General features: G+C 47.7%; 5 protein-coding genes across 22 annotated transcripts; 4 read left to right on the top strand and 1 right to left on the bottom strand.

Moving 5' to 3' along the window:
- Positions 1-3,049: 3,049 nt before the first annotated feature.
- Positions 3,050-9,883, top strand: ARMC5 (armadillo repeat containing 5). 2 transcript variants are annotated; one of them, XM_025920452.2, is made up of 6 exons: positions 3,050-3,901; positions 5,749-5,856; positions 5,956-6,742; positions 7,473-7,978; positions 8,583-8,715; positions 8,818-9,883. In XM_025920452.2, exons 1-6 carry the CDS (start codon positions 3,424-3,426, stop codon positions 9,635-9,637), a joined length of 2,832 nt encoding a protein of 943 aa, XP_025776237.1. In that variant the 5' UTR covers positions 3,050-3,423; the 3' UTR covers positions 9,638-9,883. The 2 variants fall into 2 exon arrangements, with proteins under 2 accessions (XP_025776237.1, XP_086548398.1); XM_086692272.1 differs by lacking the exon at positions 3,050-3,901 and adding an exon at positions 4,057-4,183.
- A 1,691-nt stretch (positions 9,884-11,574) lies between these two features.
- On the top strand, positions 11,575-17,152 carry TGFB1I1 (transforming growth factor beta 1 induced transcript 1). Of its 4 annotated transcripts, none has more exons than XM_086692289.1 (11): positions 11,575-11,720; positions 13,026-13,141; positions 13,267-13,319; positions 13,422-13,564; positions 13,729-13,816; positions 13,933-14,038; positions 14,150-14,344; positions 15,270-15,443; positions 15,717-15,798; positions 16,079-16,227; positions 16,457-17,152. In XM_086692289.1, exons 1-11 carry the CDS (start codon positions 11,708-11,710, stop codon positions 16,721-16,723), a joined length of 1,386 nt encoding a protein of 461 aa, XP_086548415.1. In that variant the 5' UTR covers positions 11,575-11,707; the 3' UTR covers positions 16,724-17,152. The 4 variants fall into 4 exon arrangements, with proteins under 4 accessions (XP_086548415.1, XP_086548414.1, XP_086548413.1 ...); XM_086692288.1 differs by having other exon boundaries at positions 13,933-14,047; XM_086692287.1 differs by lacking the exon at positions 11,575-11,720 and adding an exon at positions 12,153-12,171.
- A 2,916-nt stretch (positions 17,153-20,068) lies between these two features.
- SLC5A2 (solute carrier family 5 member 2) lies at positions 20,069-26,628 on the top strand. 4 transcript variants are annotated; one of them, XM_025920651.2, is made up of 14 exons: positions 20,411-20,570; positions 21,115-21,186; positions 21,263-21,367; positions 22,216-22,380; positions 22,682-22,787; positions 23,030-23,110; positions 23,263-23,492; positions 23,811-23,946; positions 24,197-24,304; positions 24,420-24,570; positions 24,697-24,865; positions 24,944-25,159; positions 25,945-26,074; positions 26,160-26,628. In XM_025920651.2, the coding sequence occupies exons 1-14, from the start codon at positions 20,445-20,447 to the stop codon at positions 26,384-26,386; spliced, it is 2,022 nt and encodes a 673-aa protein (XP_025776436.2). In that variant the 5' UTR covers positions 20,411-20,444; the 3' UTR covers positions 26,387-26,628. The 4 variants fall into 4 exon arrangements, with proteins under 4 accessions (XP_086548400.1, XP_086548399.1, XP_086548401.1 ...); XM_086692273.1 differs by having other exon boundaries at positions 20,075-20,570; positions 24,420-24,865; XM_086692275.1 differs by lacking the exon at positions 21,263-21,367 and having other exon boundaries at positions 20,288-20,570.
- On the bottom strand, positions 25,348-40,096 carry RUSF1 (RUS family member 1). 10 transcript variants are annotated; one of them, XM_086692285.1, is made up of 13 exons: positions 39,740-40,092; positions 39,409-39,523; positions 35,507-35,552; positions 33,840-33,872; positions 33,644-33,749; positions 31,117-31,218; positions 29,091-29,161; positions 28,827-29,011; positions 28,682-28,739; positions 28,245-28,315; positions 27,470-27,613; positions 27,272-27,362; positions 25,348-26,836 (listed from the first exon to the last, which is right to left on the bottom strand). In XM_086692285.1, the coding sequence occupies exons 1-13, from the start codon at positions 40,037-40,039 to the stop codon at positions 26,749-26,751; spliced, it is 1,410 nt and encodes a 469-aa protein (XP_086548411.1). In that variant the 5' UTR covers positions 40,040-40,092; the 3' UTR covers positions 25,348-26,748. The 10 variants fall into 10 exon arrangements, with proteins under 10 accessions (XP_086548411.1, XP_025776226.1, XP_086548406.1 ...); XM_025920441.2 differs by having other exon boundaries at positions 25,348-26,790; positions 27,285-27,362; positions 39,740-40,090; XM_086692280.1 differs by lacking the exon at positions 27,470-27,613 and having other exon boundaries at positions 25,348-26,790; positions 27,285-27,362.
- A 7,579-nt stretch (positions 40,097-47,675) lies between these two features.
- On the top strand, positions 47,676-48,667 carry AHSP (alpha hemoglobin stabilizing protein). Of its 2 annotated transcripts, none has more exons than XM_025920128.2 (3): positions 47,676-47,827; positions 47,997-48,075; positions 48,298-48,667. In XM_025920128.2, exons 2-3 carry the CDS (start codon positions 48,001-48,003, stop codon positions 48,499-48,501), a joined length of 279 nt encoding a protein of 92 aa, XP_025775913.1. In that variant the 5' UTR covers positions 47,676-47,827; positions 47,997-48,000; the 3' UTR covers positions 48,502-48,667. The 2 variants fall into 2 exon arrangements, with proteins under 2 accessions (XP_025775913.1, XP_025775914.1); XM_025920129.2 differs by having other exon boundaries at positions 47,727-47,827; positions 48,001-48,075.
- The last annotated feature ends 14,029 nt before the right edge of the window (positions 48,668-62,696 follow it).

The raw sequence follows: 62,696 nt of genomic DNA, 5'->3' as shown, positions 1-62,696 counted from the left end.
GGAGAACTGAGGTTTAGAGTCAGTCCCTTGACCCAGGTGTTTCATGTAGGTGATCCCATGGAATCCTCAATAGTACTTAGTGAGGTAGCCATCATCATTTCTGTTTTACAGATAAAGAAACTGAAGATCAGAAGAGGTAGACCTGTCCAAGATCACATAGCTAGGAGGAGATGGGCCTGGACATGCTGCTAGAAACTGAGACAGTGATGTCTTCACATTACTTCCTTTTACCCCTATTCTCTATGAGTACAACTCTATACATAGCAAGCCTGATAAAAGAAGGCAAAATTTGGGGACAGGGTGTTACATGCATGGGGCTAATGATGGAAAGATGGTCCCACAGATGTGGGCATTAAATCTCCTCTGACCTCAAAAAGACTAGCCTGTGTCTCTCCAAGGAACACAGACAGCTATGGGAAGGGCTTGGGCACAGATTATGTAGGGCTTTGGGAAGCCTCCTTCTAACTTCTGTAATAGAAGTGCATTTATTTGGGCAGCTCTGTCCCATGCCTAGGCAAAAGGGCCATGTTCAGTCCTCAGTGTCCAGGCACAAGTGAATCTTTACCATTTTTTCCTCTGTTGATGGATCGGACAAAGGATTTGGGGAACCTGCAAGGGAAGGGGTGAAAGAAGGGAAAGGGGCCTATGACAAACCTTGGGCCTTTTGCTCCTGCCTAGAAATGTCACAAAGCACAAACTCAACAGATAGGGCTCCTTTGCTTTGGCCCTGGGCCCCACCAGCCCTAGCTTCACTCTGTAAAGACAATTATCTTTCACAGGGGTCATATATCCCAGAGCTCACATAATGGTCCCAAGTACAATTTTTCTGGTCTTTCTGTTAGAATACAGCCCTCCTTATGGTCCCCTTTGGAGGTTAAGTCCCCCCCCCCCCAATTATGTTCCTCAAGGGGTGCCTGGAATCTTGTCCCATTCCTCTGGGATGAGGCAGTTGTTGCTCTTGAAATGATTAATCCCATCATTCCCTAGGCCCATGAAGGGATCAGCAGCTGCCAAGGATGTCCTACATCTAGAAGTAGCTGCGCCAGTACTGGATAGCTCCTACCAGCCAAAAACTCTCCCTCCAGCTGGCATTTTGTCTCTGAGGCCTCAAAAAACAGGGCTAAGCTTTCTTTTCTTGGAAGGCTCTTTGAAAACAGTAATCCCAGCTCTACTGGTTATAATTCTTCCAGCCTGGGGTTCTCTGATTCAGTCCATGAATCAACAGCCCAGGAGGAGCAGAAAGAAGGTTTGGTTAGAGATGCTGGTCCGCTCAGGCTCCTTGAGGACTGGAGCAAAGTTAGAACTGAAGTTTGGGCTGAAACTGAACCCAGGGATATTGGCAGGGGCTGCCACCCTGGTGCATCTGTTGGTGTTGGCCTAGGTTGGAGCTGTGGGAAAATGCCTTGCCACACTGCAGGCAGACATAGGGCTTTTCACCCTCTGGGCCACCTGATGGATGAGCAGGTAGGAGCTCTGGGTGAAGCTCTTGCCACACTCACTTGCAAGTGTAAGGCTTCTGACCTGAGTATGTTGGTGCTGCAGCAAACTTGAACTGTCTACAAAACTCTTGCTGCAACTGGAGTACTTATAGGGCTTCTTGCCTATATGGTAGCATTGGTGTTTAAGGAGCTTGGGGCTGTGGGAGAAGATTTTGTCACATTCTGAACAGGCAAAGGGTCATTCACCCAAGCGGATGTGCTGGTGTTCAGTGCATTGGATGCGCTCACTAAAGCCACAGCCACACTCAGAACACTTGAAGGATCATTCTTCATTATGTGTGTATGTTTGTGTCATAGGCAGTCCAAACTGTCTGTGAAGTTCTTGCCACACTCACAGCAATTATAAGGCTTCTCCCCAGTGTGTGAACATTGGGGCTTGAGCAGATAAGAGCTGTGCCCAAAGCTGTCACTGCACCAGGCAAAGCAGTAAGAGCTTCACACCCGTGTAAGCGCTGGTACCGTAACAGGTTGGAGCTAAAGCTGAAGCTTTTCCTGCAGTCCCCACAACAGTAGGGTTTCTTGCCTGTGTGGGCGCTCTGGCGGTGGATTAGATTGGAACTAACGCCGAGTCTTAGTACATTCAGCATTTACAGGACTTCTCACTGGTATGCTGCCGTTGGTGTTTAACCAAGTCAGATCTGCGGCCAAAAGCCTCCCCACACTCTGGGAATCTGTGGGGCCAGAACCCTGAGTGGGAAACTACGGTGTGGCAAGAGATTGGAGCTCAGACTGAAGCAACAGCCACACGCATGGCAGAGGCATGGTTTCTCGCCAGTGTGTATCTGGTAGTGCTTAACTAAATCTAAGCCACGTTGGAAGCTTTTGACACACTCCGAACAACAGTACAGGGATTGCCACCCACATGGCTGCTTTGGTGGTGAAGAAGGTCAGGGAGGTACGCTGCGATCAGTCCACACGCCCGGCACCCGAAGGCTTTGGGGAGTGCAGGACAGTTTGTCCTGTCAGAAGCTTCTTCCCTGGGCCAGAGCTCGACCTACATAGGCATTCCAAGTCCAGCAGCATTTCCCAGGCGGCCGGCTATCGCAGCCACACCAGGGAGGGCAGCTCTGGTGGAACAACTCCGCCAAAGAGGGTGAACCTCGGGGTTTCCTTGGGATCCTGATGTCCAGTTCCCTGCCGCTCCGCCCCGTCTTAGTTCTCCCTTGCCACTTCTGGCGACGTTGACTGCATCGCCGTGAATAAAGCCCCGTTTCCTAAAAACCACCCATTCAGTTCACAAGCACAGCGGCAAGACATTCGGGACCCAGGGAATCCAGCACCGGAAGCGGAAATGCCCAATAGCCCGTGCCGCTCTAGGAAGTGGCAGGGAACGGTCTCGGTAGGTTTAACCCTCTCATTCACTTGACTGAGCAAGAGCTCCCAATCTGCGGCCACTAACAGCAACTTGACCCTTTTGGCCTTGCTTGCGGTCCTGAGTCCGTCAGCACGGACTTCGGTGCCCTGGCCATCACTGTGGGCAGCGAAGCGAGCCGGAAGGAAAAGGGAGGGTCGCTGTGGTGGACACGCGGGGGACGGAATAGCCACGTCACTTGGGGCAGCACGGTACTGAGACTCCATGGTCGGATGTCTGGGTTCTCCAAAAGAACCAGCCCACTGGGAGCCGCCTGAGAGTTTCCCCTCCGTCCTATAACCTAAGCGTGCTAAGCAAGGCGCGGACTACATATCCCAACATGCACCGCACACGATTCTTGGGTTCGCACGATTAGATAACCATTACTCTACGTGCCTTCAGCGACTGTCCAGAGGGCCGGGATCGAGAACTACAACTTCCAACTTGCAAAATAACTGCGGCGGCGCTACTTAAAAAGCGTCAGAGAGGAGGTGCGTGGCCACGCCCCTCCTCCAGTTCCGCTCCCTTGGACGGACGGCGAGGCGGGGGGCGGAGCCTTAGGCCTGAGCCAAGATGGCGGCTGCGAAACCGACTCTCACGGACTCGCTCTCGTTCTGCCTCGCGCAGCTCACAGCGGCGGCCGGGGAGGGTCTAGGTGGGGGAAAGGACACAGCTACCAACGAGACACCCTTGGGCCGTGCGCTCTTAGCCCTCCGCACACGCCACGTCAAGGCAGCAGGGGGAATCGAGCGCTTCCGGGCGCGCGGCGGGCTCCGCCCCCTTCTCGCGCTGCTGCGGCGAGCGGCGGCAGCGGGTCCCGCCCCGTCCCAGGCTGGCTCAGGCTCCGCCCCCTCGTCGGTCGAGTCAGCGATTTATGATGGCCCCGCCCCCTCCTCGGGCCCTGCCCCCTCCTCTGCGTCGTCGTCGTCGCCCTCGCCGCCAGCGCGCCTGCGCAAGACCCTGGACTTGGCGCTCAGCATCCTAGCCAACTGCTGTACGGAAGGGGCGTGCCGGGCTGAAGTGCGCAGACTCGGAGGCATTCTCTCTTTGGGTAAGTGCTCCGCCCTCATTTCCTAGAAGGATTCCACTCACAAATCCCTCCTTCTCTGGGCTTGGGCGGAGTCTTGAGTTCTTTGTGTTGTGTCCTGGAAGAACACGCCTTTAGACCGTGTAACCTCCCCACCCCCGCTCTCAAACCTTCAAGTCTTCCTTATAGATGATACCCAATCCTGACCAGATGAGATAATTACAGCCATTACCTGCGTGTTGGTTGTTGGGCACATCCCTCGAATCCGAGCTACTGGAGACCAAAGGATTATTTGGTGACTTTTGGGTAATTCTTACCCTCCATTTATGAGGTTTATAGCAGACACTACATGCCTACTGAGTGGCCCTGTGCAGAGCTCCCATTTGGTGAACTTTAGGTCAGAAGTTGTGGTTTTCTGCAGTGAGCTAGACCGAGAGAACCGAGGCTAGAATTCCTTGTTGTAAAATTGAATAATAATAGCTACCTTACAAAATTGAAGTAGTGAGAAGCCGAGTACAAACATTGAACGCAGATATTCTAAGACCGGGTACTTTCAGGTATTAAAAACCAGCACAATAAGAACAAATCCTAACAAAAGATTGCAAGCGTTTGTTTACCAGCTAAGTTGGCGCCACCTTGTGGCAATGTGAACACAGTTTACAGAGTGCCTACCGGTTATGAAATTATGCCAGCTTTTTTTTTTTTAATGTTTATTTATTTTTGACAGAGAGAGAGAGAGAGACAGAGCATGAGTGGGGGAGGAGCAGAGAGAGGGAGACACAGAATCCAAAGCAAGTTCCAGGCTCTGAGCTGTCAGCACAGAACCTGACACTGGGCTTGAACTCATGGACCGTGAGATCATGACCTGAGCTGAAGTCAGACACCCAACCGACTGAGCCACCCAGGCGCCCCTGAAATTATGCCAGTTTTGATGAAATCTTAATTTTTTTGTACAAAACGAAAATTTAACATATTTTTAAGTTGTATAAAATGCATCTAGACCATAACGTGTTTGACAAGAGGCCTGCCACATTAATAAGTCCTCAATAAATTATAGATCTTGTTATTAGCATATAACTCTCATCATTCAATCACTATTCTGTATTAAAATTTTTTTTTTAACATTTATCTATTTTTGAGACACAGAGTATGAGTGGGGAGAGAGCAGAGAGAGAGGGAGACACAGAATCTGAAGCAGGCTCCAGGCTCTGAGCTGTCAGCACAGAGCCCGACACAGGGCTTGAACCCATGAACTGTGAGATCATGACCTGAGCCAAGGTCAGACGCTTAACCGACTGAGCCACCCAGGCGCCCCTTTTCTGCATTTTAAATAACTCCTATGTCCGTCCACATTTATTCTTCCTTCTTTCATGTGCCCAGAGACTGGTGCCCATGTGCTGGGCTGTGGTGGTAGCTGACTTGCTTTAAGCCACTGTCCTTTCTCACCTTAACAAGAGTCTCCTTGCCTCTCTCCCTGCCTTACTCTTTTTCCCTATAATCCATTCTCCCCATGGCTACCAGATTGTATCACTTCACTTCTATTCTTAAAACCCTTTGTGGTTCCCAGTGCCCTCATATTCAAGTCCTGCCTGATCCCTTGGGCTGGCATTTGAGGCCCTTCATGAGGGCATAGCACAGACATTGGATCTCACTTCTGGGCCTTTGCAAAGGCTGCTTCCAAACTTGAAATGCTCTGTAGCACCCCCATCCACTATCTTTCTAACAAATACCTACCTGTTTAACCTTTCAGATCCAGTAAGTGTCAGCCTCTTCTGGAGGCCTTCCCTGACCCTCTCAGGCCACATTCTTAAGGTCATTAATGAGAGAGACAAGAAGGGGCAGGACCCTCAAGAGACCAAATTATCTTGCAGTGACTATTCTTCAGTGCGTGAAGACAGACAGCATCCAGAACAGAACAGCCCGTGCTCTGGGGAATTTAGCCATGGAACCTGAGAGCTGTGGGGACATCCATTCTGCTGGTGAGAAAGCTATTAGTGTGGAGTTAGCTAGGGCTTGGCGTGGGAGAAGGAGCGTAGGTATCTCCTTGCTCACTCTTTGTACTCCTTTTCCCTCTCCAGGTGCTGTTCCCTTGCTGGTTGAGAGCCTGACAGCCTGCCAGGACTCCCAGTGCCTGCAGAGTGTGGTGCGTGCCCTCCGCAACCTGGCCGACTCACCCCAGCACCGCCTGGCCCTGGCACAGCAGGGAGCAGTACGCCCTCTGGCTGAGCTTCTGGCCGCTGCCCCAGACCCTGCACTGACCTTGGCCCTAGTCCGTGCCCTCTTAGAGCTGAGTCGAGGCTGCTCCCGGGCCTGTGCTGAGCAGCTAAGTCTGGGTGGAGGATTAGGCCCACTGGTCAGTTTGGCCTCCCACCCCAAAAAGGCAGTACGGGAGGCAACTATCTTGATCCTTGCCAACCTGTGTGCCCAGGGCCTTGTACGGCCTGCATTGGGCAATGCTGGTGGTGTGGAAGTACTACTGGGTGAACTCCGGCGGCGCAGGGGACCTAATGGGGCTGGCCCAGCCTCTCAGCAGCCCCTGGTACGAGCCGTGTGCCTGCTGTGCCGGGAGGCCATCAACCGGGCCCGGCTGCGGGATGCTGGTGGTTTGGAGCTGTTGATGGGCCTGCTACGGGACCCTCGTGCCAGTGCCTGGCACCTTCGTGTCGTGGCTGCCCTCGTGGGCTTCCTGTATGATACTGGAGCCCTGGGCCGGCTACAGGCTCTGGGACTTGTACCTCTCTTGGCTGGGCAGCTGTGTGGTGATGCTGGTGATGAGGAAGAAGAGGGAAGAGAAGCTGCTTCCTGGGACTTTCCTGAGGAGCGGACCCCTGAGCGGGCAGAAGCTGGAAGCTTCCGAAGCCTAAGGTGAATCCCCACCTGATTGCTGTGGGTTGAGGACTCTGGCTGTCTTCACTACCCCATTCTATCTCAGTCAACTCTTGTTGACTCTGATTCCTGATTCCTCATTCTCCCCGGACATGACCACTTTCTAGTCATCATTAAACATTCTTTTTCCTGGGGCGCCTGGGTGGCGCAGTTGGTTAAGCGTCCGACTTCAGCCAGGTCACGATCTCGCGGTCAGTGAGTTCGAGCCCCGCATCGGGTTCTGGGCTGACAGCTCGGAGCCTGGAGCCTGTTTACGATTCTGTGTCTCCCTCTCTCTCTGACCCTTCCCCGTTCATGCTCTTCCCAAAAATAAACGTTGAAAAAAAAAAAAAAAAAATTCTTTTTCCTGAGTCCATCTTTGGCCTTGGCTCTACGCCAGCACCTCTGAACTTTGGGACCCAGACAGGTTCACTGGACCATTTTTACTTTGTTGTCTGTTCACCCCTTAATAGAATATAAACTCTGGTAGGATGGGGACTTTAGTTTTCTTACTGTTCATGCCCGGTACCTAATACTGGACTTCGTACATAATAGGTATCAGTAATTGCTGACTGAGTTGGGGTATTTTTCCCCATTTCCCTTTCTCTCCTATCCCCCCTGGCCTCATTTCCTCTCCCTGGCTTCAGTCACTTAGTTTTACATGACAGCTCTTTGGCTCTGCTCCTTTGTTGTGGTTCTGGGTTCAGTCTCCCCATTTTCCCCTCTACAGGTCATGGCTGATCTCTGAAGGCTACGCCGCAGGCCCGGGAGACATCTCTCCTGACTGGTCCCCTGAGCGATGTCCCCCACCTCCTCCACCACCGGAGCCAGCTGAGCCAACCAGCCCCACCCTGGGCCCAACTTCACTGCGGACGCCTCGCACACTGCGCACACCTGGCCGCAGCCCTGCCGCCACCTCTGAGGAGCCTTGGGGCCGTGAGGGGCCAGCGCTGCTGCTGCTGTCGCGCTTCTCCCAGGCTCCCGACCCAAGTGGGGCATTGGTGACCAGCCCAGCCCTATGTGGCCTGCTGGCCTATGTGACGGGCTCACCGGGTCCACCGAGCCCACGTGCACTGCGCATCCTGGCACGCCTTACCTGCAACCCTGCCTGTCTCGAGGCCTTTGTGCGCAGCTATGGTGCTGCACTGCTGCGTGCCTGGCTTGTGTTAGGTGTTGCCCCGGAAGATTGGCCCACGCTGCGTGCCCGCCCAGTTCGACGCCAGCACCGGGAGCTGGGTGTGTCCCCATAAGAGGCCCCATCCCCCTCTGGTTCTGGACTGAGAACCTCACTCTGCTGTTCATACCTTTCTCACTGCCCTGCCCAGCCCACCATCCAACCTCAGTCACCAGGTGGGAAGAGGGAGGGACTCCCAGCATGCAAAGTTCTGCTCCATCTTCTGCCCAAGTCTTGGGGCCTGTGTACCCCAACACCAGGCTTGGTCCTAACAACTTAGAATCATGTTTGTCTGTATTTCATTACCCAGTATGCTCTTGGTTCTGCACTATCCTGATTGCCTTCCCACTGGGCACACTGAGTTAGAAAACTCTGGCTCAGGCACCATATCCTCCTAGGCCCCCCACCAATCCCAACACTGCCAGGGACTTCCCTGTCTTCTGTGTCCTGACTGCAGGTTCTGAGTCCTTTAGAACCCAGATGTATGCCCTGACTATCACACTTTGTTCTTGCCCTTGATCTTCAGTTCCTAGCATCTGGACCCTTTCCCTCGAGGGCCTGCAGTCCTACCCCCTTCCATGCCATGAGATTTTAGCCTCATTCCTTTGAAGGACCCAGAGTTGGGACATCAACTCCCAACCTGACTTGCTCTGCCCATCTCTGCAGGTGAGATGCTGCTGCAGAACCTGACTGTGCAGGCTGAATCACCCTTTGGAGTGGGCGCCCTCACTCATCTGCTGCTCTCTGGAAGCCCTGAGGACCGCGTGGCCTGTGCACTGACCCTGCCCTTCATCTGTCGGTGAGGGGGATGTGGGTACCTCACAGGGATCAGGGGAGCAAGGTTGCTATTCCCTAATGCCACCGTTTTTCACCTTCTGAAAGATTCCCTTTCTTCCCAAAGGAAGCCCTCTCTGTGGCGCCGGCTACTTCTGGACCAGGGCGGCCTCCGGCTCCTCCTCTCAGCACTAACTCGGCCAGCTCCACATCCACTCTTCCTCTTCTTTGCTGCGGACTCCCTTTCCTGCCTCCAAGGCCTGGTGTCTCCCACTGTGAGCCCAGCCCTCCCACCTACAATCCCTTTGGATCTAGATGCCCCCTCCCCTTGCCTTTATGAACGTCTGCTGGGCCCAGCCCCCATCCCAGCCCCTGACCTGCATTTCCTACTGGACTCAGGCCTACGGCTCCCTGCCCAGCGAGCTGCCTCAGCTACTGCCTCCCCTTTCTTCCGGGCCCTGCTAGCTGGCAGCTTTGCCGAAGCCCAGATGGACCTGGTGCCACTTCGAGGCCTGTCACCCAGTGCAGCCTGGCCTATCCTGCATCACTTGCATGGCTGCCGGGGCTGTGGCGCTGCACTGGGGCCTGTTCCCCCACCAGGCCAGCCCCTGCTGGGCTCAGAGGCTGAGGAGGCACTGGAGGCTGCTGGCCGTTTTTTGCTCCCTGGGCTGGAGGAGGAGCTGGAAGAGGCTGTGAGCCACATCCACCTGGGACCCCATGGTGGCCCAGAGTCAGTGGGTGAAGTATTCCGCCTGGGCCGGCCCCGACTGGTTGCGCATTGTGCCCGCTGGGCTCTGGGGCCAGGGCAGTGCCCTCGGAAACGGGCCTTGGCCTTAGTGGGGCTTGTGGAGGCAGCAGGCGAGGAGACAGGGCCCCTGACTGAGGCTTTACTGGCTGTGGTAATGGGGGTTGAATTCGGGGGCAAGGGTTCCAGCTTAGACTGTTGATGTCCCCTGGGAGGGGATCGAAGGATGAGTTGGCTATGAAGGAGGACTCCCTCAGAGCAGCATAAGAGGAAGCTGAGCAGAAGTCACCATTGAGGACCGATGAGAGAATGGAACTGTACCCCAGGATGATGGTCTGAAGACGCCAGGGTCCGAGTGTGGGACCCACAGATGAAGAACAGCCCAGGGCTCCAGGCACCTGGCCTGGGCCAGCCTTCCAGAGTTGAGATTAAAAACTTTGGAATTGGATACCCCTATTGTGTGGTGTCTCTGCTTACTTTCCAGTGGGAGTCCCCCCACTCCCTTCACCCATCAAACAGGGTCTTGTCCAAGTTGACGTGTCTCAACACAGGCCACCTTTGGCATGTAGGAGTTTAATAAGTAATTATGCAGTGGTTCCTGGAGTCCTGGGATAGAGTAGAGTACTGGGAGAAGCCTGCTTTCTGCTTATGCAACTTCATTGCTCAGGTATCCAGCTAGACACACAGACTTTGGTTAGTGTGTTTTGAAGGGGCTGGGCTGAGGAAATGTGAGTGTGGGGATGTATGTCCAAGGCCTTGGCATTGCCGTTTCCCGAGTGACCTTTGCTCATCTTGGGTCTTCAGTCTCTGTGTCTGTCTTCATCTCTTGGACGAAGTGTCCTTCTGCTATTAGCCTGAAGGAAGACCTCTATGTTCCTAGACTCCCCAAAGCCCTGTCTTAGTTTTGCTCAGAGAGGGCCAGAGCTCCAGGTTGTATTCAGCTTATGTTGTGCTGTGTATGATCTCTCAAGGCAGGATCTACATCACCAGGATCCCAGATCACTAAACCACTCAGGTGGCAGCCTGACTTCAAGGAGGGTGCCCAGACTGGCTGCCAGTTAGCTTCTGGGGAGCTAAGGTTGACACTTGCTATCTCTGTGCTTCTGTGAGTGTCCAGGTCTCTGTTCTTGGGCTGTGCATTAGAACTATCCAGAGAGCTTTTTAAAAATACTGATGCCTAGGCTTTTTCTCATTGAATTGGACTGAGGGGAGGATGCTTTGGGCATCAGTATTTTTAAAAAGCTTCCCAGGTGGTTTTAATTTGCTGCTGGGTTGAGACCCACAGTCCAGGGACTGCAACACTGTCGTGTCTGTCCAAACTCCGCTCTAAGTGTTCACTTCCACCTTGATTTCCGGGGGTCTCAGTCCAGGGAAGGCCCCTTGTTCCTTTGTGGATGGGGTCTGTGTCTTCTCTGTGTTCACCAGTATCTTGGGAAAGGGCTCTTTCCCAAGGGTCGCCTCAGTGTTGGGGAAAGGCTTTGTCTTGAAGGCTGGCTATGGTCTGGTTGCCTGAAAGTGTTTTCCCTGAGTCTGCATGGGGCTTGGGCCTGGGTTCAGTTTACCTGTGTCTGTATGTTTGGTTCCAATTTTTGGAGAGAAGGTCCTGGCTTAGAGGATGGGAGAGTTCGTTGTGTCTATCTGTCTCCATTTCTGAGAGATTTGTGTCTAGTATATGTGCCATTTGGGATCTGTTCATGTCATTGCTATCAGGGTCTCTAAGGGAATGTCCCTGAACCTGCTGTCTAACTGATCCTTAGAACGATCACTTCTGCCCCCAACCCAACAATTCTGTCTGGGGCAAGTCTCTCTGGAATGGCCTGAGTGGACAGGGGCTCAGGGTGCTAGCCTTGGTGGGGGGTGTCTGCTTGGGGGCCTCAGTCTGGTCTAAGAGTCTCATTGAGCAGAGGATCTCCAGCTTGGTCTGGGAGAGCCTCTTCTCTGACTTTGGCTCAGGCAGCCTGGGGCTCCCTGTAGCTGAGGCCAAGGCTGGGGTGTGGCTGCCTCCGCGGCAGACAGGCGGGCTGGGCCTGGGTGGGCCTTGGCCCTCCTTCCTTTACACGCCCCCATCCTGGGTTCTCCCGTTCTTTGCACCCTCGCTACCCAACCCACCCACCCCCCCCCCCCCCGCCCCCCACCAGCTCCATCCCAGCGGGTCCCGGCTTCCTTACATGGTCACGGCCGGGCCTCCAACTCCCGGACGTCCCCCACCCCCCGCCCCCACCGGACACAGCCCCCGCCCTGCTCGCCCCGCGCGGTGCGCCCGTGCCCCGCCATGGAGGACCTGGGTGAGTGGGGCTTGGGTCCCCTTATCCCCAGCTCCTCACCACCATCTAGACCCGCTTCCTCATCCTGGAGCCCCCTTGCACTCCCCAAATCGCCCCATCCCTGCCTTCTGTCTTCTTGATTCTGGTCTTTGCCCGCGCCTCCTTTCCGACACCACGTCCCCCTTCCTGCCTCTCCCTTCCTGCCTTTCCCGGACTGGCCGCTCCCTCCCTTCTTCCCTCGCTCAGCTCCCTCCCTTCTTCCCTCGCTCAGCTCCCTCCATCACAGGCTGCTGACGGATGGGCAGGGAGGTGCAGCGCCTGCCAGTGGGCGCCTGGGCTCAGGGGCTCTGGGAAGGGAAGGGTTAAAAGGGTCTTGGGGTCCAGGCCTGGGAAAGTAGATGGGAAGGGAGAATATGAAATCGAATTCTCGAGAAGAAAATGGGCCTGCCTCAGAGTTTAGGAGAAGAAAAGAGTTAAGGGACCCTAAGTATGGTAGGGGTCGGGTCTTTCCGCCTAGAAAGAGAACAGATGAGTGCCAAGATGCCAGGAAGAGGTTAAGGGTTCCACTGTGGTACTCAGAGATGAATAAAGGAGTAGGGACTTCTAGGTTCTGGAAAGGAAAGGATTCAAAGGATCTAGATCTGAGGATGGGTGTGGGTGGGGGGTTGTCTTGGAGGAAGAAGGAGGACCGGCATCTCCTCCTCCTGGTCTGTTGGAAAGGCTGTACTCTCCATGGGAGAGAAGGGGTTCAGGCACCCTTCAGTAGGGGGTGCTGCTCAGTAGGGGCAACCGGCTTGTATGGAAAATAAGCCAATCAGAAAGCAGGTCCCAGGAGACCTGCCAATGAGGAGCATAGGGTGGGACCCAGTACCTGGAGTTGTGCCACAGCTGGGCGAGTCTGTTTAGGTGGGGGAGGGGAGCAGGAATTACTGGGCAGAAAGAGCATCCAACCAGAAAACTGGGTGCCAGGCATACAGCCAACTGAGCAATTTGGGGTGAAGCCAAATTTGGCTTGCGTAAATCGTCAATTTTGACTGCATCAGGGAAGATGCAGAAAATAAAAGAATCAGGTGGTTTTTGTGCATGACTCCCAAGATGAGCCATTTGGGATGTTTTTGGTCATAAATATTCCCTGCTGCACTTCTACTTCTCTGCCTTGGTCTGGTCTGTGTTTCCATCTGATTCTTAACTTCTGCTCTTAATACTGGCTTCTGTCCTCCTCAACTACTGCCTACTTGGAACTCTTATCTTCTAATCTCTTAAGTCCCTGTCTCTGCTCTAACCTTAACCTCTCAACTTCTCATCCTGACGGACTCTCCCCTGCAGATGCCCTGCTGTCTGACCTGGAGACCACCACCTCACACATGCCAAGGTCAGGGGCTCCAAAAGAGAGGTCTCCGGAGCCTTTCACATCTCCCCTGCCCTATGGCCACCAGTCACAGGTGAGATCAAATGTGGGGGACTGGGGTGACACTAGGGCCAAGTTTGGCCAGGGCTAGGAGAAGCTGAGCTTGAGTGGGGCAAAGTATAGATCTATCATCCCACACATGCATCTTTCTGTCTGTAGACAGGATCTGGGGAGTCTTCAGGAGCTTCTGGGGACAAGGACCATCTGTACAGGTGAGGGTTCTGGGAACTGCAGGAGGTGGAAGCCAATTAAGACTCAGGTGAAGAGGCTTGGATTCCCCACCCCTGAACCCAGGCTTCCACCCTGTTTTCCAGTACGGTGTGCAAGCCTCGGTCCCCAAAACCTGCAACTCCTGCGGCCCCTCCATTCTCCTCATCCAGTGGTGTCTTGGGCACAGGCCTCTGTGAACTAGACCGATTGCTTCAGGAACTTAATGCTACCCAGTTCAACATCACAGGTACCAGGTCACAGAGATAGGCCTTGATGGGATGGGGACACGGTGGAGAAGGGAAAAGAGTGAGGGGTATACTCTTCCAGAGTAGCAGCTAACAGGACACAAGTCTTAACTGGAAGGGGATAGAGTATGACCCCATATCCAGTGCCCTTCTCTCCTCTCTGCAGATGAAATAATGTCTCAGTTCCCATCTAGCAAGGAGACTGCAGGGGAACAGAAGGAGGACCAATCTGAGGACAAGAAAAGGCCCAGCCTGTGAGTTTGACATGGCTGGTAGAGCTGGGAGAGAGGTGATAGATGCCTAAATTACTGGAGGATAGCATTCATTATTCTGGGGGGCTCTGAGCTAACACAAGTTGTGTTCTTCACAGCCCTCCCAGCCCATCCCCTGTTCTCCCAAAGCCTTCAGCAACCTCGGCCACCCTGGAATTGGATAGGCTGATGGCTTCACTGTCTGACTTCCGTGTCCAGAACCACGTGAGTCAGGTAGGAGGTGGGCCAGTGTGGATTTGTGGCTCCCCAACCCCTTTTAGAACCATCCACTTCTTCTGCCTTGTTGACTCAACTCTGATGTCCTTCTTGCTGCAGCTTCCAACCTCTGGGTCAACTCAGCCACCAGTGCCAAGCTCTGTGAATGAGGGCTCCCCATCCTCACCAGGGCCAACTAGCAAGGGCAGCCTAGACACCATGTTGGGACTGCTGCAGTCTGATCTCAGCCGCCGTGGTGTTCCCACCCAGACCAAGGGTCTCTGTGGCTCCTGCAATAAACCTATTGCTGGGCAGGTAAGTGGAGAACTGTGAGTAGGGAGATAGAGCCCCATGGACCCATCCTGAGAGCCAGATTTTGTGTTGTTTTCTTTTAGTAAATGACTCTGGGAAGTGGGTATTACTGTTGTTCATATTTTACAGATGAGGAAACTAAAGCTCCGAGTCACATTGCACGTAAGTGGTAGGATGAGAATGAGAATTCCAACTCAGTTACCATTTATTGTGGTTCTACTTTGTGCAGGCACTATTCTAGCTCTCTTACAAACCTCCATCTCTTAGTCTTCACAAAAGTCTTATTGGGGCCACCTACCATTTCTCAGTCATCCACAAAAGATGTTTCTGCTCCACCAGCATCCGGTGTGTGAACTCTGGTTCTTGGCTAATTGACTGAGTAAATGTTGTTGACAACAGCTGTGCCCAGTGGTTGACCTAGATCCTCTTGCTAGATTTAGTGCCCTGCTTCCATCCCAGAATTTTCAATCTTAGCAAAGCAGGATGGCATTGTGACTTTTTTGGGCCCTAGTCACTTTCACCTTCATGGGTCCCTCCCTCCATTAAATTAAAAATTAAAATTGTGTTTTATGACTGCGTTGGTATGAAGAAGAATTTCTTAATATTATATATTAAATCATTTTCTTCCAGCTCATTTTTTTCTTCTGATTTTTAAAGTAATTACAACATTTTCATGAGCTTCACAGTCCTAAGTACTGTGCTGGAAGACCTGGGTTGAATCTCTGTCACTTACAGACTGACTTGAACATTAGGTTCTTCATCCTAATCTCTTAGGGTGAGTGGAGAGAAATGAGTGAAGGGAGTCAAATGGTAAAAAGAAAAAAAAAAAAAGAAAAGAAAACTTGAAATGTGCCATGTAAATCTTAGCTCATTGGGCGCATGGCAGCTCAAGGACCACTCTGATCCAGGCCTCACCCTCAACTCACAGGTGGTGACTGCGCTGGGCCGTACTTGGCACCCTGAGCACTTCATTTGCGGTGGCTGTTCCATGTCCCTGGGAGGCAGCAGCTTCTTCGAGAAGGATGGAGCCCCCTTCTGCCCTGAGTGCTACTTTGAGCGCTTCTCCCCACGTTGTGGCCTCTGCAATCAACCCATCCGACATGTGAGCTGCACCTGTCCCACAAACCCCACCTCACCCAGGGTCCCTGTGGGGTGGGCCCCATTCAAATCACAGCCCCCTGCCCACCCATGCTAAGCCCCTTGGCTGTGTCCAAGGCCCTTTGGACTCCACCCACTCTCTTTGACTTCCAAGTTCCTTGTTAGGTCTCTTGTGCCTCAAACTCCTACTTAAACCCAATTGCATAGGTTCAGGGTGGGAGAGGAAGGGAAGAAGGGATGGAAGGCCATACTGAGTGTCATCGTTCATGCCCCACAGAAGATGGTCACTGCCTTGGGCACCCATTGGCACCCAGAGCATTTCTGCTGCGTCAGTTGTGGGGAGCCCTTCGGAGATGAGGGTGAGAGCTTGGCTCCAGTCTTGAAAGCCACCGGTCTGCTCAACATCCCGCCTAACCCACTTTGGTCCAGCCTGCTAAGACCTTCCAAGTCTTCTAGCCCCACCCTCTCCCACTTGCGAGTCCCCATCCTATCTCCTCTCACTAGGCCCCCACTCTAGACCCCATCCCTCCCTCTCTGCTGCTCAATCTGACCACCCCTCATCTGGCCTTCCAGTCTCAGATCTTGCAAGTCTTGGGTGCAGCCTGCACCCTTTTCTTTCCGCCCTGCTCCTGCCTCTAGGTTTTCATGAGCGTGAGGGCCGCCCCTACTGTCGCCGGGACTTCCTGCAGCTGTTCGCCCCGCGCTGCCAGGGCTGTCAAGGCCCCATTCTGGATAACTACATATCCGCGCTCAGCGCCCTCTGGCACCCGGACTGTTTCGTCTGCAGGGTGCGCTCCTAGGGGGGGAGGTGTTGGGGGGGTGGCGGGGAGCGGTGGATGGGGAGCTGGGCCAAAAGGGGAGCCCAACTAGGAGCCTAGGCCCAAGACAGGGTGTGTCACATCTGGGGTGGGGCTGTGGAGGGTGGGGTTGTCACAGTGGGTTATTAAGCTCCTAAAGTGAGTTATCTGGTCAGGGGATTGTTGGCTGACCCATCCTTTCATGGCCACCCTCCCCCAGGAATGCTTCGTGCCCTTCTCGGGAGGCAGCTTTTTTGAGCACGAGGGACGCCCTCTGTGTGAGAACCACTTCCACGCGCGGCGTGGTTCATTGTGCGCTACGTGTGGCCTCCCGGTGACCGGCCGCTGTGTGTCAGCCCTGGGCCGCCGCTTCCACCCAGACCACTTCACCTGCACCTTCTGCCTGCGCCCTCTCACCAAGGGCTCCTTTCAAGAGCGTGCAGGCAAGCCCTACTGCCAGCCCTGCTTCATCAAGCTCTTCGGCTAATGGCTTGTGGGGCTCTCCACCCACCCCTGATGCCCCCAGCCAGGAGACCAAGGCCCCAGAGACCCCCACTCTTCCCCAAAAGACGTGCTCTCCTGACCCAAAGGCCTTGCTCTTTGAGCTTGGGGCTCTCCCCACCCCATCCTGTGAGGCCCCACCCGCTAGAGAGACCCCCCACCCCCAAGGTGCTGTACTCTTAAGTTCTCTGTGGTCAGAGAAGATCTGGCCAGTTTCAAAGCCACACTGCCCCAAAGTGGGTCTCACAAGTAGAGCCACCCTGCGTGAACTCTTCACTTTATCCCCAACCTTGAGGGAGCCCCCTTATGGGGCAATTCCTAATAATCAGAGGACAGGACAAGACATCCCTGCTCCCTGCTCCCTCACTATTCTGAGCACTTTTTTTCTACCTGCATAAAAACATGTTCCACATCACACTGGTGCTGTGTCTCTGACTGCCCTGGGGTGGGGGCGCGAAGTGGGGAAGCCTTGCATGGTGAAGCCCTGCCTCTGGTGTCTCTGGCTGCAGCAGGTTCTAGGTCATCACCCTGTGGCCGCAGTGGACCTACAGCCTCAGCCGTTGTATGCTGTCCTTCACATATCAAATGAGCCTGCGCAGGATTGTACAGATAGTGGCCAGCCAGGACAGGAGCTCAAGCTGGGCCCCGTGGAACCTTCCCACCCTCATTCCCCACTTCTTTAGCTCCATGTATTCTTGAAATAAGCAATTAATCTGTCTCCACCCTCACCACCTTGTCTAATTTCCAGATTTTTAAGACCCTCAGAGAGGGGTTCCATCCAGAAGTGCCAGTTTATGCCCACCCTTTGGATCTGGGCACTAAGGCACAGCTTCCCTCTTATTTATATTGACTCATTACATCTCCCCTAGGCAGAGAATGACATGTGGGATGGTCAGGACAGTGACTGAAGGAAGCACTAGGGGCTGTAGGAGCCAGAAGAAGGCTTTTAACTCAGATCAGGGGTCAAGGAGCTAAGCCACAGCAGAAAGGGGTGGGGCCAGGGATTTTTTGGTGTGGAGTTTAGGCTCTGATTCCCCAAATCCCTTTCTGAGCCCCTGAACCTTCACTTTGAACTCTGCAATTCCCTAGTGAGGGGGCCTGGATTCCTGGATCTAAACTATAAATCTAGATCTAAACAATAGCCTTTGAGGCTGAAAATGATGGATTGATTCTCAGAGGTCCTTCCTACTTAAGGAAGACCTGGTAGCCAAGGAGAGCATGTGTGGGTAAGAGACAAAGGTGAGATGTTCTCTGTCCTTGCTTCGAGCTCACCACCCCCATATCCTTTCCTAGGTCTTCCCAGGCCTCCTGCTCTTCTCCTTCCATATATTCTCCCTGGGGAATGCTGTCTATTTCCTGGATGCTAACTACCTCTCTGTCTTGAGAATGCTCAAATTGGCCAGCTCTTGTCTCAATTCATTCATTCATCAAGTGTTCTTTGAGTACGTACTGTGGCAGGTTCTATACCAAGTGCAAGGAGACCACAGGGAACCAAGCAAACATGCTTCTTGACCTCTTGGAGCTGAAGTCTAGTAGAGGAGACAGATGACAAACAAGTACACAAGTGACATGTGTAATGAACTAATGGAGACTTTCCTGATGGTTTAAGTGAAGTTCACTCTTCCCCCTTGTTTCCATCCGCAGCACCTCCCTAGTCCCTCATAGTGCTTATCTAATGCAAATAGGTGTTTATTTGTTGCTTGTTTATGTCTGTTTCTGAAACTTGAATACAAGCTCCTGAGAGCTATCTGTCAGATTACACATTTGTTTTGCTTACCATTATCTCTCCAGTTTCTAGAATGCTATCTAGCATGTGGTAGGTGCTTAATAAATGTTTGTTAATGAAGGAAAGAATGAGTAAGAAAGGAAAGGAGGGAAGGTGAAAAGGGGGAAAAAACAGAACTAAGTTGGGGAAGGGATTACTTTAACCAGATAGTCCCTGTGAATATGTAATGTGTAAGTTGAGCCTTGGAAGGTTGACAAAAGAAAACGGTCAGGCAAAGAGCTTAAGGAGAGCATTTAGGGCAGAGGAAACAGTAAGACCAGGAGGTAGGAAAGAGTTTGGCATATTGAAAGAAAGGAAAGAAGGCCATATGGCTGGATTAGAGAGAGGAAGGGGGAGAGTAGTAGAAGGTGAGATCAAATAGGAAATAGGAACCATATCATGAAGGGTCTTGTGGGCCACAGGACAGCAGATAGATTTTAACTGCCTATAATCCCAATATGCCCAACACTTGCACCTGGATTTCTCTCAGGCACTTCAAATTCATCACCCCTTGAGGCAGACACTGTGGATGCCCTGCCCATATCCACTTGGACCACTATGTACACAGTTCCCAGACACCTAGTCTCCCCAGCTGCTCCCTGAGTTTCTCTCTGAGGGTGCTCTCTGGGATAACAAGTGTGCTCCTGCACCCAGCAGGCCTGAAGTAGGAGGGGGAGGTTCTGTAAACTTAGAGACAGGAATTGATAAATACTCTAGCTCCCTGGCTCTGAGGGGTCAGTTCTGAGGTGTGTTCTCCACAGTATCTCAAAGAGTCCTCACTGGGATTGTTCACAGTGGTAGCCTTTTAGTCATCATTCCCTTTATTGGTTTTTCTTTTTCTTTGTCTCACTTCCCTACTCCTTCATAGTCCTTCCTGGGGTCACCTCCTCAGGAAAACCCTTGCCCTAAATTCTCATCTTAGGGTCTGCTTTTGAAGGCACCTAAACTAAAGCATTCCTTAAATATAACTCATATCCCCCTAAAATATTGTTTTCTGTTCTCTATCTCAGGCATGAACCCAACTGTCAGAATCAGACATCCAAATCTGGTCAATTCTTCTAGAAAGGTAGAGATACTGATATTTATCAACATCCTCCCTTCTTATAGTCAGCCCTGTGCTGAGCAATGGGACTCTAGGGATGAATCTGATCATTTCCTGCTTGTGAGTAGTCTCTAGTCTGCTGGGAAGACAGACCTGGACCCATATGAGGACAACACAATGTGCTCAGAACTGTATCAGAAAAGTCAGAGAATTCTTTCCTGAAGAGTTGACATGGGCTGGGTACTGAAGGCTACCACTTGAGAGTTAGGAGTGAGCCATTTGGGAGGCAAGAAGACACTGTAAGCAGAAAGCACAGCTTAGGCAAAAGTTTGGGTGTGTGAAAATACATGGGCTGGGCAGGGCAAGAGAGGTGGAGGGAAATATGATTTCACTCTATGTTTGGTATAGAGGACCAAGGGGAGGGGTGGGCAGGAGTCAGGGTGTGTCAGGCCTTTGAACATCAGGCTAAAGAGTTCCTACTTCCTTCCTAGTATGATGGGGAACTGGGAAGGGTTTCTAAGCAGGGGAGTGACACTGTCAGATTTGGGTTTGAAAGTGATCCCTCTGGATTAGTCAGAATCAGGAGATTGGCTCAGCCCTACTCCCTAGATCAAGGCTGAAGGGTGAGCAATTTTAGGGGATGAAAGGAGAGATTTTGAGTCTGGGGCACTGGGGCAGGGATGGGAGCTAAGGCCCAGGAAAGAGTGCTCCTGAACTTGAAAGTGACCAACTCCACTAGATGAGCTTTCGGCCTTGATGTGACCTGACTCAGCTAAATGAAGCTGGGGAGGGGAGAAAAGACCTGGGGGAGTTGTCGGCTCACTGCTCCTGAGGTAACCATTAATCCCTCTCCTGGGGAAATCCAGGGGCTGGTCCCTAGAGGGACAGATCCTAGGCAGAATGGAGGAACACATGGAGGCAGGCTCCGCACCAGGACTGGGAAACCAGAGGGTCCTAATTAACAACCTTGCTGACATCCTGGTCATTGCTGCTTATTTCCTGCTGGTCATTGGTGTCGGCTTGTGGGTGAGAAATTAGGGTGCTTCTGGGGGTCAGGATTCTGGGCCTGGGGGAAAAGTCTCAGGCAGACCCTATGTTCAGCAGGGGCAGGATGCCTGGATCTTTGAGGGAGACACCTGGGGCTGAGGGGCAAGCAAGTCTTTTGATAGCCTCAGGAAGGCACAGCCAACACTCATTCCTTGTCTTCCCACCTTTGGATTGGGCTATTTGAAGGGGTCAGTGGATTTCCATCAGGGACAGCATTCTAAATGAGGTCTCTGTTCCCCTGTCTACATATCTGACCAGAAGCCTATTCATGACTCAAGGTCTCAGGAAAAGTCAGGTCAAATCTAGCCACACTTAAATGTGGGTGTTTGGGCACTAGGTTGGGGCCTGGGTTACTCTGGGTGCCTTGGAGGAGGTTGGGGCAGGGGGTTGGGTGGGAACCATCAAAAGAGCCCAGGACTGGTTAATCTTCAGCCTGAAACAAGGCTGAGGAATGTGTTGAGAAGGCTAATGAGGTCCAAAGATGTGCCCTGAACCCAAGTCTCCTCCCACTCCTGTCCCTCAGTCCATGTGCAGAACCAACAGAGGCACCGTTGGCGGCTACTTCCTCGCGGGACGAAGCATGGTGTGGTGGCCGGTGAGAGAGGCTGTGCCATGGAGTGGGAGGAGGCCTAGAGAAGCAGCCTAGTTCACCCCCACCTCTGGCCATCTAGGTCGGGGCCTCTCTCTTTGCCAGCAACATCGGCAGTGGCCACTTTGTGGGCCTCGCAGGGACCGGTGCTGCAAGCGGCTTGGCTGTGGCTGGATTTGAGTGGAATGTGAGACCCCCCCCCTTTTTTTTGCCAATAACCCCCACCCCAGTGGGAGCCCCTGGAACTGTCACATCTGCTCCAAGCAGGGGGCATATAAGACTGGATGTGGGACTTCCCAGTAGTGGGGTGTGGTTGGGCTTTGAGTGAGGGTCGCACATCTTGCTTGGAGGCAGGGGAACGTTGGAGATGACCACTTTCAGGGCAGGGGTAGGTCTTGCTCCTGACTTGCTGTCTAAGCCTCAACCAGCTACTACCCTCTGTGGCCTTGAGTTACTCCTCTCTGAAGTGGGGTGAAGAGCCTTAAAGATAGTGAAGTCCTTACTCTGATGCTCTCTTGAATCTGTGGCCTGTGAGGATCTCTGGACCAAATTAAAGCCCCCTGCAGAAGTGGGAAGGAGACAAAGCTCTGGGACTGAGGCTTGTCTTTGAGGGTTGGGGAGACCAGGGCTTCCTGGAGGAGGAGGCCTCTAAGCAGAGTCTTGAGGGGACAGAAAGTTTGGGTGGGTGAAGAGAAGAGGAGAAGTCGCCCTTCCTGGCAGAGGCTGAGATCAGGCTGAGAAGTCTATGGTTGTATTCATGTGCTGGGGGGTGGGGGGATAGGACCCATCTTAGGAAGAACTGGCCTGGGAGGATTGGCAGGGCTCTAGTTAAAGGCCCAAGAAGGTGTCAAGACCCTGTCCCTTAATGTCCAGGGCCCAGGGCCCAGGGACATCCTCTGCAGTTGTATCCTCTGAGCCCCGATTGGGACCTTTCCTTGGTGTAGCACATTCAGGAAGAGGTCTCTTAGACTCTAAGGGGAGGGCTAACTCAAGGAAGGATCTCAGTCATTCTCAGCTGTCATGCTGTGCCCGCAGGCGCTGTTCGTGGTGCTATTGCTCGGCTGGCTCTTCGCGCCCGTGTACCTGACTGCGGGTGTTATTACCATGCCACAGTACCTGCGCAAGCGCTTCGGAGGCCATCGCATTCGCCTCTACCTGTCAGTGCTCTCGCTTTTTCTGTACATCTTCACCAAGATTTCGGTGCGCACTCATGGAGGGGCCCTGGAAGGGCGGGATTCACAGAGTGGAGGTCTCTAGAAAGCCCTGGAAGGGGCGGGACCAAGGAAAAATCACTGTAAGAACCATGATGGAGGTAGGGTCTGGAAGGAGTAGGCTTTGGGGCTGGGGCCACAATAGGTGGGACCTGGGAGGCCAGACCTCCGAAAAATGAGAGAACCTCTGAAGCGTGGCCACATAGGGTCATGGTCTGGAAAGGAGATAGACCTGGGTCCCTTGCCCTGGTTCCCGGGTCCTGACCTGTGCAATCACTCCTTCCCCCAAGGTGGACATGTTCTCCGGGGCAGTATTCATTCAACAGGCTCTGGGCTGGAACATCTATGCCTCCGTCATTGCCCTTCTGGGCATCACCATGATCTACACTGTGACAGGTTGCTGTGGCAGGGGCTTAGGGAAGGAATGGTCTGGGGAGATGTGCTGGGAGCGTCACTGAAGCACATTCGGCTCACTAAGCCCTGCCTCCTGATGCCCGGGTACATGAGCCTGAAGAATGGGCTATTTCTTTGAAATTTGCTCTCCAGGAAGGGGCACAGTTTTCAAATTTGCACAAAGACACCATATGTACGCGGGGCAGCCTATTTGGGCTGTCTCCACTAACCCAGACCCTTTGCAGGAGGGCTGGCAGCGCTGATGTACACGGATACTCTGCAGACTTTCGTCATTCTTGGCGGGGCCTTCGTCCTCATGGGTTACGGTACGGAGCTCAACCAGTGGGGGAGGGGCACGGAGGTTGCAAGTTGCAGAGTTCTCCACCTGGGAGCAGAGGCAGCGCATGTCTCCAGCATGTGGGTCCTAGGGAGGGCCTTGGCGTGGGCCCCAGGTCCCCTGACAGCCTTGCCCTCACAGCCTTCCACGAGGTGGGCGGGTATTCGGGGCTTTTCGACAAATACTTGGGGGCAATGACGTCGCTGACGGTTTCTGAGGATCCGGCTGTGGGCAACATCTCGAGTTCCTGCTATCGACCCCGGCCCGACTCCTACCACCTGCTCCGGGACGCTGTGACAGGGGACTTGCCGTGGCCTGCACTGCTCCTGGGTCTTACCATCGTCTCAGGCTGGTACTGGTGCAGCGACCAGGTGCGGGGTCAGGGCTTTAGCTGGGAGCTAGGCCGGGGCAGAACCAGAACCGCTATGAGCAGGGCTGAGATGGGTGGAGCCAGAACACATCTGTGGGAGCCCCACTGCATGGTCTGAGGGGTCAGGAACTTGGCCAGGATGGAGTTAAACCAGTGCCACTGGGATCCAAAGAATTTGGGTCTGTAAGTGAAAGCGAATTGCCAGCAAGTGAATTGCTGAGCCAGAGGCAGGCCTGAATTAGGGCAACCAGTTAAGGCAAAGCCTGAGGGGCAGGGAATCCAGGACTGGTCACAGATTGTTGAACTGACCTTGCCCCAGGTCATTGTGCAGCGCTGTCTGGCCGGGAAGAACCTGACTCACATCAAGGCGGGCTGCATACTGTGCGGCTACTTGAAGCTGATGCCCATGTTCCTCATGGTCATGCCAGGCATGATCAGCCGCATTCTTTATCCGGGTAACGTCTGCAACCCCACGCCCATCAAGTGTCCTGTGCCCCATCCAGCCCCTTTCTTGTTGCATGCATTCAAGTGCCTGTTTTCCATTTCTGTTACGGTCCTTTGATTTGGGAATCCAGTCACTCACCCAGTCCCACCTCCCACAAGGGGTCCCATCTCTCTTCCACTAGGATCTCCCATCCCCACTTCAGGGATCCGAGTTCCCAGACAAGGTCCCGTTCTAGCCATGTCACGCTCTCTTGCCTGCAGATGAGGTGGCGTGCGTGGTGCCCGAGGTGTGTAAGCGTGTGTGCGGTACTGAGGTGGGCTGCTCCAACATTGCCTACCCGCGGCTGGTCGTGAAACTCATGCCCAATGGTGAGGGCAGGCGCACTGCGGCGATTGCCACTGGGAGGAGTGACCCCTTGCCAAGCCCGCACCCTCCTGGGTACACGTTGGTGGCCCTGGACTCACAGTTACAATCGGCCTGCAGGTTTGCGTGGACTCATGCTGGCGGTCATGCTGGCTGCGCTCATGTCCTCACTGGCCTCCATCTTTAACAGCAGCAGCACGCTTTTCACCATGGATATCTACACGCACCTGCGGCCCCACGCAGGGGACCGTGAGCTGCTGCTAGTAGGACGGTGCGGCCTGGGTTTCCCCCAGGTCCTGCCCCACAAATCAGCCTTGGGGTGGGGGCAGAGAACACTCGGGAGGATTGGGGGAGATGGGGGTCCTGGGTGTAATCTGCTGATGGCCACCCACTGCAGGCTCTGGGTGGTGTTTATTGTGGCTGTGTCAGTGGCCTGGCTACCCGTGGTGCAGGCAGCGCAGGGAGGGCAGCTCTTTGATTACATCCAGGCAGTGTCCAGCTACCTGGCGCCACCTGTGTCTGCTGTCTTTGTGCTGGCGCTCTTTGTGCCCCGTGTCAATGAGAAGGTAAGCCTATGTGTAGGTTGTTAGCTTGGGTCAGAACTGGGGACACCTGGAAGAGGCTGACATTCTCTCCCCTGGCAGGGTGCCTTCTGGGGACTGATTGGGGGCCTGTTTATGGGTCTGGCACGCCTTATTCCTGAGTTCTCCTTTGGCTCGGGCAGCTGTGTACGACCCTCCACATGCCCAGCACTCTTCTGCCGTGTGCACTACCTCTACTTTGCCATTGTGCTCTTCATCTGCTCTGGCCTCCTCATCCTTGTAGTATCACTGTGCACAGCACCTATCCCACGCAAGCATGTAAGTACCAGCTTCTGGATGGGTACCAAACATGCACCCTGTGTGTGAGTGTAGCCCTCTCTACCCCTAGTCTGCCAGTCCACTTCCAGGAATGCCCAGTGGGGAAGACCTGAATTTCTATGCTGAGGGTTCATTAAGGGTAGGCTGGGAGTCCAGATGGAAGTTGCATTTGTAAAGCAAGAACAATGTTTTATTTAAATGACATTTATTTGAGGTGGTCTGGGGGGAGGTGGCTTGAAGACTGTCCGACAAAGTCCCTGGCATGGCCTGTGGAACTCAAAACACAGGATCTGACTGGTGGCTGAGAGGGGCAGAGTACCATTTTGAAGGCCCACAAAGAGTTTGGTCTTATGCTGTTGCAGGGCAGATGCCCCAGGGTAGGGTTGATTGGGGGCCAGGACAAAAGAGCTGGGCAGAAGGATAGGCCGGTAGAGAAGGGGGGAAAGGCAGCAGGAGGAAACTATGTGGACAAATATCCACAGGAAGGTACACTGTTAGCAGGACTAGAACACCAGGGTCTAAAGTACTACAATTTGAATGTAGAGGGACCTGGGTTGATGAAGCAGGGGGTGAGCAGGGCCAAGAACTTTAAACACACAGTTGAAAGGCCTAGGTTTAGTATGAGGGCAAAGGGCAGCCATGGAAAGTTGGGTTTGAGTGAACGGAGTCTGGATTAAGTATACAGGCTGGACTGAGGGTGCTAAGGGGGTACCAGGTGGACAAGAGACTTCAGGGTCTGGGGTGGGGGAACAGCACTTTCACTTGGTCCCCACTCCCTTCCCCAGCTCCACCGCCTGGTTTTCAGTCTACGGCACAGCAAGGAGCAGCGGGAGGACCTGGATGCCGATGAGCTAGAAGGTTCAACTTCACCCCCTGTACAGAATGGGTGTCCTGAACATGCAGTGGAGATGGAGGGTAAGGCACTGCTTCAGGAGGCGGGGCTAAGGACTAGGGGAGCCAGGTTTCCTCAAACTAACTGTAGGGTGTCAATTTTCCCTAGAGCCCCAGTCCCCAACACCAGGCATGTTCCACCGGTGCCTGCTCTGGTTCTGTGGAATGAGCAGGAGTGGGGCAGGTAGTCCCCCAGCCCCTACCCAGGAGGAAGTGGCTGCAGCAGCCAGGCGGCTGGAGGATATCAGTGAGGACTCGAGTTGGGCCCGTGTGGTCAACTTCAATGCCCTGCTAATGATGGCCGTGGCCACGTTCCTCTGGGGCTTTTATGCCTGAGGCCAACCGTGTTGGACACCATGAGCCACTGCCAGGGCAGGGCTCAGCTTCACAATGAATGGGAGTGGGGAGCCTGCAGTGATGAGAAGGGAGTAGGGCAGGGAGAGGGAGGGGGAAGGCCCTGGTTCCCTTTCTCTCCACTGCCAGGGGCCCAGTCTACCTGACTGGCAGTCAGCCCATGAGGCCTTGGCCAAACTGCCACAGCAGTTCCCCTAAGCAAAAATAAAGCTGCTGTTCCCACATTGTGCTGTGGCCAAAGTGTGCTTGCTTCAGGCTCCTGTCCTGAGACCTGGGTGGGCCTCCACCTCACAAGACCTTCTTTTCTGGAGACAGAAGCCATGTGGCTCTCCACTCATCCACCTCTAGCTGGTGCTTCTCAGTCTTCCAGCCTGCATCCTGCAGTCCTGGGGAGAGGTCATAAGGGTGCTGCTGGGACTGCTGGAGAGAAGACTCCAGGCTGACCCGGGGGAGAGTGGTAAGGAGTGGCACAAGCCAGGTACATGCTCTGTGCACTGCCCAGGCTCTACCAGCCTCTGCGGGGTAGTTTCTGGCACAAAATGGGGCTAAAACCTCATCTGGCTGCAGCATGAAGTCACTGAGTTAGTATATGGAAAAATGCTGGAATGGAGTAGGTGCTAAATCAAAGATCATCATCATTTGTGAGCCTCCCCCCAGTTCTTCAATGCCAATTGGGATTACACAAATTGCTAACATGACACAGCCTCTGGGACCATTCTACCTCCCTATCCTATTGACGGGGAAATGAGGTCCAGACTTAAGATCACAGAGAGAATCCAGGTCCTCCACCTCAAAGCTAGAGGTGTGGGGATAGCGTTAGGCAGAGCCTCTGGGGAGGAGGCCTCAGAAGCCAAGGAGCCATGGGGCTTAAAAATGTTACCTTTCAAGAACTTTGGGAATAGCTTGTCCAACACTTGGTGTGTGTCCCTGACGATGACCCAGTTGTCTTTCTCAGGACCTGGAGGGGGGTGCAGACCCAGAAGTTCTCAGGTCCCCAAGTGGAAGAGTCCTTCCTCTCTCTATGCCTCTTTGAGCCATCAACAGTCTACACTGTGAGGTGCTTACCTGCCCGTAATTGGTTCCTCAGTTCCTCCAGCCCTCTTGGGAGGGGCCCATCTCCCTGCAGGGCTTCAAGCACCAGCCCGTGTGTAGCAGCCCTTAGGATGGTTTCAGGGCCTGCCATCTGGCTCAAAACGACTTGCACCTGGTCTGGAGAAACCCAAGACAGACTGGTGCTAGGGAAGGGCCGCCTCCCAAAACATTCTCAAACTAACCACCTTGCTTCATCCTTGTCTGCCCTGAGGCCTTGGCCTGCATGGATGGAGGCTATCTTTCACCCTTTTCTCTTCCAACTTCTCTCCTGTTGTTCCCAATGTCTGGCCAAACTGAAATGCCCAATTTCCAAATACAACTTTATAGCAGCTCACGAGGTGGGTTTATTTTGCATGTCCAACAAGAAGCATCTTTTAGCACACAACCAGCTGACCAGTAAACTCCAATACCTGTTTCCTCAACAGGTGACTCCGGATGGGAGAGAATAGTTCTCCAGGGGTAACCAAAGGTCATAATCTTATTTGAGTATGTTGCAATCTACAAAGTGCTTTACTTAATTGCCTTTCTCATAAAAACACACAGGCAAGTAAGGCAAGTACACAGGGACAAAGTGCATTTCATTGAGGCTTGCAGCTATAGTTTGAATTCACTAAGTTTTAGTCTAGAGCTCCCTCCAGGATATCAGGCAGCCTCTAAACTGTTCAGGACTTGAGGCTCTGGAGCTGGTGGAATGAGAAGTTGACCTCAGAAGGGTGAATCTAATTCTGGAAGAGCACGGCACACTTACTTTGTGACAGGTCCCAGCGAAGGAGGTAGGGCTCTTGGTGTCCCTCAACCAGCTGTTGCAGGTCAAAAACACTGAGGGAAAGAAGAGAGTGAAGGGTGGGAGGAGGAGAAAGAAAAGCAGGAGTAACCATCCAGTCAACTGAACTGTCCTTACCTCATCTGTCCTTCACCTACTTCCCATCTCTCAGCCGTTACCCACGTACCCCATATCTATCTTTTTCTTCCTGCATCTAACAAATATATCCCTTGTATTTGCTGTTACAACCCTGCTCCCCTCAAGCATCCATGCTGACCCCAAGTCTGCTCAGTAGAAATAAAAAAACTAGAATAGAGAGGTGAGGCCCAATCAGGGGAGGCCAGAGTGTAACTGTAATAAAGAGCATGTGCGGGGAGGGTGGGATGGCAGTACTGATGGGTGGGAGACACTGAGCCACTTACCTGGAGGTCAAGCGGTGTAGGGGGACCCCCAGGGATAGAGACTGAGATGGCCAAAAACCTGTGGGAAGCTGGATGTCAGGAGTCAGGATGCCCAGACAGGGGGAGAGACTGGGAGACAGTACTTGAGACTAAGGGGGTGGATCACCTGTCCACAGTGGCTCCATCTGATTAGCTGAAGTGGGGCCAAGTACCTCTCCCCTCTGAAGGAAGTGCTTCAGGACCAGCCGGAGTCGGCCTTCATTCAAGGTCTCTATGACAAGGGCTCGGACTGCCCGGTAATTGGCGTAGATGTGAAGGGCAGTGAGGAAGAAGAAACAACCAAGGCTGAAGCTGGGGTGAGAGAGTGAGGTGGTCAACAGGGGCAGAGACCCAGCTGGGCACCTCTTCCCTGCCCTTGATCCCGGCTTACCCAGGGCAATCTGACACGAGGGGAAGCATCAAGAGACTGACCAGGAGCCCTGCCAGGTTTACCAGTGTCTCCTAGAAAAAGGCAGAGGGGTTGGAAATTAGAGGTCTTCCTTCCAGGCCAGGCTGCATATCCTTGAATGCCTTTCATCACATTCCTCCCTGCTCCAGAACATCCCAGGGCTCCCTACACTGATGAGGGTGCCTTAGTAAGTTTTTAATGTTTTGTTGAGTGGGTTGTCATTTAAGATACGAGATGCTTCTCTGTCCAGGTACATACAATATCCTTGGAACATGTCTTCTTTGTTTTGCAAGAGTCACCAGAGTAGTCCTACGCTTAGGCAACTGAATGTCCATAGAATAGGGAAGTACTTTTATTTGGTGGCTTAAAAAGATTGATCCCCCTCAGACCCTTGGTATGCAAAAACTGGGAGGCACATCTGCAAAAGGGTCAAGGAACCATCCAGGAAGGCTCAAGATCCAAACCTCTTCTCTTGAGAATCAATGTTACTAGAACCCTCTGCTGGCTTGAGATAGTCTGACTGAGCTCACCCAAGGGTGACAAACATCTACCCTTAAGTCATCATGAGGGAGGAAGAGTCTGGTTTGGTGGCCCTGACTAGTGGGGTCCAAGGGAGAGTTGGTCTTGAAGCTGGGAGAGCTCTTCTTACCCAGGTCTCCTGGCAAGGGGGCAGGCTGTGGAAATAAGGCAGTGGTTGTCATGGTAAATAAGAGATGAGACCTTGGTTGCACAGGAGCAGGAAGACCTCTTCTCCATCAGGTGGGAACAGTCATTTCCAGTGGCCACATCAGGTGGCAATAAAGCAACATCAGCAGAAAGCAGGGGCCTGCTACAGGGCTGAGCACATGTCCTGAGTTGCCCCTGAGATGTGTTCCTGCCTCTGCAGACTGAGGAAGCCCTGGGACTTGGAAAATACAGCTTGGGGACATGGGGAGAGCTGGGGGTTAGAAAGAGAGCAGGTGAGAGCAGACATGAAGCTGGGAGATCCTAAAGTGCAGGACACGGGTTATACTTATTTCTCTCTTCCTAACAACCTATGGAAGAGACAGCAGGGAAGAATTGGTTCAACCATTTCCTGAGAGAAGGGATGTGCCCAAAGGTACCCAGGGTCACTGAACCTCTGACTTATTTCCTCTTTAGAAGCCAATGAGTACCTCCTGTATGAGGCCACCGTAAGTATTTAATGAGTTCATATAAATGACATACTTGGCACATGGTTAGTGCTCAATAAATATTAGCTCGTGTTAATATTTTTAGTTGTGTTAATATTATTGAAAGGAGTTAGTTTTAAATTTAAAAATTTTCTATTTAGAAACTGAGCAAAACAATTTAAGAGAAGGACAGAAAGTAGTACTGGACAGAACAGAGATTTCTAAATTGCTTCACTGTCAAAGAAAACTGTGTCACACTTCTAACCTGGGCCTCACTTTCCTCTTCTGTAAAACAGAGATAATAATAGTATCTGCCTCATGGGGTTGTGTGAGAATTAAACAGTGCAATGCACATAAGCACTTAGCACAGGGGTTTGGGGGGATCCAATACCTGTTGAATTCAGCCTTAGGGGTGTCCCCACCTCTACTTGAGGGTGCTTTTGTCTGATGAGGGGCTGGATCAGAAAGGCCTACAATACTGTCAAGTGGAGACCCCTGGCCAATGACCCCAGCCATCTCATATGCTGAGCACTTTTTGACTTGCCAAGTGCTTTAACATATGGGACACATGACCAGACATCCTCCTCTCAGTTTGGGACTATGGCCTAGAGAGGGTGAAGGTCAGGGCAAGGGCCCACTCTTGGCCACACAGGGAGAAAGGAGAGGCTGAGATGATCAGCTTGGGCTTTTTGCCACTAGAACTCATGCCATCAATTTGAGTTAAGAGCAGGGACTTCTTCCTGTGTCTCCCCTACCTACCCTCAGGAGCACTTAGGTACATCTCTCCATATTCCCAAATAATGGCCTAACCTGCCTCCCCGCTCCAACTCCCCCCAACCCCAATTCCAGCTGCTCACCTGACTGCTATCCTTGGCTGACACATCAGCCATGTTGTTTCTCCGGGCCTGGTGCATGGTCAGGGCAGCCCGAGTGGCCCCACCAGCCACACTCACAATGCACTAGGTGGGAAAAGGGAGAGTGAAGGTCAGAATGGCCATGTGTTATGGCAACATAGGCACCTCTATGGCTGAGCTGAGTAAATGACCCAAACCAGTTTGAGAAAACCAGGCACCAGGTGACCAAACAGCAAAATTCTGAATGCTGTCCTTAGTGTCTTGTTCTCATCCCCATACTTCCACTAGGTCCCCCTCCCCTCTTATTCCTGGAGAAAACTAAAGCTCTGCCTGCCATATCTCCCTATGACCCAGTCCCAAGGAACTCCATTTCGTTCCCCAAGGTGGAGGCCCACAGACTGTTCTTAGCTCAGAACTTTCCCAGCCTGCAACTCCTACTTTGGCTGCACCCACCCCTCTGCTAAGCTCCCAGGCCCAGTCTGGTTTCCAACTTTGTGCTTACATTCTGCCTATACCAAATTCCTCTCCTCCTGTCCCAGAGGAGGACTAGTCAAGTCTTCCAGGCCAGTTCAAAACCCACAGTGATGGTCCTGACCTCCCAGTGTACCTGGACCTCAATCCCTGAGATCTAAGATGGTAGAACTCATCAATGAGGGTCACTGATCACTGTCATCCATCTCATTATTTATCAAATCTCTTTTAGATGCCAGACACAGATTTAGTGCTGTGACATAACTTAGATATAACCCTTGTTCTCATGAAATCTACAAATCAATAGACAATAAATAAACAAGTTGTCGTGCAGGCAGAAGAAATGTTCAAAGGTAAGAGGAATGTGGTACAAATTGAGGCTGGAGTGACCTGATCACGTGGAATCTTGCAAACCTTGTTAAAGTCTTTATCCTAGGACCCACCAGTCAGGGAAGTGAACTTATTGGATTTCCATTCTTAAAAGGATTATGGGCTGCTCTGAGAAGTAACTGAAGAGAGGCAGAATGGAAGCAGGGAGACTACCTAGGAAGGAACCATGATTTTCCAGCAATAAGGAACCACCAGGTGACGCACAGGTGGAGTGAATGGGTTAGAGAGATTTAGGAAGGAAAAATAACAGAACTAAATAGAGGTTTAGCTGAGGGGGATAGTGGGCCAGGAAGACAGGCATGGATGACAACCAGCCTTCTGGATGGTGTACCTGAGGGACAGAGGTATTAGTCACGGAGACCAGAACTCTAGAAAGGGTGGGGGTGGTCAGGGAAAGTTCATGGCCCTATTCTACTCCTTTATTTGACAGATGAAGAGACTGAGGCCCTAAGGGCAGAATATAATACCTAACTTGAAACAGATGGCAGAGCTTGCAATCGTTGGTTCACAGCTGCAAGCAATGGTTTTCTCTGGTGTTTCCTGTTCTGGGGTTGGAGGGGGTGCTCAGGGCAGCATGCCTGGGCCAGTTACTGGTACCTGGGCTAAATGTACTCCACACAAAGAACTGTTGTATCTGAAATGTCACCATGGAGAAGCACTGCTCTAAAGTGATTGTGAACAGATAGGTACGCTTTTGAGATGGATCTTAACATGTCTTCTTGAGTCACTGCTCTGTGCCAGGTACTTAACCTTTGGTGAAGACAGGCTAAGCTCTTACTGAATTTTGCTATGCTCCAGTTTTCTCATTTGGATGCAGCCAACCTGAAGGAATTGTAAGGGTGAGCAGCTTGGCAGAGGAAGAGCTCACATTCACCCCATGTCACCCTCCAGCCTTACCATTCACTTTGTGTTTTGTCTTGCCACTGAACCATGACCCACACTATTCCTTCTGCTCAAAAACATCCACTGTTTACCTTAAACCCATTCTTCAGGACCCAGGCCCAGGAAAGGTCTTCCTGCATCTCTTGACTAGGCCAGAACTTCTGCTCAACCCTCTTGCAGCCCCCTACACTTCTCATCTGGAATACCTGTAGCTATAATTCTATAAATAGTCGTTTAATTCTGTGCAGCTTTCTTCAAAGAAGATATGGGAGGGCCCTGGGGCGCCAGGGTGGCTCAGTCAGTTAAGCGTCTGACTTCGGCTCAGGTCATGATCTTGCAGTTTGTGAGTTCAAGCCCCAGGTTGGGCTCTGTGCTGACAGCGCGGAGCCTGGAGTCTGCTTCCCCTCCCCTGTTCGGGCTGTCTCTCTCAAAAATAAATAAAAATTAAAAAAAAAAAAGGGGGGGGGAGAGGTCCTATATTCCATGCCAAACATGCAGTACATACTCAATAAAGATGTTGACACTGGACCACACTTTCTATCTTTCAGCTCAGAGCTCCCTCACCAATCCTGTGACTTCAGACACTGTCTTAGAATATGTGAGGCACTAGAAGCTACCTGGCTGGAGTATCAGAAAATGTGGTTGAGTCCGAGTAGAAAACTCTGAACTTTTCCACTTTTCCACAAGTGTTTTGAACACAGGGCCCAGGCTGGGCTCACCTGTGGGCCCACAGTAAGCCCACACATCACCACCAAGGGAGGTATACCGGTGCCCCAGAGGTGGGTACCTTGGCCAGGTTGCTGGTACAGATGGTAATGGTGAAAAAGATTGGATAAATGGGAGCCATAATCTCGAGGAACATAGCTACATCGTTGAGGATATCAGCAAAAAGCCTGGGGGGAAGGGATCAGAGGTTAGAGATCAGAGGTAAGAGACCTTCACAATAGAAGACTTCCCTCCCTTCGGTCTCAGCCCCTCCTTACCTCCATTGCTTGGCATTGCAGTCCAGTTTACTCCTGTTGGGGAGGAGAGGTTGGTTTGCAATTTGGATATAAGGAGAAAACACATCCTGTGGGCAATGCAGGCCATCCTTAGTCTGAGGTAAGGTCTGAAGGCTCAGCAAAATCCACACTCCAGGCAGACATCTATCCCAACACCCTATCACTGCTGCCTGAAATACCATTAGCTGGGAGGACCTTCAGTGGTCACTTAGTGTTGCCCCTTTACTAACACATGATACATCTAGGAAAAAAACTGATTTGTCTTGTGGTTGCTCCTCACCCTCTGCCCCTCCTGTAAGAGGTCATCCCTGGGTCCCTCTGCCATCTCCCCGCCCCCCCCCCCCCCCCCCGCCCCATCTTCTTCCCACATGGTCAAGGGTACCCAGCAAGAAGTCCACATAGTTTGGACTGGTAAACAACTACATTTAGTGTAACTCCTGCTCAGAGAAGGGACATGACTTCCCTCAGATCACATGGAAAGCGGGATCCAAGAGAAAAAAGAAAAAGAAAAAGGCCAAGAGAAAGAGGCAGGCTCTGACATCCAGGCCTAGGACATTTCTATCACATGAGAGGATGGATACCTCTTCTGCCAGGCAGAGGGACTCCTGGCCCGTGCACAAACACTCTTCTCCAAGAGTCCAGTGGCAGAGGATGTTGCAGCCCTCAGACCAGCTCAGAATTTAGCCCTGTTCTTACTTTGAAATCTGGAAGGAAAGGGAACACTCCTAGGTGGGGTATGGGACACACAAGAGGAACTCCTGAGGGAATAAATGGCAAAGGCAGGACTAAAACCGTGGGCCTGGTCTATGGCTCTGCCCAATAAAGCAGCTTGATGCTATTAGTTATAAGCTGTGCGACTTGGGCAAGTGACTTCCCTTTTTAGGTCTGCTTTGCATCTGTAAAATGTACATATTCAATCCTCTCTACAAAGCTGTTCTAAGGATTAGAGATGATATATACAGAGCTTGTGAGGCATGGAGCTGTTAACAGCAGCTAGTGTTTTCTGAGCACTTACTATGTGCCACAATATGGTATGCACTTTGCATAAGTTATCTCACTGAACAAATTGTAGGTATTGTCTGCCTATGATTATTGGCAGATAATAAATCACTCCTAACTAAGGTTGCCCAATACTGGCTTGAGGAGGAAGCAGGCAGCATAAGATCCTTAAACTCTTCTAGATAAATGGGAAGTCTGACTCGATGTGGGACAAGGATCTTGATTACTTGCCCAAGTCCACTCCCTACCAGGCTCAACAAAGTCCAATCAGGTATCTGAGCCACCAAAGTAGCTTCTGGAGCAAAATCATTCCTTTTGAATTAAGCACTATCCTGTTCAGGCTTCTCTTTCAACAAGCAGAGGACATTTAGAGCCCTGTGGCTGTATTTTTCCATGATGGGCAGCAGAGTGGCATATCAGTGCTCTTGAAGGCAGATCTGATCATAGCAATGGCTCTGTGGCTTCACTGCTAGGGTGATTCCCCTGGACTGGATACTCATGAAGGACTCCTTTGCTCTGATAAAGTAATTCCTAAATCTCCCCTCCCCTTGAGACTGGCAGGAGAAAGGCGGAGCTGAAAATACAGCCAGGGATGAGACAGACATGACCCCTGCCTGGGGAGAGTGGCCAGACCAGGAAGACAAACTCACCCTTTCCACCAGGCAAAGATGATGCGGCCCAACATGCCAGTTGAATCTGGGGGAGAGAAGCACTGGTAAGGAGCAAGGGAGAGCCTTGGGGGCTGTTGAGCCTGGCAGACCCTGGCACTGAAACAGATGATTCACCTTGGGTCACTGCTCTAGGAGCTCAGTTTGGTACAATAAATATTGGATAGACAGAGCTGTATGATGGGGTCAGAAGTGTCTAGACTTAGTAGTTCCTGAGTATGTACCCAAGAGAACTATGCACCCATGCATGCCAAGACACGGACCAGAAACATTCTTTGCATAAACAGCAAAAAACTGGGAATAACACAAATGCTCACTGACAGCAGAATACACAGATTCTAGTACATTCCCTCAGTGGCACAGCAGACAGCAGGGAAAATCTAATGCACAACTACTCATATCAAAATGGAGGAATCCTAGTAATATAATCTTGAATGAAAAAGTAAGCCATGAAAACTACATAGAACAAAATACACTTTTCATAAGGCTTTAAAACTGAGCAATACAGTATTTTGATATATATATCTATATGGAACACCTATTAAAATAAAAAAAAAGGAACAGCAAGAAATCCTGTGTGGAAAGTTGAGAGGTTATTGTTGATATTCTAGTTCTTAGGTTGGACAATAGGTTCACAGGTGAGTTTTAATTTAAATTTTAATTGATACTCATTAGAGTATAAATTTTAAAAAAGGGACTTGAACTGCAGGTTGATGACAAAGAGCTGGGGGCATGGGGTAGAGGGAGAGGCTTCCTCAGGCTAAAGAGAGTCAGAGAAGTCTCTAGAATCAGCCAGACCTTCATTTGAACAATAAATGCTTACTGGCTACTTACTTGCTGCCAGACACTATGTGAGGTAAGGGGAATACCAGTGACTCAGAAGGTGTCATGGTTCTGGACTCAAAATCCAGTGTAAAAGGAAAACAATCAGTATGAAAAACATTGATTTAGACCAAGGATCAGTTAACTGTGGTCTGTAGTCTTCTACTCCCTGTTTTATAAATAAAATTTTATTGGAACATAGCTGTGACCACTCATTTACAGACCGTCTATGGCTGTTTTTGTGACATGTAGCAGAATTATTTGCTGTGACTGAAACTATAGAACTTACAATGTGTAAAATATTTATCATCACATCCTTTACAGCGTTTGCCAACCCCTGATTTACACCCTTTATACTGAGAGTAGCACTCAGTAAGTTCAGGAGGGGGATCACAAAGGACTGTTTTAGAACCAAACAATTGGGAAGGCCTCATACAGTGGACAGAGGACTCTTACCTTGTTTGAAATTGAAGGCATGGACCCTTAAGTGGCAAATGCAAGGAGAAGAGAAACTAAGCTGTGAGGAGGGTTGGAAGTCTCCTACAACATATAAAGGTGGGGACCATAAGATGGCCTTCCCCATTCTCCACTGGAAAAGACATACTCACCTCTTGCCACAACCTCTATCCTTTGGCAGTGAGGCCTTCTATCTAGACATCTTTATCCAACCCTGGGCTTGAGGAACACCACTAAACACTCTGGTGGGCACCTGAAATCCCTACTGCTTTCAACCTTCACAACAATCCTATGAACTTCCAAGAGAGCACTCCCTTTCACAGATGAAGCAACTGAAGCTCCAGGAAGATAGTCAATAAAAACGGGACATTTTACAAGAAAATCTGCATTTCCTGCTTTTTTTGGAAGAACCTGAAGACATGGCAATACTGAGCCTGCCTTCCCTTACTACTGCAACTGGCTGGGGCTAAGCAGTGGCTACCTCAGAGGAGGCATGTGTACAACACATTTCTAATCAGGCCTGCTCTGCTCCTACATTTCTGTCCCCTGTGTGTCCCTGGAAATAATACCCACCAGGTGGCTTTACAGGCTTCCTCCCTCTATCACTTATCTTACCCTCTTCCTTTCAAGTATATTTTATTCTCCACAAAATTTTTATTGTTCTACTTAAGATTCTAGTATTGGATCAACTTAGTGACTTTGAACATGCTCAGATTATTTTTACTTGTTGAGGGAGCTCACTGGGCCAGACTCTCTTTTTCTTCCTTCTGACTGCACACTCACATCCCAATAAGGTGTATGTCCTGCATACAAGGGCCACTAGGTAGAAAGGGGGCGTACTCTACCTTTCATCAACAGTCTGCAGGGCCCTTGTCAGAATCTGGAAGTTGGCACTAGGCTGTAATAATGACACATACCTTCCTATTATCTTAAAGTCAACACTGTCCACTAGACTAGGAAACTTAATTCCTACTTGCCTCAGTTACAATTAGTTGAGCTGTATGATCTAGAAATTTTTGAGCAGCAGTAAGGGATCAGCTGTCTACAAATTGTACAAGGCTCCACTCTCAATCCCACTGGCAAAAGTCAGTGGTAGTTAAGAGTGGGACACAGGAGTCCATTGGTGTGGGTCCAAATCCTGGCCCTACATTAACTTAGGCCAAGTGGCTAAACCTCTCTGTGCTTCAGTTTAATGAAAGCTTGTTTTGATACCAACAGCAGGCTTTAAAAAGTGGATATTTCTGCATATCTTAAAGTGATCTCATTTTTTTTTTTTTTTTTTTTTTTTTTAGTAACTTTAAGACATACATAGGCAACATGTTGGCGAAAAGAGTAGGGTACTTAGAAATGACATGAAAACATCAACTACTGAATTCCAAACACCCAGCCTATAGCAGAGCAACAGAAAAGGTCCAAATTAAGGACACACTCTGGTTCAAATCCACGTCCTATAAGTTACTGGCTGTGACCCTAGCCAAGTTACTTTTTTCGTGCCTTAGTTTATCTGTAAAATGGGGATAATGACAATACCTATCTCAGAGCTACTGCAAAGTCAGTACACTTAATGACTGGCAAATAATAAACACTGTGTCAACTATTATTATTAAAAGAAGAGGTAGCTACAACAAGCCACAGATCACCACTTCTCCACTATCAGAGAAAGGGCTTCTTTCAAGAGGTGACTCACATTTGGCCAGTTTGCTCAGTCTTAATGGTAAGGATGCAAGCATGGGCTTCCTGATCCTCTAAAAGATCCATGGAGGCTCACCAGAGATGTGGCCAGGCTCATGCTGAAAAAGGGCCTTCCCTTGGGTCTGATTTAAGTTCCCACTGGGAATAGTAATAAAAGACAAGGGACAGTGGAGACAGCCACAAATCCTTTTCTTCTCTACTTCACTCTCTAGGTGGCATGGTACCAAACCATATGCTTTACTTTTCATTAATGGTTTTTAAAAATGCTGTACACATCCAACAGATAGTTATAATAATTATACCATCATCTAGTATTCCAAGAGTTTCCAAAATGCCTTTCATTCTTCCCATAAGAATGGGAATTCTTCCCATAACCTCCTCTTTCCTACTCAGGACTATTACAAAATTGTTTTTTTTCTAGAACAAATTTCCCACACTTCTGGAAGCTGTTGGTTTTATTCAATAACCATAGTCTTATGCAGCTCTACACAAAGACTAGGGGTAAAGGAGGGGAAAGATTAATTTAGCGATTCAAGCTCCAGGTGATTTACGGACTCTGAACAATATGTATAGGGAACTGAGTGTGGCTGCAAAGCTGGTGCTCAGGATGAGAGCATTCTGGTGGTGGGCGACTAATTATCGTTGAATAAAGCAATAAAAATATTTATAATTAACCCAGCTGAATTTTGTTTTTTAACAGGGCACAAGGCACTGTTCTAGGAACTGGGGAGAGTTGGCTCCCAGATCCAATCAGGCACGAGTCCGGAAATACACACATCACAGCCCAGTACTAGAGGCCAGACCACTGGGATGGGGGAAGGGAGGGGCTGGGCTTCCCAGTCAGGGCAAAAAGAGGCCAGAGAGGTGGCAAGGCTGACAGCAGTGACAGGCGAGGCCCCAGGGGCCCAGCTCACCTTTCACCAACCAGGTGGCAGTGGCAGCTGAAACAGAAGCTTTTGCGTTCCCCACCCCTATGCCCAGCAAGACTGCGTGGGTGGCGAGGGAGCCTGAGAGACTGGAAGCAAAGGCCTGGAGAAGAAAAAAAGGTGCGGTGAGGAGTGTGCGCAGGAGCACGATGGCCTAAATTCTATTTATCATCAGCTCTTCCAGATGTGTGAACTGGAACTTGTCACAGTCCCGCTCTCGGCCTCAGTCTCCAATCTCTAAATGGGGAAACAGGTGGGCCGCATTGCCTCCCTCACCCGTGGATATAGGCTCCCCCCGACCCCAGTCGGCCGGGCTGACCTGCACGGAATCCCATAACTGGTAGGGCAGATAGTCCGGGCTGACGCTATCGGGGAAGCCCTGCGGCAGGAAAACGGCTATGAGGCTGGAGAGAGGTGGTGAAGCAGTGCCGAGAGCACCCCCTGCGCCGCCAGCCAGTCTTTGGGGTTTCACTGTAAAGGCCCCGGAGAAATCCCACCAGCGCCACCCCCAAGCTTCCCACTGCAGACTCCCGTCGGCGGCGGCGAAACAGCCCCGCGCCGCCCCGGAACCGAACTGTTCACAGCACAGTGGGCGATTAAGATTCGTGGCGTCAGCCATCTCGCAGCTCTTCCTTCAGGCCCGCTAGACAGGAAACGTGGCGGGACTACATTTCCGGCTTGGCTACGGCGGCTGTAGAGGTGCAATCTTTCCTCGCCAAAAGGTCGCGGGCATTCGCGTCCTGCTTTGTGCAGCCTGGGAACCCACATTTCCTCTCTTACCTCCTGGCTTCTCTGAGGACACCCCAGGGCTGGTCCCCGCCCTTTTGTAGCTGGGCCGCCCGAACAGTGGGAACGGTTTAGCCTGCCAAGTCCTGGAGATACCTGCTTTCCCGTAACCCGCAACTCTCAGTTTTGGGGAGAAGGAAAGAGGGCATCCCTGGGGAACCGTTGTGTTTGAGAACCAGTGCGGCCACAGAATTTTTAGTTGTGTGATTTTGGGAAAGTCAGTGTCCCTCTCTGGGCCTCAGGTACTTTTGTTGTTGTTGTTGTTGTTGTTGTTGTTGTTGTTGTTGTTGTGAAGGCAGGGACTATATATTACTCCTTATTTTATCCCCAGAACCTAACACACAGTAGGTGCTTAAAAGATACTATGAATGCATGCATGGATGAAAAAATGAACTAATGCATGAGAAGTTGGAGCAAATGATCCCTGAGATCCTGGGCCTTACTCATGACTGGAAGAGTATTATTTCTGAAAGGATCTTTAGGACACCCGAGGAATGAGAAAATCAAGGGGTTCTGATTAATAGTCTCAGAAAATGAGAAATAGGCAAGAAGTTCTTGTGTGTTTACTGGGGTGTTTATTGTGTGTTTATTGTGCTTATCCATGAAATTGAGGGGAGAGTCTAAAGACAGTGTTTCTGTCTCCCAACTCACCCCTTTTTCTCTTTCCCTCTCTTCCTTTCTCCTTCCATCTAGTGCAATGTACTGATTCCAAAGTTGAAATTTGCTAAAAGTGCCCCCTCTCTCTCTCTTTTTTTTTTTTTTTTGAAAGCAGAAAATAAAACATCTGGGTTTCTTAGTCTGGCATTCTTGGACTCCCATAGTCTGACTCCCTGGTTGAAACTTCTGACTTTTCCGAACTGATAAGGAAGCATAAGGCAAGTGAGGGCAAAGCACAAGCCAGCAACCCCCTACACCCACCCCAGGTGGGATATATGTGACCTTCCTCAGGCACTCACAGTTGCCCAAGAACAAAGGAAAGGGGAAAACCAATGGATAATTGATACAGAGCACAGTCATTCAGGACATGAGTCTCCGTAAGTTTATAAATGTCTTAGTAAATTATAAGAAAAAGGCCATCTTATCAATAGCCTAACCTCCAGAAACCCATAGACTCAATTTCCTGGAGCCCTAACACTACCCTCCCCTCCATGGTGATGTGGAGAATAAAGGCAAGATGAAAATACAAATAAAATTAAATTTATAACCTGCAGCCCATTGACAAATATTTGAGATAGGCAGAGTAAAACATTCCTCCAATAAACTCCCAACTGTCTTGTCATAATGTTAATATCTTACTAGAGGGAAAACAACTTTAACTTGACAATAGCAATGCCTCCAGTATGATAGGAGTCCTCTTTAGCATATGAAAGTCTTTTGGAGGTCTCCCTTTTGCCTTTACCTCCCCCAAATCCATAGTATATAATTGGTCACTCATCACAGCCCTAGTGCAGCTCTTTCTGCTCACAGGTCCTGTCCCTGTGCTTTAATAAAATCACCTTTTTGCACCAAAGATGTCTCAAGAATTCTTTCTTGGCCATTAGTTTGGACCCACCACCACTCCAAAACCACATCAGACTATCCTCTTGGACCTCAACCTGGAAGCCCTTCTACCCCGCTTCACCTTATCTGAGACCTACACAGAGTCTCCTTGCTGCTAAGATAGACCTGGGGCACTTCATTATTATCATTATTTTTTTTTAAATTTTAGTTTCTTGGTAGAGTGAAAAATTGAAGGGTTACAAACATATAATATTTTACATATGTATGTATGTATGTATTTATGTTTTTATTTTAATTCCAGTTAGTTAACAAAGTGTCATATTGGTTTCAGGTGTACAATTCGGTGATTCAACACTTCCATACAATACCCGGTGCTCATCACAAGTGTTCTGCTTAATGCCCATCACCTATTTAACCCATCTCTCCACCCACCTCCACTCTGGTAACCATCAGTTTGTTCTCTATAGTTGGGTCCATTTTGTTGGTTTGCCTTTCTCTCTCTTTTTTCCTCTATGCTCATTTGTTTTGTTTCTGAAATTCCACGAGTGACATCGTATGGTATTTGTCTTTCTCTGACTGATTTATTTTGCTTAGCCTAATCCTCTCTAGCTCCATTCGTGTCATTGCAGATGGCAAAATTTCATTCTTTTTAATGGTTGAGTAATATTCCATTGTGTGTGTGTGTGTGTGTGTGTGTGTGTGTGTGTGTGTGTGTGTAATATCTTCTTTATCCATTCATCAGTCAATGGACACTTGGGCTGTTTCCACAGTGTGGCTGTTATAAACTACTATATATATTGCTGCTATAAACATTGGGGTGCACGCATCCCTTTGAATTAGTATTTTTGTATTCTTTGGGTAAATACCTAGTAGTGCAATTGCTGGATCATAGGGTAGTTCTATTTTTAACTTTTTGAGGAACCTCCACACTGACAAATGTGTAATATTTTAAGTGCTAGCCTCTGTGAGTGCACTGAACTCTGAAGCCAACTGCTATGAGTGAATTCCCTCAGAGGGCCTTAGTTTGAGTCTAGGTTCTGTAACTTAGTATCTATGAGATCTTGGGCAAGTTTCTTAACTCACTGTTTTTCAGTTTCTTCATCTGTAAAATGGGAATACTACTAATAAGACAATAGGGTTGGGATGAATATCAAATGCGCTATATATGTACAGCTTTTCAAACTACGTTTGGCACACAGAATATGCTATTTACGTGTTGACCGTTATTTGGAGTTAATGTCAAGTATTCAAATGTAGGGCTTTTTCCTCCATATGAGGCAGTTCAAATGGCCCTCATGATTAGCATCACCATATAATTCATTATCCAAATCAGAATTTTTGAGAGTGTCATTAAAGGAGGCACTATTAATAATTGCATTTATTAATTGGGAAAACAGACTGGAGTTGTTCTGGGCAAATTGCTATATAGTATCACAGTAATTATGGGCCTCTCAGCTTTAGTGACCGCTATTGTCCACATTAACCTCCCCCTGCTCAGATACCATGGCAGCCCTTATTTAACTGTAGCACTTATTTAACTCTCAGCATGTGCTTTTTGGAGCCAGTTTGTGTTTGCATTTGTTAGGTATCTATGTCTTGTCTTTCCAAATGGACTGTAAGTGTCTGAAGACAAGGACTCATCATACACTTCTTTGAGAAGTGTCCAGATCAATGACTTAACAAAGAGATGAGTGATTGTTCCCCTTTTCCTACCCCATGAAACCTCTTGGCAGCCTGCATTCAACAGTATACCAAACACTGAGCAGAATATTACAAACTGCTTATCTCCTTGACTTTACCCTCATTGATCCCCACACTTCCACTGCTGCCTCCTTACAGTCCACTGTCCACGAAGTTTAGAGTTCCTCTGCTTAAAACCTCTTAGTGACTTCCAATTACTTTTATGGAAGAAACACTCTCCTTCAAATCTTTCAGTGGTTTTTCTTCACACTTGGAAATAAAAACACAAACTTCTTGTCTTGACCCACAAAGCTCCGTAGATTGGGTCCTGCCCTATTTCTCAAATGTTTTCCTTATAATTAATTCATCCTCTATTCATGCCACTAGAACATAAACTCCAGGAGGACAGGAACTTTGTCTTTGGCACTGAATATATATCCAGTGCCTGGCACAAGGTGGCCCTTGTAAAAGGGCCCTTTACAGTAGCCCTTGTAAAGTAGTTATTATTTTATTCCTTCTTCACAAACAAGGAAACTAAGATATATGTGGAGTGACTTCACTGAGGTTACAGAGCTGAAAAGTGACAAAATCATTCATTTATTCATTTAACAAATATTTAGTGAGCAGCTGCTACTCTTCTAGGCACTGAGGCAGGACTCATATTTGAGGCTAATGATTTTAGAAATACACCATCTTTTTAATTTTGTATTTTTTGTGAGAATTAAAAAAATAATAGAAGGATGCATTCTTTCTGTGAAATAATTCAAACAATAATATAAATAGATAAGATCAAGTTCTCCCTCGACATTTATCTCTTTTCCCATTTCCCAACAAATATTAGTCAATCCCCAGAAGTAAACATTGTGTACTATTCTACACAAACACGCGCGAATGCGCGCATTTGTGTAGAATAGTACACAATGTTTACCACACACACACACACACACACACACACACACACAGAAATATATAGTTTTACATTTAATCCTTACTCCCGTACTCCCATACTTGCAGCCTGGGGTAGCCTGCTCTAATTATGATTCATTTAACATTATAATAGAGATCTTTTCATATCAGCACATATATATCGACTTCATTTATTTTAATAGCTGCATGTCATTCCATACTATGAATGTGCCATAATTTCTTTAATAATTCCTCATAGTAATGGGCATTTGGGTTTGTCTACCTTTTCATTATTACAAATAATTTCATTCTTTTCTTTAAAATAGAGTTCAAGGCAGAATCATTGGGTTGAATCGTATGTGTATTTTAACTGAAACAAGTTTTGTCAAGTTATCCCTTTAAAAAGCTTTACCATTTTATATTCCTACTAACAGTGCATGAAAATGCTTGTCATAATCAATTTATATATATTTCTATTGTCCAAAAAATTTCCCTTGGGCAGCTTTGCATTTTAATCTCCACTCTTGTGTTCTTTTTTTAATTAAAAAAATATATTTAAGTTTATTTATTTATTTTGAGAGAGAGAGACAGAGAGAGAGTGAGCAGGAAAGGGGAAAAGAGAGGGGAACAGAGGCTCTGAAGCAGGCTCTGTGCTCACAGCAGAGAGTCCAATGTGGGGTTCAAACTCACAAACCGCAAGACCATGACCTGAGCTGAATGAAGTTGGACACTTAAGCAATTGAGCCACCCAGGTGCCCCTCTACTCTTGTGTTCTGATCTGCTTTTTTCACTATAGATCATTTTTACCTATTCGAGAATTTCATAGACATGGAATTATACTGTATATAATCTTTTATGTCTGGCTTCTTTAGCTCAGCAGAATTATTCTTAGATTCATCCATTTGTCATGAGTACCATTAATCTGTTACTTTTCATTGCTGAGTAGTATTTAATTGTGTGAATATAGCACAATTTGTATATCTATTCAGTGGTTATTGGACTTTTGGGTTGTTTCCTTTTTTTTTTTTTTTTCATGAATAAAGCTGCTGTGAACATTTGCATTTGCATGTAAGTGTTTTTATAGACATGTATGTTCATTTCTCATGAACTCCACCTAGGAGTGAAATTGCTGGGTCATGTGGTAAGTGTATGTTGAACTTTATAAGAAATTGCCAAATTGTTTTCCAAAGTGGTTGTAACATTTATACTCCCACTAGCAATGTATGACAATTCTAGTCATCCCATATCCTCACCAACACTTAATCTGGCTTTTAAATTTTTAGTCATTGTAGTGGGCATGCAGTGGTATCACTTTGTAGCACTAATTTGTATTTCCCTGCTGAGTAATAATGTTGAATGTCCTTTCATATGCTTATTGGCTATTTGTGTATCTTCTTTGTGAAATATCTGTTCTAGTCTTTTGGCAACTTAAAAAACCAGACTGTTTCATTATCAAACTATAAGAGTTTGTCATAAATTCTGTAAACGTGTTCCTAGCCAGGTTGTATTGCAATCATTTCCCTCAGTGGTAACAAATATTTTTTTACCCTAGATAAATGAAAACATGTTCACACAAAAATCCGTATAAAAATATTTATAGCAGCTCTATTCATACTTGCCCCAAATGCAAATAATCCATATGTCCTTCAGTGGGTAAATGAATAAACAAACTATAGTGCATCCATGTGATGCATACCCAGCAATGAGAAGGAACAACTTATTGCTACTTGCAACAATTTGCCTGAATGCTAAAGGCATTATTCTGGGTGAAAGAAGCCACATTCAAAGGTTACATACTGTGGAATTCCATTGTAAGTCATCCTCACAAACACCAAATTGTTGGGATGGAGAACAGATCGGTGGTTGGCAAGGTTTAGGGAGGGGAGTGGGGGTGACTACAAAAGGGTAGCATGAAGGAGCTTTATGTGGTGATGGAAATGTTCTGTGTCCTGATTGTGAGAGTATGAATCTATGTAATAAAAGTCATAAATTGTACACCAAAGGGAAATCAATTTTGCTGTCTGTTAATTAAGAACATACTATAAACAAAAAAGTAAATCAGCAAAGCCTTTATGAATATATATGTACCTATAAATGTTGGTTTTTGAATGAAGAAAGATGTGACAGGAAATAAATACATCTTTAATGCTGGTTACTTTGTTGGGGGGAGGAAACAAAACTACGAACTTTTTCAGTGTACATTTTTGTATTGTTTCAAAATACTTCAATTAGCATGTGCTGATTTTGAAATTTGAAAAACATCTACTGAAAATGGAAAACATTAGGAAAATATTTAAAAAGAAGAAAAGCATTTCTGCTTTGTTGAATACTTGATGATATGGTTGAGAACAAGACAGATGTGTCTCCATTCTTATGGAGCACGGCCCTGTAGAGTACAATTCCCCACATCTTATAGGTGGTTCATCTGCAAAATGTGACTACTATTAGTCCCTGTCTAATAGGATGTTTTATAAGGAGAAATACCTCAATACATGCTTGAAACCATTTCTGACACAAATGATTAATGTAGCTGCTATTAATATATCATCAATGAATTGGAGAATAATTACCATCACATTGTTGTGATGATTTAAAAGTATCTCATTATCCCCAAAATAGAAAAACACTAATTCAAAGGGATACATGCACCCCTATTTTTATAGCAGCATTATTTATAATTGCCAAATTATGGAAGCAGCCCAAGTGTCCATCAATAGATGGATGTGGCATATATATATATATACACACACACACACACATATATGTATATACCTATGTATATATAGTATATAAATATTAGAATCTTATTCAGCTATAGAAAAGAATACAATCTTCCCATTTGTGACAACATGGATGGAGCTTGAGAATATAAGTGGAACTAAGCAAAGTAAGTCAGGCAGAGAAAGACAAACACTGCATGATTTTGCTTATAAGAGGAATTTAAGAAACAAAACAAGCAAGGAAGAGAGAGAGAGACAGAGAGAGGGAGGGGGGCAGAGAGAAAAGTTACCAGAGGGGAAGTGGATGGGGACATGGGTAAAATGGGTGATAGGGATTAAGGAATGCATTTGTCATGATGAGCACAGGGTGATGTATGGAATTGTTGAATCACTGTATCATAGGTCTGAAACCAATATAACACTGTATGTTAACTATACTGGAATTAAAATAAAATGAAAAAAAGGTGTCTGTCATGTTAACAGGGAGTCAATTAATATTAGTTTTGTTGGCCTAAATTTTAATTTTGGAGCATGGATACCAAGATGTGGGGCAGATGACAAGGACCTGTCCTCGTTTGGTTTTCTAGGTCTCCTCACTTATCTGCTTTTCTTGGCCTTGCTATCTTTTAACTTCAGGGAAACCTCTCCCCACCTTCCCATCTCCTGATTGACCTATCACCCTCCTTCAGAACCTAGATGCAGGGCGTTTCCCTCTTAGGCTGACACTTGACTCCTTGTCTACATTTAGCTCAGAGAGGGACATACATACCCTGGAAAGTGTGGGTGAGACGTACATAGCACTGTTGGACCTGAAGGTGGGCCAACCTGGGACAAATGTGATCTCAGAGCAGGGCAGACTTGAAAAGTGTTGGAGAAGTGGTCCTGCAAGGCACCAGATATCTTTAAGGGGGATGAGAGAATTCGGGGAACTACCCAGGAATGAGGAAAAAGCATACTTAAATTCAGTCTCTTTCTCTAACCCAGGCAGATGGCCCTTCTTCAAGCCAATAAGGATCTCATTTCCAAAGGAATGAAGGAATTTAATATTCTGCTGGATCAGCAGGTAAGCCCAGGTACTGTTTCAAAAGAACAGGCCTGACTCTTTGTGGGTGGGTGTGGGCAGACAAAGGAGGATAATTTGGAGCTGGGAGAGTAATGGTGCAGTTAATGGGAACAGTTAGAAACAGGGGATGCAATTCAGAGACAGAAAGATGTCAGAGTTTGTGAGTTATTCCTGAATTGCACTGCTGAACACATTCTCCCTTGCCACCCCCTCATCCTGCAGGTCTTTCCTAATCCTTCTATCCCTGAAGAAGCCATGGTGACTATAGTGGATGACTGGGTGAACTTCTACATCAACTATTACAGGACACAGGTGGTGGGGGAGCAGCAAGAGCAGGAAAGGGCTCTACAGGAACTTCGGCAAGAGCTAAATACTCTGTCTGCCCCTTTCCTGGCCAAATATAGGGCCTTCCTGAAGTCCTTGTGAACATCTGAATCACCCACTGCCTTCTCTCTAGCCTGGAAACCCAGGCCTACATCCATAAGAAGCCCTTAAATCCTTCCTCTGTGTTCTTAAAGATGCTCAGGCTCTGGCATTTCATGGTGTTACCCTACCCTGACACTTTAATAAAGACTAAATTGGTTTGCTGGTCTTCCTGGCTATTCTGTTCTTTTTCAGTTGTCCGTCCCTGATTTGTGTAAGCAGTTGGTTCCTTTTCCTTTAGCTCTGCTTTCTAGATATGATCCTGGATACTTAATTCCTTAGAGCAGAGGATAGTAGCCTTAAGTAACCACTGGGTAGTACTAAAATAGCCTGAAGAAAGGCTAGGCAGGCAGAGACTAAAGAAAAAGTTGCAGGGGGCAAGGGTCGTCAAAAAAAAAAAAAAAAAGAAAAAGTAAAGAAAAAGCTCTCCAGAAATGTGGTCCTGTGGTCATTCTTGTTGAAAGACACATTGTTGGAAGACAACTTATTCATTTAAAAAATTGTTTTAAATATTTATTTTTGTGAGAGAGAGAGCATGAGCAGGGGGAGGGACAGAGAGAGAGGGAGACAGAATCCAAAGCAGGCTCCAGGCTCTGAGCTATCAGCACAGAGCCTGAAACAGGGCTCAAACTCACAAACAGCAAGATCATGACCTGAAGTGGGAAGCTTAACTAACTGAGCCACCCAGGTGCTCCATGACTTATTCATCTCGGGCTCAGTGGAATCAAGAGGCCACCCATCTCAATTTTCCAATTCCTTGCCCATAGCACCTTAGCTTGAAAAAGTTCTAGGATCTCATGACTCTAATACCACAGAATACCTCCCTGTAGTATTTAGAGTTCAAGGGGATCATGGGAAACATTCAACACATCCCTTATTTTTCAGATAGGAAAACCGTTGGCTCCATAATTCCTCAGACTCAAATCCCAGGATTGGGAAGCAGAGATCTTGCCTGCCTCTGCTGTGCCAACATTCTCCTGTCATTCCCCGGACTAGTCTCCTTTCTCTTCAGCCTTTAAACCCTATAAGCATCATCATTTTAGGGTTCTAGGGTGGAATCATGGCAGGGCCAGGTTCACTGGGTTTAAAAATCAAAATGAAAATGTTAGCAAGGAGTGTTCTGCAAAACTTTCAGTATCCAATAACCAGGAAAGTCTCTGATGGGCTCAACAGGAGTGATCCCAGGATGGAGGATGCAGGTGGGGGAGGGGCAGGAAGCACAGGCCTAAGGGGCAGGACACACCAATCGGAGGTGGACACGGGGGGTGGGGGGGCTGTTTTCTCTTCAGCCAGGAAGGTTTGGGGGTGAGATTGTTATCTCATTCCAGCCTTCAGCAAGTCTTAGCTTTGGTTCTATGCACTCAAACCTCTGGCTTTTGGTTTTGGAGCCTTGGTAGTCTAGTTCAGGGTCCAAAGGGAAGGCACTCAGAACCCCCAGCCATCCTTCCAAACTTAGGGTGTGAGGATGTCAGGACTCATCAAGAGAGTGACAGCCTCCCAGGGAATCAGGCAGTGAATACTTTCAAGTGTGGATCATGGCCCAGGTGGAGGCCACTGTCTTCCTACTGTGCCCCTCAGGAAATTTCAGCCCATTAATGGGAACCTAGGGCCTGCTCAGATGGGATTGTTGCATCCACACGACCCCTGAAACAGAATGCTATGGGCACCAGTGACAGTCACAACAAAGTTGATTGCAATGAGAGGCAAGGCCAACGGATCAGGACCAACACTCTTGAGCAGAGTGCGGTCTCGAACAGCCAGGGTACAGAGTTTTTATAGCGGACCACATCGTCTTATCATCACCTAGGAACAGAACAAAGGAATAGTTCCCAGATGGGGGTTGAAACAGTTTAGACATACCCTTGCCCCAATCCAATCAAACACAATCCATCCCTTGATTGATAGGATAAGACTGTTATCTCTTAACCTATAGGGTGAAAACAAAGCTGTTATTTCTTAAGGCTACAGGTTAGCCCTACACTACAATTTAACCCTTACAGGATAGTTGTTAATTGCCTCACCTTTGCAAAAAGACTTGCACTACTGTGCATAGGAGGAGGAGAGAGACTGAAAAGCCATATGAAAGAAAGACTAGATTTACTCTGTTGCTGTATGAAGCTGAAAAGAATGGTCAAAAGCTATTTTGGCTCAATTAATGAAGACAAACTTTCCATAAATTTGGAACTATCTAGCCTTGGGAGCGCCTAACCATTTCTCAAATGCTGAAAGGAAGATGACCAATTATCAGGTAAATTGTAGTGGGAAATTCAACATCTAAATTTTATTTCAATTATTCTGTAAACTATGAAATTTAGAAGTTGCAAAACATTTTTTTTAAGGACAGAAATCTATTAAAACTATACTGCATGTTCTTGCACTTCTATCACCCAGGCATCTGGCTATAAATCTACAAAGGAGTAAAACTTAGAATATTTTGATTTTTCAGAGGTATGAATTATCAGGATCTGATGGTCCCTAATAATACAATTGAAATTACTGGGCCAATTGTTGGAGGAATGAATAAAGTACTGCGCCAAAGATGGCTGATGGGACTAAAACCAGCTCTGGTCTCTAGCTTAGAGACCCCTCTTGGGGGGGTGGGGGGAGGTTTCTTCTTGCCCTGTTTGCTGCCGCGTGAAAATCCCCACAGATATGGAATCTGACAACTATAAATTACCCTTTCCACTTGCATTCGGGGCTCAGATCTTTGGAGAAACGGTCTCCTCTGAGCCCGCTGGTGTTAAATAAATAAGTCTCCAATCCTCCAAGATCTCTGAGTGCTGCTTGTTTTTTCCGCCACCGTTCCAGTCTGGTTCTGTAACACAATGAGTACTCCAAATCCATTACCATTCCTGCAGAAAAATAAAACCAAAATTAGCAGAAAGAATAATGTTTCTTTTGTTTTGATAGCAGTACCTGAATTAATGCTAGAAGCAAGATTATAAACAAAAGAATGAAATATTACAGCAATAACCCTGCTCTGATCCTGACCCTAACATTGACCTTGATCCCAGTATGATAGGAAAGATAGGATAAAACAGGCACAGAGGGAAAGATCAGGACTTGAGGTCCCTGGGTGGGGAAAAAACACATATTTTGGAACAATGCTGGGAGTGGCTGACCACAGCAAAGCCCCTAGGGCTTCAGGTTCCTCTTAAGAAAGTAATGGACACCACCTACTGTCCCTCAGGTTTCCCTTAGGAATTTCACAAAAGAGCTAACTAAAAATAAGTAGTAGACCATAAAATGTATGACCCACAAGGAACAGTATGGTCACAGACCATCTCTCATACAATAGAAACGAGCCAATCAAAAAGGAATTGATGGAGTCTTGGGATGATGGTGGGGTTCAGAGCTGATGGCCAAGAAAGAATTCTTGAAGACATCTTTGGTGCAAAAAGGTGATTTTATCAAAGCATGGGGATAGGACCCAGGGGCGGGAAGAGCTGCACTGGGGTTGTACAGAGTGACTGCTTATACTCTGTGGAATTTTGGGGGATGTAAATTCAAGAGGAAGTTTCTTAAAGGGATTTCCATATGCTAAAGAGGATTTACAGATTACTGGAGACCTAGCTCTTGTCAGGGTAAGGTTGCTTTCCCCTCTAGCAAAGCATTATCATTAAGATAGTAGGGAGCTCCTGATTAGGCTATTGATGAGATACTTGTAAGCTGATGGAGACTATCAGTTTAACCATTTGTTTTCTGTCCTTCCCTTTGTTCTTGGGCAGCCAGGAGTGCCGAGGGAATATCACACATATCCCACCCTGGGGTGGAGGGTTGTGCTAGCTTGTGCTTGGCCCTTAGCTTGCCTTTTTGTCCCTTATCGGAATGACTAGGCATTTAATTTTTTTTACATTTATTTATTTTTTTGAGAGACAAGAGAGACAGAGCACAAGTTGGGGAGGGGCAGAGAGAGGAGACACAGAATCCAAAGCAGGCTCCAGGGCTTGAGCTGTCAGCACAGAGACTGACGCGGGGCTCGAACTCACAAATCGTGAGATCATGACCTGAGTCAAAGTCAGACTGAGCCACCCAGGTGCCCCAGAATGACTAGGCATTTCGAGTTACCTAGCCAATAACGGTAGGACCTGAGAAGAAACAAGGAAGTAGGCAGTTAGGAGGCGGGTACCAAAACCTTATAAAACAAGGACCCTTGCTTATAGTCATAGTTATTCACTTTCAAATGTCCCCTCTCTGTAAAGAGAGCTTTCAAACTATTCTTACTTTCTCCAACTCTAATAAGCTTTTGCCTGCTGCTTATTTTATTGTGTCCACCTCTTCATTCTTCAAAGCAGAAAGACAATGAACACCTGTATTGAGGTAAAAAAAAATCCTGCAACACTTGGGCTGACTCTGAACTTTAACCTCACTTTTAATCTCACCTGGACCCATGGGCTGACTTTGAATTTTAACTTCGCATTTAACCTTACCCTGACCCTGATGAAGAGGGAGCATGGGGCAAGCTGAGGGCAAAGTGCAGGCTAACAGCACCCCCTCCTCCCACCCCCACCACTGTGGGACATGTATGATATTCCTTGGACACTCCTGGCAAAACCAGGAAAGAACAGAAAAAAAAAAAAAAAAGGTTAAACTGATAAGAGTCTCCACCAGTCTACCAGGAAAAGGCAATCCCATTATAGTCTAAAGTCCAGGAACTCCCTACTATCTTAATGTTAATGCTTTGCTAAAGGGGAAACCAACCTTAGCTTGACAATATCTAGACCTCCAGTAAGTCTTTAGCATGTGACAGTCTCTTTGGAGACTCTCTCTACCCCATCTGCATAAAATGGTCACCCCCCACACATACAGTGCAGCTCTTCCTGCCCCTGGGTCCTCTCCCTATGCTTTAATAAAATCACCTTTTTGCACCAAAGATGTCTTTAAGAATTATTTCTTGGCCATCAGCTCTGGACCCCACAAATCCCCCATTACCCCAAAACTTCATCACTGACACTTACCAAGTCCCACTTGACCTTGATCCTGACAATTACAGACACTCTTTTTTTTTTAATGTTTATTTTTGAGAGAGAGAGAGAGAGAAAGCAGAGTGTGAGCAGGGGTGGGGAGGGGGAGAGAGAGGGAGACACAGAACTCGAAGCAGACTCCAGGCTCTGAGCTGTCAGCACAGAGCCTGATGCAGGGCTGGAACTCACAAACTGTGAGATCATGACCTGAGCCGCAGTTGGATGCTTAACCGACTGAGCCACACAGGCGCCCCTACAGACACTCTTGCTCTCCCAAATGTCCCTGACCCTCATGCTAATATCTCTCATTTTCACCCACATACTGATCCTGATGCTGAACTAGACCCTGAACCTTACCTGACTCTAACTTTCACCCTGATTCTGACCCTGACTCTCAACCCGAATCTTGTTTTGATCTTTACCCTGAAATTGACCCTCACTATGACCTTACTATAACCGTGACATGGACTCTAACTCTCAGCATGTGGCTCACCCTGTGATCATGACCTTTACCTTCACCTTCATATGAACCCTGGCCAAGAAACTTACTAAAGCCCTGGCATTCAGGCTGACTCTGATTCTGAACCTAACACTTCACCTGACCCCTCACACTGACCTTGATCACCAACCTGACACTAACACCCTGACTTTGATCCTGAAGCTGATCCTGACACTACTACTACCAAGACCCTGATACTGACCTAAGCTAGCAAGCTTTCCTGATGATGACTTTCATCCTGACACTGACCCTGTCCCTCAACTTGATCCTTATTCTTACCTGAACCTTCCTCTCACCAAGACCCTGACTATTTTAAGAGTAAAATTGTAGTGTAGGGCTAATGGGTAGCTTGAAAAATAACAGCTTTGTTCTGACACTGAAGGTCAAGAGATAACAGCTTTGCTTTACTCTTGTAAATTATGCTTCATACTCTTGTAAATCAGGCTTTACCAATGAAGGAAACAAAAGCTCAAAGAAAAGAGCATCAGAGGCAAGGTCAAGGAGATCCACACTGGTTGCAACTTAGCGGCAGAAAGTCTAAAATAATCACCTCATTCAGCAACTGTTTCTAACTCATCTGGGAACTGTTTCTCTGTTCTGTTCCCAGGTAATGATAAAACTATGTGATCGGCTTTAAAAACTCTATACCCCGGCTGTTCAGGGCTGCACTCTGATCAAGAGTGTTGGTCCCGATCGGTCGGCCTTGCCTCTCTTTGCAATAAACTTTGTCATGACTGTCACTGGTGCCCATAGCATTCTGTTTCAGGAGTCATATGGATGCAACACTATGAACATGAAACAGACTCTGAACCCCAATATATTCCTCATTATGACTAATCCTGACCATAACTTTCATTCTCAGCCTGATCCTGACAAGAATCTGATGTTTATACTGACCTTCACCCAAACCCTGACTTCAAGCCTAAAGCCTACCTATCCCAGACCCTCATCTTCAACTTCACTATACATCTGACCCATATTACTCAATTTCACCATACACCCTATTTTTATTTGACCTTCAACCTAAATCTAAAATAATACCAATACTCAAATTTACTCTGAGACTTTCACATTCACCCTAATACTGATCCTCAAGCTGATCATTATTCTGAACCTCATACTGAACCTGACCAACTTGACCCTGACCCTGAACTTTACCCTGAACCTGACTCTGATAATCACCCTACATTAAAAACAATCTGACCTTGGGGAGCCTGGATGGCTCAGTCAGTTGAGCTTCCAACTTTGGCTTAGGTCATGATCTCATGGTTCATGGGTTCAAGCCTTGCATCAGGCTCTGTGCTGACAGCTCGGAGCCTGGAGCCTGCTTTGGATTCTGTGTCTCCTTTTCTCTCCACCTCTCCCCTGCTCATGCTCTGTCTCTCTCTTTCTCTCAAAAATAAACATTAAAAAAAAAAAACCCTGACCTTGACTCTGATTCTGAAGCTAACACTGACCTAGAATCAGTATTAACTGAATCTTTACTGACCCTCACCCTGACCTGAATCCAAAGCTAGCCATTACTTTTACCATGAGCTTGATACTCTCACACTTACCTGACTGTGGTCCTCACCGTGTCCTCAGTCTTACCTAATCCTTGATACGACCCTCACTCTGAGGTGGACTCTGAACTTGACAATTATCCTGACCTTGAACTTTACATTGACCCTAACCCTAACCCTCATCTTGACACTCACTCTGACATTAAATTTGACTTGGTTACCATCATGTTGAAACTGACCCTAGTGATGCAGGCTGGCTGGGTCCAAGGACTCAGGGAGGAGCCCATAGGACTAGTCAAAAGGGTCCTTGGCTTCATACATGATAGAAATTTAATGTGAGCTGAGATGAAGTGAGAGTAGAGTTTATTATAAAGGGGGTGTAGATATGGACAGAGCATCTGGGAGACTTAGAAAGAGTGAGTCTCTTTGCTTGGTTTCTGAGGCTTCTATTGAGGATGGTTATTTGGTGCCTGTGTCTTTTTAGTAACCTAGGAACAAAGATGAGTGTTTAGGTGTTCTCCATAAGTCACTTATGCCCTAGAGCTAGGGGTCTTGATGAGGCAGTGGTCTTGGAAAACATTCATGATGATCCCACAGGTCACTCCTTAGATGTCATCTATTGTGCTGGAAGACTCCAATCATTAAATCCTTGATCTTTACAAGGAGAACACACATTATCTGTTCTATAAAGCATGCGTAAGGTGGGAGTGTAGGTCCTAGCAAGAATAGAAGCAAAAATAGGAGCAAAAAAAATTCAGTTTTTCATGGGGTCCCTTTAGATTTCCTGTCTCATTAGGATTACTTTTGACTGACCTTCACTCTGCCACCAAACATGATACAGACCTAATTCTGTCAAATGACTCTCACTTTAACTCCTATCCTGACTCTGGCCTAAAAACTGACCCTGACCTTTACACAGGATATGACCCTGAACCACACCCAACACTGACTATGACTATGTTCCTGATATTTAACCTGACTCTGACCCCGATTTTTGTACAAACACTGACTCTGATTCTCACCCTCAACATGACCCTGAGCTGATCCCTGACTCTGTCTGTGACCATCACACTATTCCTTGTCCTCTCTATGAAGCTAATCAACCTGATCCTGACTGTGATGATCACCCTGACTCTGACCCAAACCCTTACTCTGAAGATGAATCTTTATCTTGACCTTTACTTAATGCTTACTCTGACCCTGACACTCAAAATCACCCTAAACTCAACTGTCAACCTTACGCTCACCATTAACCTAACATTACTCAGATCCTGATCCTCATCAAGACCCTGATACTTGCCCCAGGCTTTCCCTGAACCTTGCTGAAACTTCATGTACCCACTCTTCTTGACCCTGATCGTCATTGTGACCCTGAAACAGACACTGAAACTCATTCTCACCCTGACCCTTACTTCTCTTGCTCATACAACTCTGACCCTGACTCTCATATTCACTATGCTACTGACTATGACCCTTCCCTTGACCATGATCCTGATCCTCTCCTTGACACTTTTACCCAAACCATTCACTGAATATTAAACCTATACATATCTTAGACTTGATCCATATCTCTTTATGAATAGTTCATGAAAGGTTCATACAAATACTTTCTCTGAGTCTGTCACTTGTGTTTGCATTCTCTTGAAGATCTCATACTTCTAACAAAAGCTAATTCAAAATGTATCATATACCTAAATGTAAAGCACAAAAGTATAAAACTTTATGAGCAAATATAGGAGAAAATCTGGGTGACCTCAGGTTTGGTGGTGAATTTCTAGATATAACACCAAAAGGATAATCCACAAAAGAAAAATATGAGAAGTTGGATTTTATTATAATTAATGGGATAAAATATTTGTAAAACACATATCTGATAAATGAAGTGTACCCAAAATATACAAATAATTCTTAGAATTCAACAAGAAAACAACTCAATTTTATTTTTATTTTATTTTTAGAAGAATATTTATTTATTTTTGAAAGACAGAGAGAGTGTGAGAGCCAGGGAGGGGTAGAGAGAAAGGAGGACAGAGGATCCGAAGTGGGCTCTGCACCGACAGCAGACAGCCACATGTGGGGCTCAAACTCACGAACTGTAAGATCATGACCTGAGCTGAAGTTGGTCTCTTGACCAACTGAGACACCCAGGCACCCCAGAAGACAACTCAATTTTTAAAAATGGGCAGAGACATGAACAGACCATTCATGAGGAAGATATACATATGGCAAGCAAGGATATAAAAAGATGCTCCCCATTATCTATCATTAGGCAAGTGCAAATTAAAACAACAATGTAATACCACTATACACCTATTAGAATGGCTAAAATACAAAACAGTGACTAGACCAAATGCTGGTGAGGAAGTGGAACAACAGAAATTCTCAGCATTGCATACAAATGGATACATATAGAAATATTCAGGGACACCTGGGTGGCTCAGTTGGTTAAGTGTCCAACTGGTCAGGTCATGATCTCTGTGACAGCTCAGAGCCTGGAGCCTGCTTTGGATTCTGTGTCTCCCCCTCTCTCTGCCCCTCCCCTGCTCATGCTCTCTCTGTCAATAATAAATAAACATTAAAAATTAAAAAAGAAAGATTTATAGATATGTGTATATACATAGGTTGTATACAAACATAGATTTCCTTGTTCTGTCAGCTGAGAGGACCAAAAAGTAAAAACAATAGGCACATGCATACCATTTATAATCACCCAAAACTGGAAGCAACCATGATGTCTTTCAATAGGTGACTGGATAAACTCATTTACACCTTTACAATGGAATATAATTTGGCAATGAAAAGAAATGAGCTGTTAAGCTGTAAAAATACATGGCAGAACCTTAAATATATGGCTAAGTGAACAAGGCCAATATGAAAATGCTACATACTGCATGATTTTACTTATGTGACATTCTGGAAATGGTAAAACTATAGAGACAGTTAAAAAAAAAAACCCAGTGGGTGTCAGGGAGGAAGCAGGAGGCAGAGAAGTTAACTAGATGAAGCATAAAAGATTTCTTTGGGTGGTGAAACTATTCTAACACGAGTGAACTTTAATGTATGAAAAGTTAAAGAAAAATTATTTAGTTAAGTCTAAAGGTTTCAGGAAAGAATGCAGAATGTGATAAGATAATCCAATTGTATTATAAATGTACAGGGGCGCCTGGGTGGCGCAGTCGGTTGGGCGTCCGACTTCAGCCAGGTCACGATCTCGCGGTCTGTGAGTTCGAGCCCCGCGTCAGGCTCTGGGCTGATGGCTCAGAGCCTGGAGCCTGTTTCCGATTCTGTGTCTCCCTCTCTCTGCCCCTCCCCCGTTCATGCTCTGTCTCTCTCTGTCCCAAAAATAAATAAACGTTGAAAAAAAAAAATTAAAAAAAAAAATGTACAAAATAGCCTCTCTGAAGGGGATAGAGGAATGAAATGTGTTAACCTAAGTGACTTTGGAAATGATGGAGTCTAAAAGACTAAGGCAGAAGTAATTGCACATAAACACTGTACTCTAATTGATAAAATTATTTCCCACAGAAGTGCAAGTTAATAATTCTGATACTGTTATACATGCACACTGTAATTAAACAATGAAGTGAACAGATGGTTGGAATTTGGTTTCTCAGTGTTGGGGTGGGAATTGAGAGGATAGGCAAGGAGGAGTTTAGAATGATCCATGTGGCAGTGGATTAGAGTTAGAAATAGTGTGAACATATTTGTAGGAGGGAAGTCAGCATTATGGCAGCATAAGTTGTTCCTTTTTTTCTCTCCCCCTTTAAAATGAACTAATTAGCATCCATAACTGAACAAATGTGTCTCTGTACATTACATCAAATAATCCAGGAGGTTTCCAGCCCACATCTCTATCTGAGAATAAACAAAGAGAACTTTGGTAAGGACTGCAGATTCAAAGGAGTCAGCAAACCTGCTCCACTCCCACTCACCACAATTGAGGGAAAAAAGAATGTGGAGAATGCAAAACTGGAAGATACACACCAACAAGAGAGAGTTCGTGGAAGAATTCCCCCCTCAGCTTGCCTGAGATGTGCCTTGCAAGATACTAAAAAGAATTCTTCATGCTGAAGTAAAAAAAAAAAAAAAAAATGCTAATTAGAGGCATAAAAACATGTGAAAGTAACATTCTAGTAAAAATGAAAGATACCCAGAAATAGAAAACTGTAATTCTAGTTAGAATGGTGTATTAACTACAAAATGGTAATATAAAGGTTAAAGGAAAAGAGTATTAAAAATAACTATAGCTGGGGGCGCCTGAGTGGCTCAGTCCATCAAGCTTCTGACTATTGGTTTTGGCTCAGGTCATGATCTCACAGTTTGTGGGATTGAGCCCCACATCGGGCTCCTTCCTGATGGCATGGAGTCTGCTTGGGATTCTCTCTCTCCCTCTCTGCTCTTTCCCTGTTAACACTCTCTCTCAAAATAAATAAATAAACTTTAAAAAATTAAAAAATAACGACTATAGCTTAGAAATAAACCAATGCCTGTATGGTCAATTAATTTACCACAAAGGAGACAAGAATGTAAAACGGGGAAAGGATAGTATCTTCAATAAATGGTGTCAGGGTGCCTGGGTAGCTTAGTTGGTTAAGCATCCAACTTCAGCTCAAGTCATGATCTCGTGGTTCATGAGTTTGAGCCCGCATCAGGCTCTGTGCTGACAGCTCAGACCCTGGAGCCTGCTTCAGATTCTGTGTCTCCCTCTCTCTCTGCTCCTCCCCTGCTCATGCTCTGTATCTCTCTCTCTCTCTCTCTGTCAAAAATAAATAAACCTTAACAATAAAAAAATGGTATTGGAAAAACTAGACAGCCAATATAAAAGAATGAAACTGACCACTGCCATACACCACATACAAAAATCAACTCAAAATGGATTGAAGACTTGAATATAAGAGCTGAAATCATACAACTCCTAGAAGAAAACATAGGGAATAAATTATTTGACATCAGTCTTGGCAATGATTTTTTGGATTTAATATCAAAAGCAAAGCAACAAAAGCAAAAGTGAACAAGTGGGAGTACCTCAAACTAAAAAGCTCTTGCCCAGTAAATGAAGCTCTTAATAAAATGAAAAAGAAATCTACTAAACAGAATCACATATTTGCAAATTTTAACCAGCAAGGGGTTAATATTCAAAATATAAAAAGAACTAATACAATTCAATAGCAAAAAGCCAAACCATCTCATTAAAAAATGGGCAGAAGTGGGAAGAGTTAAGATGGCAGAGAAGTAGGGGGGCCCTGGGCTTTCCTTTTCCTCAAACATAGCTGTATTGAGGTCAGATCACTTGGAAAACTCAGAAAATCTGTCTGTGGAGTGGCAAAAAGATCTCAGCAGTTGGGGGAGAGAGCTTGGCAGGTGTGAGCATTTAGAGTTCAAACTCTTTTGGAAGTGCTCAACTTTCTCCAGAGCAGAGCTGTGGCGTGCACTCCTGGGAAGGAGGGAATTGGTCCTGGAGTGCATAGCATGGTGCAGGGATCTCTGGGGAGCACTGGGAGAGAACATTTACTTTCCTTTTGGAAGAAGGTTTATTGCCTCCAAAGGACTAAAGACCCTGCAGGTGCCAGCCAAAGGCCTTTCATCAGCAGGGGACAGTTGAGTGATGTTGAGCATTTTCTCATGTGTCGGTTGGCCATCTGGATGTCTTCTTTGGAAAAGTATCTATTCATGCCTTTTGCCCATTTCTTCACTGGATTATTTGTTTTTTGGGTGTTGTGTTTTTTTTTTTTTAATTTTTTTTTCAACGTTTTTAATTTATTTTTGGGACAGAGAGAGACAGAGCATGAACGGGGGAGGGGCAGAGAGAGGGGGAGACACAGAATCGGAAACAGGCTCCAGGCTCCAAGCCATCAGCCCAGAGCCCGATGCGGGGCTCGAACTCACGGACCGCGAGATCATGACCTGGCCGAGGTCGGAGTTTGAGGTCGGAGTTGAGTTTACTTCTGTGTATGGTGTAAGAAAGTGGTCCAGGTTCATTCTTCTGCATGTCACTGTGCAGTTTTCCCAACACCATTTGGTGAAGAAACTGTCTCTTTTCCATTGGATACTCTTTCCTGCTTTTCCAAAGATAAGTTTGCCATACATTTATGGGTCCATTTCTGGGTTCTCTATTCTGTTCCATTGATTTATGTGTCTGTTTTTGTGCCAGCACCATGCTGTTTTTATGATTACCTCTTTGTAATACAGCTTAAAGTCTGGAATTGTGATGCCTCCTGGTTTGGTTTCTTTAAAAAAATTTTTTTAATGTTTATTTATGAGAGAGAGAGAGAGAGAGAGAGAGAGGACCAGAGAGAGAGGGAAACACAGAATTCAAAGCAAGCTCCAGGCTCTGAGCTGTCAGCACAGAGTCTGACGCAGGGATCAAACTCATTAACCAGGAGATCATGACCTGAGCTGAAGTTGGACTCAACCGACTGAGCCACACAGGTGCCCCACCAGTTGGTTCTTTTTCAACATTACTTTGGCTTTTTGGGTCCTTTTCTGTTTCCATACACATTTTGGAATTGTTTGTTCTATCTCTGTGAAGAATGCCGTAGTAGTTTGATAGGGATTGCACTGCAGATATAGATCTCTTTGGGGACTATTGACATTTTAACAATATTTGTCCTTGAAATCCATGGACATGGAATATTTTTCCATTTCATTGTGTGTTCTTCAATTTCTTTCATAAGCTTTCTGTAGTTCTCAGTGTATAGATTGCTTTCCTCTTTAGTTACGTTTATTCCTATGTATTTTATACTTTTCGGTGCAATTGTAAATGGGATCGATTCCTTGATTTCCCTTTATGCTGCTTCATTATTGGTGTATAGAAATGCCATGGACTTCTGTACATTGATTTTGTATCCTGTGATTTTGCTGACTTCATGTATCAGTTCTAGCAATTTTTTTGGTGTAGTCTTTTGGGTTTTCCACGTAGAGTATCATGTCATCTCTGAAGAGTGAAAGTATGGCTTCTTCCTGCTGATTTGGCTGGCTTTTATTTCATTTTGTTGTCTGATTGCTGAGGCTGGGACTTCCAACAGTATGTTGAACAACAGTGGTGAAGGTGGACATCCCTGTCATGTTCCTGCCTTAGGAAGAAAGCTGTCAGTTTTTCCCCATTGAGGATGATATTAGCTGTGTATCTGTCATTTATGGCCTTTTTGATATTGGGGTAAATTCCATATATCCTTACGTTCTTGAGGGTTTTTACCAAGAATGATGCTGTATTTTGTCTGCATCTATTGAGAG

The sequence above is a fragment of the Puma concolor genome, chromosome E3 (genome assembly GCF_028749965.1).
Source record: "Puma concolor isolate L17-30 chromosome E3, mPumCon1.1.hap2, whole genome shotgun sequence".
Lineage (NCBI taxonomy): Eukaryota > Metazoa > Chordata > Mammalia > Carnivora > Felidae > Puma > Puma concolor.
Note: the sequence above shows the minus strand (reverse complement) of the source record. Positions and strands in the feature narration are given on the sequence as shown.

What these genes read in the sequence shown, in the direction of transcription:
- AHSP (XM_025920128.2), top strand. Translation starts at nt 48,001, where the DNA reads ATGGCCCTTCTTCAAGCCAATAAGGATCTCATTTCCAAAGGAATGAAG. An exon ending in ATATTCTGCTGGATCAGCAG is followed by an intron (nt 48,076 to 48,297) that starts GTAAGCCCAGGT and finishes CTCATCCTGCAG; the next exon opens with GTCTTTCCTAATCCTTCTAT.
- RUSF1 (XM_086692276.1), bottom strand. Translation starts at nt 40,039, where the DNA reads ATGGCTGACGCCACGAATCTTAATCGCCCACTGTGCTGTGAACAGTTC. An exon ending in TGCAATGCCAAGCAATGGAG is followed by an intron (nt 33,750 to 33,839) that starts GTAAGGAGGGGC and finishes CCTTCCCCCCAG; the next exon opens with GCTTTTTGCTGATATCCTCA. An exon ending in CAGCCAAGGATAGCAGTCAG is followed by an intron (nt 29,162 to 31,116) that starts GTGAGCAGCTGG and finishes GCCTTTTTCTAG; the next exon opens with GAGACACTGGTAAACCTGGC.
- TGFB1I1 (XM_086692288.1), top strand. An exon ending in GACAAGAAAAGGCCCAGCCT is followed by an intron (nt 13,817 to 13,932) that starts GTGAGTTTGACA and finishes TGTTCTTCACAG; the next exon opens with CCCTCCCAGCCCATCCCCTG. An exon ending in GGAGCCCTTCGGAGATGAGG is followed by an intron (nt 15,799 to 16,078) that starts GTGAGAGCTTGG and finishes TCCTGCCTCTAG; the next exon opens with GTTTTCATGAGCGTGAGGGC.
- SLC5A2 (XM_086692273.1), top strand. Translation starts at nt 20,445, where the DNA reads ATGGAGGAACACATGGAGGCAGGCTCCGCACCAGGACTGGGAAACCAG. An exon ending in TGGCTGGATTTGAGTGGAAT is followed by an intron (nt 21,368 to 22,215) that starts GTGAGACCCCCC and finishes CTGTGCCCGCAG; the next exon opens with GCGCTGTTCGTGGTGCTATT. An exon ending in ACATCTTCACCAAGATTTCG is followed by an intron (nt 22,381 to 22,681) that starts GTGCGCACTCAT and finishes CCTTCCCCCAAG; the next exon opens with GTGGACATGTTCTCCGGGGC.
- ARMC5 (XM_025920452.2), top strand. Translation starts at nt 3,424, where the DNA reads ATGGCGGCTGCGAAACCGACTCTCACGGACTCGCTCTCGTTCTGCCTC. An exon ending in CGGAGGCATTCTCTCTTTGG is followed by an intron (nt 3,902 to 5,748) that starts GTAAGTGCTCCG and finishes ATTATCTTGCAG; the next exon opens with TGACTATTCTTCAGTGCGTG. An exon ending in GGAAGCTTCCGAAGCCTAAG is followed by an intron (nt 6,743 to 7,472) that starts GTGAATCCCCAC and finishes TCCCCTCTACAG; the next exon opens with GTCATGGCTGATCTCTGAAG.